The 62,396-nt window shown below is 46.1% G+C and overlaps 2 pseudogenes across 2 annotated transcripts in view; both read right to left on the bottom strand.

The window, feature by feature from the left end:
• Positions 1–2,204: 2,204 nt before the first annotated feature.
• Positions 2,205–49,207, bottom strand: LOC308512505 (histone-lysine N-methyltransferase PRDM7-like; annotated as a pseudogene). The gene is made up of 12 exons: positions 49,147–49,207; positions 14,151–14,219; positions 13,935–14,041; positions 13,697–13,820; positions 13,441–13,548; positions 12,738–12,763; positions 7,924–8,080; positions 7,234–7,334; positions 6,764–7,035; positions 6,267–6,334; positions 4,985–5,178; positions 2,205–2,282 (listed from the first exon to the last, which is right to left on the bottom strand). The product of its transcript is annotated as a histone-lysine N-methyltransferase PRDM7-like (transcript).
• Positions 49,208–51,502: 2,295 nt separating this feature from the next.
• The window catches only part of LOC308512504 (histone-lysine N-methyltransferase PRDM7-like), an 11,521-nt pseudogene continuing 627 nt past the window's right edge, over positions 51,503–62,396 (bottom strand). Inside the window, exons 4-10 of the transcript in view lie at positions 61,755–61,780; positions 56,997–57,153; positions 56,306–56,407; positions 55,838–56,107; positions 55,332–55,399; positions 54,050–54,243; positions 51,503–51,580 (exon numbers count right to left, since the gene is read on the bottom strand). The product of the transcript in view is annotated as a histone-lysine N-methyltransferase PRDM7-like (transcript). The remainder of the gene's footprint in view (positions 51,581–54,049; positions 54,244–55,331; positions 55,400–55,837; positions 56,108–56,305; positions 56,408–56,996; positions 57,154–61,754; positions 61,781–62,396) is intronic.

Below are 62,396 nucleotides of genomic sequence, written 5' to 3'. Positions count from 1 at the left end.
ACCAGGAGCTGCTGCGAGGTGGGCTTCGCACACACTGTGAGGTGAGGTGCACCTAGCAGCTCTCAGCAGGGTGGCGAGGGCCTGTGTCCTGGTAACTCGCAGTGCCGCAAGCCCAGGCTCAGTGGGAGGGGGTGGCCACGGGAGGAGCATGCCTGACCCCACGCCTCCTGCTCAGGCAGCCGAGTCCACGCAGAACAGTGGGGCTGCGTGAGCTCTAAACTGGCTCCCGGGCCCCACGCCCTCTGCCTCCCTTGTCCACCTCAAGGCCAGGCAGATGCTGTTCACCGAGAGACGCACGTTTTAGCCACATGAGCCAGAGGCGCCGGTGCTGACCCCACTCTGAATGACACTCCAAAGCCTGGGTCACCCTCCCGCTTTATAGCTTGGAAAGGGGCACAGAGACTTTGGGGGTCTTGCCTTAGGACACACAGTTGTGAGGGCAGAGCTGAGACTCAAACCCTTGTGGGCAGACCTGGCGGCCACATGCTATGCCCCAGGTGAGATGCCGATGCTACTGAGGCAGCAAGAAGGGTGAGGGCGACCAGTGCCCAGACTGAGGCAGCACAGGTGTGTGCACAGGCACACGGGAACTCACACACACACATGCACACACACACACACACACCTGTACACACCCTCTCTGGCTTTCACCTCTGAGGCTACAGAGGTCTGAGGAATCAGGGGCGGAGCCAGGAGAAGCCAAGGGGTTGTTGGGGTCCTATTCATGTTCCTGGTGAGTCTGTCTTAATCCCTCTCCCTGGCAGGAACCTCACTGGACTGATGCCAGATTCCTACCTTCCCGGGTTCAGGTCTGTGGCTGAGCATTCTTTGAGGCCCTCCTGGAACTCTGCTTTCAGTGATGAGTGGAATGAGGCATGTCGGCTTCAGGTTTGTCTGGACACAAAATTTATTGAAACGAGGCCAAAAACACCATGAGGGACATTGGTGTTGACATCCCCATAGCACTTAAGGAACTGTTTGTCTATTGCCTCTCCTCTTGAAAGTGGAGGATGTTTGACCAGTTTCTTCTGTACTAAGTACACTCTTGGGGAAGCAAAGGAGCCAGCAGGCTTCCTCTGAAGCCCCGTCAGAGCTGGGATATGAGGCATGTGGTGCCTACACTTGCCCTGTGGCTGCTGAGGTGCAATTTAAGGCTCATGATGCATCCTCCATGCAAACACCGGGCTTCTTCCCTGAGTGTGTCCTCTGGTGTCGGATGAGATTGTACTGAAGTGTAAAGCCTCGCCCACACTCCCTGCAAACATATGGCTTTTCCCCAGAGTGTGTCCTCTGGTGTTTGATGAGATTGGACTTAAGTGTAAAGCCTCGCCCACACTCCCTGCACACATATGGCTTCTCCCCTGAGTGTGTCCTCTGGTGATTGATGAGATCAGACTTCTGTGTAAAGCCTCGCCCACACTCCCTGCACACATATGGCTTCTCCCCTGAGTGTGTCCTCTGGTGTCTGATGAGATGTGACTTCTGTGTAAAGCCTTGCCCACACTCCCTGCAAACATAGGGCTTGTCCCCTGAGTGTGTCCTCTGGTGTCTGATGAGAGGTGACTTATCTGTAAAGCCTCGCCCACACTCACTACACACATAGGGCTTCTCTCCTGAGTGTGTCCTCTTGTGTATGATTAGAGTTGACTTATCTCTAAAGCCTCCCCCACACTCCCTGCAAACATGGGGCTTCTCCCCTGAGTGTGCCCTCTGGTGTCTGATGAGATGTGACTTCTTTGTAAAGCCTCGCCCACACTCCCTGCACACATATGGCTTCTCCCCTGAGTGTGTCCTCTGGTGTGTGTCGATATGTGACTTATCACTGAAGCCTTGCCCACACCCTCCATGCTTGATTGTTACAATTTTTGACATTCTTACTTCCACAAATAATTTGCCTGTGTTCTTTGCGTTAACATTCTGGCCTGTGCTGGGCTCTTCCTCCATTATTCTCTCAGGTTCACTGGAGCTCCCTGTTTGTCCGTTGGGAGGCTTGAAAGAGGCCCTTGAAGTTCCCCTGTGCCTGATCCTTTTAAGCAAAGGTTTGGACCTCCATTTGACCTCTTGACCTTCAACTTTGTCATTCCAGCCATGTGGACCAGTCTGTTGCTGCTGCTGTTGATTCTGATGCTCTGGGCCAGCTTCCTCCGCCTGGATGTGCTTTACTGCAGATGCTCCTGACAGAATCTCAGAGGGGTGATTGCGTTTCACATGTTGGCTGAGGAATGTCCGACTGGAGAAGGCCACAGAGCAGGAGGGACATGGGTGGACCTCTGGCTTTGGTTCTGCTGGAGAAGAAAGTTTTGGTCAGGGCAGGTGTGGGCAAGCCTGCCTGTGCCGTACGCTCTGTCTCCTGGTAAGACCCGTCCCCGGAATCATTCTAGCTGTGTTGACAGTGCAAGCTCTGCCTCCCACAAAGTGTTCCTTCACTGTCTACTTTTCTTTTTCTTTGTCTGCACTACTCTTCTTCAGAAATCCAGAGACCCCATATCAAAAGTCTTTTCTACAGCCCTGGCCAGTGTGGATCAGTGGATAGAGCCTCAGCCTGTGGACGGAAAGGTCCTGGGTTTGATTCCCATCAAGAGCATGTTGCCGAAACCGGTTTGGCTCAGTGGATAGAGCGTCGGCCTGCGGACTGAGAGGTCCCAGGTTCGATTCCGGTCAAGGGCATGTACCTGGGTTGCGGGTATATCCCCAGTGGGAGATGTGCAGGAGGCAGCTGATCGATGATTCTCTCTCATCGATGTTTCTAACTCTCTATCTCTCTCCCTTCCTCTCTGTAAAAAATCAATAAAATATATTAAAAAAAAAAGAGCATGTGCCTTGGTTGCAGGCTTCTCCCCAGCCTGGGCCCTGGTCTGGGCGTGTGCAGGAGGCAGCCAGTCAATGTGTTTCTCTCACATCGACATTTCTCTTTGTCTTTCCTCCCTCTTCCATTCTCTCTGAATATCAATGGAAAAATATCCTCGGATGAGGATTGAAAAAAAAAAAAGGTCTTACAGCTCAAGGACCATCAGAAGGCATTTCACTCCTTATATGGGTTGGACTATTGTGACCTTTCCATATACATGTATCTTCTAAGTCATGTTAAAGAGAAAAACCACAGGCCTGGCCAGGTATCTCAGTGGTTGAGCATCAACCCATGAACCAGGACGTCACCAGTTTGATTCCTGGTCAGGGCACATGCCCAGGTTCTGTGCTCGATCCCAGCAGAAGGCAGCTGATCCATGTTGATATTTCTATCTCTCTCTTCATTTCCCTTCCTCTCTCTCTCAAATCACTAAAAATATTTAAAAATAGAGAAACCATAGACCCCAACTAGCAATTGCTTCTCTCTCAGTTTTCCACAAATCACAAAATGGAAATATGTCCTTCCTAACACAGTATTCCTACTTGGTTTCTTTCAGTGTTAGCCTACTTCAAATACACTACAAAGTCCTGTTTCAGAATATCTTTCCAACCATCCCCTAGCTAGTTTGGATCAGTAGATAGAGTTTCGCCTTGGGGACTCCAGGGTCCTGGATTTGATTCTAGTCAAGGGCACATACCTTGGTTGCTAGCTCAATCCCCAGCCCTGGTTGGGGTGTCTGTGGGAGACAAGCTATTGATGTTTCTCCCTCTGTCTCTCCCCCTTCTACTCTCTCTTAAAAAATAATCAGTGGAAAAATATCCTTGGGTGAGGATTAACAACCACAACAAAAATATTTCCTCAACCTGCTTCTTAAACTCCTGACTCCCATCTCTCTCCAGCCAGTCCGCCTTCCTCTCTCACTTGGAGTTGAAATAATCTCGGAGGGGATTCCCCACTGAAGTTTATTTCCCCAAAAAATTAACAAAGCATAGTTTTAGAACATGCCACTCTGCAGCTGAAAACTGCTCAGTTGTCCCGTCTCACTCAAGAAAGTCCCCAGTATCTCAGCTTGGATCATAGGCACTGTATTTCCCGGCTGCTAGGCATCTGTCCAACCTCTGTTCTTGCCCTCTGTACTGAGACTGAGACGGGAGTAGCCCTCAGCCAGCTCAACACCCCACCTCTTTCCTTCCCTGCACCAGCCACTCCCTCTGCCTGGGACCTTGTGACACAATTGTTGTAAATGTTGTCTCCTGAGAAAGCCTTCCCTTGACCTTTGCAATCCGACACACCCACCTTCCCCTCACACTGATCCCTAGGCACTTGTCCTGGGCCCGTTTTCTCCAAAGCGCTAACCACTGTGTGATATTAAGCACATGCACATATGTCTGCCGGGGCTTCCCTCCTTCACCAACCAGCTGCTCAGGAGCAGTGATTCTGATCATCGTGTTAATCTGTATTTTCAGCTCCCAGAACCCTGTGTGGCACCGAGTAGGAATTCACATGACAAGTCACAAAATAATGAATGAATGCATGTTAACACACACATTTCATTTAGAAATATGCAGTAAATGAAGAAGAAACAGCTAAAGTGTTAAAAAAAACAACAACCCCAAAACAACCACCTTGACGAGAGAGCTGGTTAAGTGCCTGAAACCTTTTTTTTTTTTTTTTGCCTCTAATCCTTTCAGCACTATATGATGCCATGCATTTTGTGCATGAAGTATTTTTAAAAATGTAACACAAATTGGCCCTGGCCATTGTGGCTCAGTTGGTTGAGCATTGTCCCATTCACCCAGAGGGAGCCAGTTTGATTCCTGGTCAGGGCACATGTCAGGGTGGTGGACTTGATCCCCAGTAAGGAGAATGCAGGAGGCAGCAGATTGATATTTCTCTCCCTCTCCCTTCATCTCTGTCTCTAAAACCAATAAAAGCATATTTTTAAGAATTAGAACAAAAATAAAAATATTAAAATTATTCTTAAGAATCAAAGACCTATGTGATGAGCCATCAATTTCTGAAGCATCTGATTTGAAGCTTTGCTGACTCTAGAGTGGATTTTACTGTACTTGAGAGTTGGAGCATGAAAACTTCTAAGAATTCTTTCTTTCCATGTTGAAGAAGAGTGGTGCCCACCTCTCCCGGCCACAAGCTCTGTCTTCCACTTGCTGCCCCACTTGATGCCCAGCTTTTGGCCATACTCTTCTCCATACCAGACCAGCAGCTCACAGCCCGTCCTCACGACCCGGCAGGTTCGGTAGAAAATCTGCCTGTGATATTGAAAGGCCACCAGGTTCTGTTCTTCCTCATCCCGGGCGCAGTTCACGTACCTGGCGTTGAGGCAGATGAAAGGAAAGAAAACCACAGGCGATGAGCTTCCACTACCTGTCATATCGTGTCCAGATCCTCACTGACGCGTAAGGCCCTCAGCACTGATGGCACCCACCCCCATGCTCCTGGGGAAACTTCTGTTCAATGTCCAAGCCTCTGTCACAAGGTCATGTGAATTCCTGTCTCTATGTCCTGCTCACAGTGCTCATCCTGCCTAATGCCATTTCCAAAGCCTCATTCCAGACTTCCCCATCAAACCCGGTGGCCTCTAGCTTCTCTAAGCTGTAAGTCAGGTTCTGTGTTACACCCCAGGACTCGGGGCTTGCTCTAGGACTCACATCATTCAACACTCAGTCCAAGTCTACCTTCTCTTCAGAGGCCTTTGTCGAGTCTCCCCACACTTTATTGAAGGCATCATTCAGTTGCCTCCCCCAGGTTTCCACAGTAATGTGGAGGTCTCTCTTTCTTAGAAAAATAACACAGAACAATAGTAGTTTATTCATAATCTGTCTCCCCTGACACAAGAGAGCCCCTCAGGAAAGGGCCATGAGCACTATGACTCTGCAGGCTCCAACATCCAGTTCTAGTTAGAGCTGAGTCTGGGATGATGTGCTGCCCTCACAGTTTTAGACTATCCTTGATTCAAGGCTATGTGGGCACTAGGCACTTGTTGAAAAATAGGAAAATTAGAGTTAAATGTTTATGAAATAAAATGTTTCATGTCCGTCTGCAGTAAGTCCTCCCTAGGGACATGGATTGTGTGATCTGTGTAAGTAATGAATTCCTTCCTCTAAACTGGAATATAGTAAGTGTTTAACTAATGTCAGTTAGATAAATCACAGAGTAATCCAGGGTCCTCAAGGTTTTTCCCGGTGCCCAAACTAGAGGCTTCTATTTTGAGGACATATGCTATACTTTTACCTCCTTTTTTTCCTAAATGTCTCTAGATGTTAAAGATCACTGTATGGAGAAAAAGGGGGAACAGAGTACTGAGGGAGACCATTAGGTAGGCATGATGGGAAGGACAGACATGTGGTTTGTGAGGCATGAGTGTCCTCTCCGGCACCCAGAAGCCTAGTGACCTTACCTCATCCAGTTGGCCTGAGATGTATCCTTTCCATCCACATACTCATAGCAGTTTCTCCCTTTGGTGATCTGCATTTCAGGAAAAGAAGTTAAAGGCTGTGTGTGTGTGTGTGTGTGTGTGTGTGTGTGTGTGTGTGTGTGTGTGTTTGTATATAATAGATTAATTACTTTATTCTAGTGTCATCAAATCTCTTTCAGCCTGCATGGTGATTCAACTGCCAATGGTGATCACAGGATATTTTTCTTACTCATCATCTACACTTCTGAGTCAATTTGTCCACTAAGCAGGAGCCCCACAAGGGAGGAGTCTGTACCACTTTGCTCCCATTTACCCTCTGATCCTTAGAGAGGAGCTCCATGTTCATGCAAAGTCCGCCCAGTACACAGAGCTAACTAACCATATGGTCCCCATCCATGTCCTAGCATGTAGAAGGTGGGGCCAACCAAGCCACAGGAGGGCCGGGAAGCCAGAGGACAGGGAAGAGGTAAAGTTCTCACCAGCCAGGAGTAGCCGCTGTTGGCTGTGGCTTCATCTTCTGTGATCTGACCCTCATAAGGGCCAAAGTGCAGGCCCACCGGCAGATCACATTCCTCATTCCACACTCCAAGCCCAGCCTCAGGGATGCCTGATGGTCCGATTCTCAACCCAGGGGGCAGAGTGAGGGCTGAGCGGTTGGCATGCCCCTTGTCCACGGCACTGTCTTTTACAAACGTAGGAGGCCCGTGCACAGCACAGCTGTCAATGAAGAAGTTCTGACACTTCTCACAATCTGGAGGCAAGGGCAACAGGGATTAGTCAGGGTGCAGTGCATGTTCCTGCACACGAAGAGTTTCAGAAAGAGCTCCCATCAGTGAGCCTCAATCCTATATTCCCGGTCACGAGAGGAAGGGAATGATTTGGGCACCCAAAGACCAGTGAAATTATTGCATAAAGGACATAACATGCTCCTTTGTGAGGGTGAGCTTACAGAGGTAGTCATCGTCCTGGGGCTCGCTGATCTCTTGGTAGACATGCCCTTTCTCTCTCGTAGGCTATACATCTTCACTTCGATCTCCTTTCTCCTGAGGTCTACATGAGAGAAGAGCTGGTGAACGAAGGGGGTCTGGAACATGAGTCCCTCTCTTGTCAGAAAACACACAATGTCTTCCCATCAAATGATCACCTGTTCTTTATAGTATCTGGTATTTTCCTCCATTAACTAAAAGACTAGTACGCAACACTGACTACCGATGGCTGATTCAATTTTAGTTTCTAGATGATCCCATTATCAGGTTCAACCTTCCAAGCTTTGGTCATTCATAAAGTATGTATTGAGGGCACGTTATGTGTTAGGCACTGAGTAAAGATCTGGGCACACAACACCAAGAGAATATGGGTGCTATTATCACAGATGGATTTATTGGACAACTTGCATGTGTCAATTGTTTGAGATTTAATTTAATGCTTTCAAACTATATGTGTCCCATGTTTCCTTATGTTCACTGTATACATTAGCATTCAGGAGCTCAGAGAGTTTGGAAGATTAGCTCAAAGCTTCAGTGCTAACTCCAGTTTCAAATCCAGGCGTGTTGAATGTCCACCCCACATACCTAGGCTATACTGACCAGCCTTTCTAGAGGAATTAGTGGAACTGAAATCTCCAAATTATTGAACTTACCCAATTTTGATCTAGGGTGCTGTCCGGAGGTACTTGCTTCTCCAGGAGGGGGCACTGGTTTCTGGGTCTGCTCTGAGCCACTTGTGGTCAACAAATTTGCTGTTCCTGACAATTCCTTCAAACTGGACTCATTACTTAATGGCGCCCTGGACTTTGCCTTCAGTGTGAAAGGCAAAGGGAAATAAATGTAACGTACATTTATTTAATTATGTAGGGTTTATGATATACATGACTTTAATGAACACTTCAACAACTCTTGGAAATACCTGGGAAGTATGAAAATTAGAGGAAAAAGAAATGGCCAATGTGGGTTTTGAATCGAAGACTAGAACCCATGCCTTAAGGCTCTTTCTTTTATAGCACATTGAGAATGAAGGATACTGGGAAGAGAATAAGACATAGTTGGGCCCTAACCAGTGTAGTTCAGTTGATAGAGTGTCGGCCTGCAGACTGAAGGGTCCTGAGTTCAATTCTCGTCAAGCGCGAGTTCCTTGGTTGCAGGACCCTCCTCCCTGGCCTGGACCTTGGTCTGGGCTTATGCAGGAGGCCACCAGTCATTATGTGTGTCTCTCACATTGATATTTCTCTCTTTCTCTCCCTCTTTTTTCTATTCCCCGTAAAAATCAATGAGAAAATATCCTTGGGTGAGGATTAAGAAAAAAAGAAAGAAAGAAATAGTTGGCAGAGCCCTGGCTGGTGTAGCTCAGTTGGTTGAACTGAAGGGTTGCCGGTTCCATTCCTGGTCAGGGCACATGCCCCAGTTACGGGTTATTGATCCATGTTTTTCTCTCTCACTGATGCTTCTCTCCCTTCCTCTCTCTCTCAAATCAGTAAAAACATATTTTTTAAAAAGAAATGGCTGGCAGAAACCTACCATGACAATAAAGGAAATTATGCTAAAATGTGCAATTTACTATATCATGGAAAGAACAGTTGTAATTAGATTAGTTGGTTCCCACCAATTCTGTTTGAATAAGGTTGTGCTACCAGCCTGTTCTCTTCATTTTCCTGACCTATAACATGCTAATTCTTAATGTTATAATGAACATGAAATATAATGATGTTCACCAAAGTGTTCTGTGAGCACTTTGATACAGTATGAATGTGAAATTACAGTCCTGCTATCAATGTCCCTCTCAGTCATCTCTATATTTGAAATCACATGTAATTTATCTTCATTATTCTTTGACCCTACTCTAGTTTAATTTGTAAATTTGAAAGCACTCTTTCAGCAAACATTCAGGGGGCCCTCAGGGACCCTGAGTTGGGCCTGGGACTTCTGAGAAGAATCTGGTGTGAACCAAAGAGCTCACAATGCAGAGGTAGGCAGGCGGAGCCAATGATTCAAACAAGATGACACTGGCCTAATTAGAGCTCAGAGAAAGAAGCCATACTTCTTCTGACTGGAATGAGCATTCAAAACCAGTTCCAGATGAGCTTCTATTGAATAGTGTGTCATCTCTATGAAGTTCTTAAGTCACTTTATTTATTGTTTATTGTTTCTGAATCGTCAAACCTGAAGCTCCCCAGAGTTGAGAGGCTTTCTTTTATTTGACTGGGAGGCTCTGATGCTGGGGTTGCTATATCCATCTTCATCTTGGACCATACACCGTGCAAACTGCCTATATATCAGTGAGCTTCTGCAAGTCGGAAGTCTTAGTGCATTTCTCACTGAAGCATAGCAGAGCAGAACTGCGTTTGGAATCATCAGTCAGTGAAAGATGTAATCATGTATGGATGAGACAGTGGAAAGTGCATAAAACTATGGAAATTTTAATGAGCTTGTAAGTGGTTTAGAGAAGAAGCTATGGATTAGATTGCACGACCACCGATACTGTGATTTCAGACATACAATCAAACACTTGTATATGTCTGAAACCTCAGTTTCCTCATCAGAAATGGTGATACTTATAGTATCTACCTCATAGGGTTGTGGTAAGGTTTAAGTGAGTTTATGCACGTAGAATTCTTAGAGTCTGAAGCATTGTGAAGATAAGACCCGTGGTAGCTACTATTGTTGCTGATGTTATTAACGACTAAGATGATATTGGGCATTTTGTTGAAGAGGTCAGGAAAGGAAGGTGGCAGTTCCTAGGGAGCACTCTGATTTTTCCTCCTCTTCCCTGCATTTGCATCCAGGAGGAAGATTTTCTTTTCCACAGGATTTGGGAAATACTCACCTTCTGATGTTTATTCTGTTCCACTCTGAGGGCCACCCAAGAAGGTTTAGCTAAAAGATGGTGAGAAATCAATAATATATATAATTTCAGAGAGGAAGGGAGAGGGCGAGGGAGAGAGAGAGAGAGACATCAATGATGATAGAGAATCATGGATTAGCTGCCTCCTGAATACCCCACACCAGGGATCAAACTGGCCGTGTGCCCTGACCGGGAATTGAACTGTGACCTCCTGGTTCATAGGTCGACACTTAATCTCTGAGCCACGCCTGCCGTGTGAGAAATCAGTTTTGGTTGGTAATTGTTTCAAAATCTGGAGATTTTTATCTTTCAGAATTCTGAATTATAGAGTAATCCCAGGACAGACCAAGGATGATTGGAAAATGTTTCCTGAGGTTTCATTAGGCTTATGCTTTTATTGGGAGCATCAGCTAATTTTCTTAAAATGTTAAAAAATAGCCCTAGCCAGCTTGGCTCAGTGGATAGAGCGTCAACCTGCGGATGGAATGGTCCTGGGTTCTATTCCAGCCAAGGGTGCATGCCTGGGTTGCGGGCTCATCACAGGTGTGCAGGAGGAAGCCAATCGATGGCTCTCTCTCATCATTGATGTTTTGATCTCTCTGAATTCCTCTCTGAAATCAATAAATATATTTTAAAAAAATAGACAAAACCCCATCTGTACTTCATCCTCTGTTCAATATATATATTTAAAGTAGAAGCCCGTTGCACAAAGATTCACGCAATAGGCCTTCCTTCCCCTGGCTGCCTGCACTAGATTTCCTCTGGCACCGGGGTCCCAGGCCTTTGCTCCAGCCACTGAGGAGAAGCCAAGCCTCTTCCGTCTTCAGTCTTCACTCCAGCCAGAGCCTTCAGTCTTCTCTCAGCCGCTGCCCTGGTTAGGCAAATTAACTGCCATCTTTGTTGGGTTTATTTGCATGTGTATCCTGATTGGCTGGCGGGCCTGGCAGAGTGACACCAATTTGCATGTTTCTCTTTTATTTGTGTAGAGTGGCCTATCCCTGGCTGGGCATCTCAGTTGGTTGGAGTACCATGTTTTACACCAAAAGTTTCCGGTTTGATCCATATTGGGGCCTACACAGGAGGCAACTGATGGATGTTCCTCTCTCACATTGATGTTTCTGTCTCCCTTTCTGTCTCCCTCCCTTCCTCTCTCTAAATTCAATGAATATCCTTGGGTGAGGATTTAAAAAATAAAATTGCCCTAAAAAGCAAAAATAAAAAATTGGCTTTTCATGACACAAGTATAATAAAGGTCATGTAACTGCAAAGAATCTCTACTCTGTAACCCAGCGCTTTCTCCTCTCTGTCTTCTGTCTTCACACTGGCCTTGTCCAGTCCACCTTGGACAAGGCACCAGGACCACCTTGGCTCCTTTCTTTCTTATCCTTCCTCCTTTGCACATTTGGATTGTGACCACCTTCTCTAATCACTAGATTCTGATCAGCATCACACAGTCTTAGGGACAAAGACTCAGGTCTAGTCACCACATAAACAGAGTTTCGGGCAAGCTGGACATAACGTCGTGACTTCAGCTATGTTTCAACCTCAGACCCATGGAACTACAGACCCTACCAATCAGACTTTCATGAAACCTGGCAGATGATGCCATGGCTGCCATAGAACCTGGTACAATGATGAACTACTTCCTACCCTGGCGCACAACCCAACCCCCTAACTACCATGAGTAATAATTTTCGCATATGTCCCCATGCAGGTCTTAGAGCACTGCTCACCTGTCAAAACTTCCTCCTTCTATGTGATCACAACTCTTCTGAATTAGTTATTTTTTACTCACTGTTATATTTTTGTATACTTACTTGTTAATGTTCTATAACTATACAATTATATTATTATTCTATTTTATTTTTTCCACCACCATTTATACTCCTGTATTATTATTTTTTCATCCTCACCTGAGAATATATGCTTATTGATTTTAGAGAGAGAAGAAGAGGAAGAAAGAGAGGGAAACATGGATGTGAGAGAGAAACATCGATGAGTTGTATCCCATACACACCCCGACTGGGGATGGATCACGAAACCTTTTTGGTGTATGGGAGGATGCTCCAACCAACGGAGCCACCGAGACATGGCTATTCAATTATTTTTATTTTGAGAGAATGTTTATTAAAACTAGGGACAGTGAAACAAGGATAGAAGCAGCAGCAGGAGAGAGCTTAGGCTGGGCTGCTGTGTTGCTCTAGAAAGGTTAAAGGAAAGAGTTCAGCCTAGGCGGGCGGCTTTGGCTCATTGGAAAGTCATAGAAAAGGGGCCTTGGAGCCAGGTTCAGGGGGTTAGCCTGAATGAGCTGCCCCTGCCCGTACTCCCTGGTGCAAGTCTCCTGGGTCCCTTAGTTTAGGAGATGCACACCGAGTGGGGGTTGGGGGGAGGAGAGGGGAAAGGGTGAGGGGTGTGTGTGCTCCCGGAGAGAGAACAGCTTAATAATATATATATATATATATATATATATATATATATATATATATATATATATATATATATATATTAGAGCACCATTGCACGAAATTTATAAATTTCTGCACCGTGGGAATGGCGGTGGTTGTGGGGGGGGGGTGGGAATTCCTGAGCCCGGCCTGTGCCCTCTGTGGCTCTGACAGTCTGGAAGTCCTGCGATCCATCGCCTGCAGAGGGAGGTCCCGTTCAGTAGCCCCAGCTCTGCATTGGTGGCCTGGGCCTCCCTCTTTGGGGTGACGGGGAGCCCCCATTGATGACCCAGTGGCTAGTGGCCTGGGCCTCTCTCTGCAGGGCATCATGGGGGATTGGGGGGCCGGACCAATTGCGTTTCACAGGCCTTGGCTGGCCTGGCGCCAGTGGGTGTCATAGCCTGGTCATCTGGTGGGTCCTTCAGCTGGTCCGCCCTGGATTTGCATATTATGGTTTCATTATTGTAGATTTGGGGGGTGGGTCTGGGTGAAGGTGAGAAAAGGGGGAGAAATGGGGGACCTCTGTGATAGTGTCAACACTAAATCTGTATATAATTATTGTTACACATTGAAAGAGGTTTTATGACCCTGGCCAGTGTGGCCCAGTGGTTGAGCCACGACCGATGAACCGTGAGGTGGGGGGCCGGCAGGAGGCAGCCATGGAGGTTTCTCTCTCACCTGTTTCTCTCTCTCTCTCTCTGTCTCTCTCTGTCTCTCTCTCTCTCTGTAAAATAAATTATTCATAGAAAGGGGTTTATGTGAACAGCCCCTGGCTGTGTAACTGCTCTGCCTCTTGCTCCTCCCCGGTAACTCCCGAGAGGCCGCCCGACCTACACCAGGTCAGGGTCAGGCAGCTGCGCGCCCTCCGCCCGCACCTCGTGGCCTCGGGGTCCACTCGTCATCCGAGTCCTCGGAGTCCTCCACCCGGGGCCTGGCCGTCCTCCCGCGGCGACACATGAACGCGGGTCGAGGGGCCCTGAGACCTGGAAGGAGAGAAAGAAAGAGTCTGTCCTGCAGGCGAAGAGCTGAGGGACAAACAGCAGAGCCAGCGCTTGGCGGGGGCAGAGCCCGGGGCCCTGGATGTAGCACCCCCGCCCCGCCCACCCCGAGGCCCCGTCCCCCCTCGCTCACCCATGCTGAGCAGCGCCTCGTAGTTGCTCTTCACGTTGCGGTGCCGCGCTCGCTCCCAGGCGCCCATCTGCGCCCACTCCTCCCGGGAGAAGTAGATGGACACGTCCCTGCAGGCGGCCCTGGACTGGGGGAGAGACCGTCCGTCCGTCCATCCGTCCTCCCCGGCCCGAGGGGCGGCGCCCCGCATCCACCCCATCCCCACCCCCGTCCCCACCTCCACCCCCTCGGACCCCCTTACCTTAGGCCTATGCCCCGCTCTCCCCGCCTCCTCCACGGGGCGCTCCTGCAGGTCCCTGTCCGGGTCCATGGTGCCGCCAGTGGAGTCCCCTCCCGAGGACGCGGTGCCTGTGGGAGGAGGAGGCGCTGAGGGGACCCGCTCCCACCTTGCAGGGCGAACCCCCCCCCCACCTCCCCAACCCCCAGACAGACCTGGGCCGCGGCCATTATGACCCACTAGGGGGCGCCTCCTTCCCGCCGCGGTTGGGGGGTCCCAGGGGGTACTGAGGGGCCCGGTCAGGGGGGTCTGAGGGGCGCGTTCCAGGGACTGAGAGGCGCAGTCAGGGGGAACTGAGGGGCGCGTTCTGGGGGGTCTGAGGGGCACGGTGGGGGGTCTGAGGGGAGCGGTCTGGGAGGTCTGAGGGGCGCGGTCAGGTGGGACTGAGGGGAGGGGTCTGGAGGGTCTGAGGGGAGCGGTCAGGGGGGTCTGATTGGCGTGCTCAGAGGGATCTGAGGGGCGCGGTCAGAGGGGTCTGAGGGGCGCGGTGGGGGCGTTGAGGGCCCTTGGGGGTGGAGGTGGTTCGCCTTTACAATGGGGGGGGGGGCTGTGCCGAGAGGAACCGGGTTCGGGAATGGCACCCACGATTCAGGAGCAATGCACGCGGGAGGAGGCGCCTCAAGGGGCAGAGACGTCTCCGGCTTAGGAGATGGGCCCGCTGGACAGAATCCAGGTCTTTCTGGCCAGGAAAGTTGGGTGCTCGGGTCAGAGGATTTGGGACTCCTGTGAAGAGATTTGGGGTCTCAGGGACAGCCTCCAGGGTTTCTGTCTCGGAGTTGGGGATTTGGTCTTCCTGGGTGCCTTGGGTAGGGAGCCCAGGCTCGGGGTGTGCTGGGTCTGACCTTTGGGGGATTGAGCGTTCCTCTGGGCGCTGAGACCGGGGGTCCTCCGGGTTAGCGCACTTGGGGTCCCTGGAGGCTGACAGAGTGGGAGCCTCTCGGGAGGACACCCCGGGTCTTCGGCTGGGAGTTTGAAGGCCAGCGGCAAAGGGGTTCCCACGCAAGGCTCCCATTTTCCTGTCTGTCTCCAGGCCGCACTGCGAACCTGGCCGAGGTCCCCTCAAACCCGCGCTCCTGGCCCCGTGCTCCCGCCCTCAGGCGGTGTGCGGCCGGCTGAGGGGGAGCTTCCTGCCTCCAGAGCGTCAGCGCCAGCCGCCAATGAGTGCTGTGGTCACGGGGCCCGGCCTGCCAATGGGCGGTCAGAAACGCGAAAAGGGCGGGCCATGGAGGTGGAGCCTTCCTGCCAGTCAAGGAGAGAATCCTGTGGAAAGAGCCCGCCCTGCGCTCCCAACCCCCCATGGTGATTGGCTGCCCTGGGTCCTTCGAGTGTCCGTCAAGAAGCCTTCAGCCACTGGGAGGTGTCCAGGGCTTGGATTCCCGCTGCGTATGGGCGGGACCCCGGGAGCCGGGAGCCCCCAGCCAGGGCAGGTGTTGGGCTGAGGCGGCCTTCCTGCCGCCTGACCGAGTCTCTCTTCCACCCGACGGTATTTAGGTCCCGGACTGTCTTCCAGGCGCATTTGTTCGCTTCCTTAGCGAGAGGACCAGATGGTAGGTGGGGAGTTGAGTTCTGGGAAACAGGGATTCCCACTAGACCAGCGGTTCTGAACCTGTGGGTCGCGACCCCTTTGGGGGTCAAACGACCCTCTCACAGGGGTCGCTTAAGACCATTGGAAAACACAATATAATTATATATTGTTTTTGTGATGAATCACTAAGCTTTAATTATGTTCAGTGTGTAACAATGAAAATACATCCTGCATATCTGATATTTACATGACGATTCATAACAGTGGTAACATTACAGTGATGAAGTAGCAACGAAAAAATTTCATGGTTGGGGGTCAGCACATCATGAAGAACTGTATTCAAGGGTGGCGGCATTAGGAAGGTTGAGAACCACTGCCTTAAAGGAGGCTGTCGAGTGGAAGAGCAAGATGGTGGCGGTATAGGCAGACGTGTCCCAGGTCGTGTCCTGGAGCAAATGAAGTGAGCAGCTGAAACTAGTAACATCCACCCCAAATTGGCAAAATCGCTCAGCTGGTGAGACGGTTTGCAGCCGGGAAGACCAGAACTCCCCTGGAAAGGTAAAAGCCCAGGGATTTGGGCAGGAAAGTTTGCCAGACCTCTGAACCCAGAGAGTCGGAGGGAGACCGCGTGGCAGACAGCCGCGTCCCTTGGGACAGGCACAGCCCCTGACAGGGGAAAGGAGAACCGCCAGGGGAACTGAGAGCTGGGTTCTGTGATCACAGAGGACTGAGCCTAAAGGGGGCAGCCTGAAGAGCTGACCAGACCATGCAGTCCCGGTAAGAGAAGAAGCCTACAGAAACCAAGCCTTTCCCGTTTCCGCGGCCAGCGTTTGTTTGTTTGGTTTTACTGAATCCTGTTCATGGGACATTTCGGATACAGACACTCACCTGTGCTGAAGAGAGGGAGAGTGTGCGGAGGAGTGGAATCTGGGGAGAGACTGAGGAGAGAAGGGGGGCCGGGAGAGGTGGCAGCGAATTGAGTTCTGAGACACCCCCGAGCCCAGGTCTGGGGCAGACATTCTCTCTTTAGAGTGAGACTCCTCCCCCTAGCCCCCAGGCAAGGAGCACAGCCACACCCAGATTCCACCCTGTAGGAGATCAAGGATTAAAATAACCTGATCAGTACCTGGGAGTTAACAGGGTCTGGCCTATAGAGGGATTTTCAATCCCAGCAACAACACAGCCCAGGTAACTAACTATTACGCAGCCAGCTCTGGGCAGTGAACCTCCACTGGACAGAGAGGCCCTATAGCCTCAGAGGCCAACCCCAGAACACTCCGACCCAGAGGCTGACCCACAAACTGACTCTTTGCTAAACACAAAATAAGGCAGTCTGGGAAACAAATGCGGCTTGCTTTAAAATAAGGACTGTGGTTGACAACACAGAGGAACAGTTTATCGCAGGGAAACTCAACACTCTCCTGAATACCTGGCAGGTCTAAGGCGAGCCACACTGAAGAATAGAAGAACCGAAGGACTTTCACTACTGCAATTTTTTTTTCTTTTTTCACCTTTTAACTACGGAACCAAATTTTTTTCTTTGTTTTTTTTTCTCCTTTTTTTCCTTTTTTTTTTCTTTCTTCTTTTTTCCATCACCTGATTTTACCCTTTTATTTACTACCTTCTTACTTTTAACCAGTATTATTACTGCTACCATTTTACCATTTTTTTTTAAGTGCCATTTTATTTTCTCTTTATTTTATTTTGGGATTAGTGTTCTCCATTCTATTTTCATCGTTATATTATTGGTTGTTTCTAGTTTGCATTCATCTCCAGGGAGCTCTTGCTGGAATTTGTTGGGATTAATGGCTGTTCTGTAGGAGTATTCTCCTCGTATAAAATAAGTCTCCTCCCCTCTTCCACTTCATTCTCTCTTTTCGCTCTTTCTTTTTCTTTTCTTTTCTTTTCTCGCTTTTATTTTCCCCCCTCCTTTTTCCCAATTTCATTTTTGCACTCCTTTTTGTGGTCCCTACTTTTCTTTTTCCTCTTTTATCTTTTTCTCTTCCTTCTTCCTTATCCCCTAATTCTCTTAATTCAGGTGGTCACCTTTATTTGGGGTTATTAATATCGTGAATATATTTGTGTATAGTGCCTGGTACGTGGTGCCTTGTTGTGTTGTATTTTGTGCCTTTAAATCAACGCAGCAGATCCAAGCAACAGCAACCTCCTGAGCAACAACACCCTCTGCTGAGGAACAGCAGCTGTACGTGAAACCTCGCCCCACCAGCCCGAAGAGCCACCACAGCTGTGAACAGCACCCACCAGAGGAGCTGCTGCCAACTGAAGAGCAGCTGCTACCGCAACTGCCCGAAGAGCAACCACAGACCAAGGAGTCACTGCCACCAAGGGAGCAACCACTGAACGACTCAATGTCTAGATATGTCAGTGAGATCAAACATGCGTAGACAAAGAAACCCCCAAAGGAAAGAGTAGGAGGACTCTCCAGAAAAGCAGCTAAGTAATACAGAGGCAGGCAACATGACAGAAAAAGAATTCAGAATAAGGGTCCTAGAGTGCACAAACCGGATGGAGGAAAAAATCGACAACCTCTGCAAGAAGCTAGAAGTAACAGATGAAAAAATCAACAACTTAAGTAAGACCCAAGAAGAAATGAAGAGTGATATAGCTGAAATGAAAAACTCCATTGAAAGTATCAACAGTAGACTAGGAGAAGCGGAGGACCGAATTAGTGAATTAGAAGAAAAGGAAGCAAAACACACCCAAACTGAACTGCAATTGGAGAAAAAAAATGAAAAGTCAGGAGGAGAGCCTAAGGGTGCTTTGGGACAACATGAAACGAAACAACATACGAATAATAGGGGTACCAGAACAACAGAAGGATGAACAAGGATTAGAAAACCTATTGGAAGAAATAATATCAGAAAACTTCCCTGAGGTGGGGAAGAAAAAAGTCACACAAGCCCAGAGAGTCCCAAGCAAGGTGAACCCGAAAAGACCCACACCAAGACACATCATAATTACCATGGCAAATGTTCAGGACAAAGAGAGAATCTTACAGGCTGCAAGAGAGAGACGGAAAGTTACATACAAGGGATCTCCCATTAGATTATCAAATGATTTCTCAACAGAAACACATCAGGCCAGAAAAGAATGGACGGAAATTTACAAAGTGATGCAAAGCAAAGGACTGAATCCAAGAATACTCTATCCAGCAAGGCTATCATTCAAAATTGAAGGGGAAATAAGAAGCTTCACAGACAAAAAAAGGCTAAGGGAGTTTATCACCACCAAGCCAGCAATGCAAGAAATGCTAAAGGGACTGGTGTAAAAAAAAGAAATAAAAATCCCAGAAAGAAAACAGCCACACACACAAAAAAAGAAATGGCTACAAACAAATACCTTTCAATAATAACTTTAAATGTAAACGGGCTAAATGCTCCAACCAAAAGATATCGAGTGGCTGAATGGATAAAAAATCATGACCCATACATTTGCTGTCTACAAGAGACCCACCTCATTAGAAAGGACTCACACAGACTGAAAGTGAAGGGATGGAAAAATATCTTTCAGGCAAATGGAAAGGAAAAGAAAGCTGGGGTAGCAATACTTATATCGGACAAAATAGACCTCAAAGTGAAGGCCATAACAAGAGATACGGAAGGCCACTTCATAATACTAAAAGGATCAATACAACAAGAAGATATAACCCTGATAAACATATATGCACCCAATGCAGGAGCACCCAAATACATAAAAAATCTTCTGGAAGATATCAAAGGAGAGATCGACAACAATACAATCATAGTAGGGGACTTTAATACACCACTGTCATCACTGGATAAGTCCTCTAGACAAACAATCAGCAAAGATACAGCAATACTAAATGACTCACTAGATCAGATGGACTTAATAGACATCTTCAGAACACTTCACCCCAGTGCCACGGAATATACATTCTACTCAAGTGCTCATGACACATATTCAAAAATAGACCATATATTGGGTCACAAGCAAAGTATCCCCAAATTCAAGAAGATTGAAATCATAAAAAGCGTCTTCGCAGACCACGATGGCATAATATTAGAAATAAACTGCAATAAAAACAACCCAAAATACTCAAACACCTGGAAGCTGAATAGCATGCTATTAAATATTGATTGGGTTACCAATGAAATCAAAGAAGAAATTCAAAACATCCTGGAAACTAATGACAATGAAAACACAACAATCCAAAACCTATGGGACACAATGAAAGCAGTCCTGAGAGGGAAGTTTATAGCTCTACAGGCCTATCTCAAAAAACAAGAAAAAATGGTAGTAAATCAGCTAACTCTACAACTCAAAGAATTAGAAAGAGAGCAACAAGAAAACCCCAGAGTGAGCAGGAGGAAGGAGATAATAAAGATTAGAGCAGAAATAAATAACATAGAGACCAAAAAAATAATACAGAAAATCAATGAAACCAAGAGCTGGTTCTTCGAAAGGATAAACAAGATTGACAAACCTCTAGCCAGACTCACCAAGAAGCAAAGAGAGAGGACCCAAATAAACAAAATCAGAAATGAAAGAGGTGAAATAACAACAGACCCCACAGAAATACAAATGATTGTTAAAAAATACTATGGACAGCTCTACTCCAGCAAACTAGACAACCTGGAGGAAATGGACAAATTCCTAGAAAAATACAACATTCCAAAACTCAATCAGGAAGAATCTAAAAATCTCAACAGGCCAATAACTATGGAAGAAATTGAAGCAGTCATCAAAAAGCTTCCAGCAAACAAAAGCCCAGGACCAGACGGCTTCACAGGGGAGTTCTACCAAACATTCAAGGAAGAACTAAAACCTATCCTCCTCAGACTACTACAAAAAATTCAAGAGGAAGGAACACTTCCAAGCTCATTCTATGAAGCCAGCATCACCCTAATACCAAAACCAGGTAAAGACAACACAATGAAAGAGAATTACAGGCCAATATCCCTCATGAACATAGATGCCAAAATCCTCAACAAAATCTTAGCAAATCGGATCCAGCAGTACATCAGAAAGATCATACACCATGACCAAGTAGGATTTATCCCAGGGATGCAAGGATGGTACAATATCCGCAAATCAATAAACGTGATACATCACATAAACAAATTGAAAGAAAAAAACCACATGGTCATATCAATTGATGCAGAAAAAGCATTTGACAAAATTCAACACCCATTTTTGATAAAAACTCTCAGCAAGGTGGGAGTAGGAGGATCATACCTCAACATAATAAAAGCCATATATGACAGGCCCACAGCCAACATCATTCTCAATGGACAAAAACTTACACCATTTCCCCTAAGAACAGGAACAAGACAGGGATGCCCCCTCTCACCACTCCTGTTCAACATAGTACTGGAAGTGTTAGCCATTGCAATTCGGCATGAAGAAGAAATAAAAGGCATCCAAATTGGAAAAGAGGAAGTAAAACTGTCCTTATTTGCAGATGACATGATATTATACATACAAAACCCTAGAGACTCCATCAAAAAGCTACTAGACTTAATACATGAATTTGGCAATGTAGCAGGATACAAAATTAACCCCAAGAAATCTGAGGCATTTCTATACACCAATAGTGAACTTTCAGAAAGAGAGATTATAAAAACAATCCCGTTTACCATCGCACCAAAAAAACTAAGCTACCTAGGAATAATCTTAACTAAAGAGGTAAAAGACCTCTACTCAGAAAACTACAGGACGTTGAAAAAAGATATAGAGGAAGACATAAACAGATGGAAGAACATACCGTGTTCATGGATTGGTAGAATCAACATCATTAAAATGTCCATACTACCCAAAGCAATCTATAAATTCAATGCACTTCCCATTAAAATACCAACGGCATACTTCAGAGATCTAGAACGAACTCTCCAAAAATTCATCTGGAATAAAAAAAGACCCCGAATAGCTGCAGCAATCCTGAAAAAGAACAAAGTAGGTGGGATGTCAATACCAGATATCAAGTTGTATTACAAAGCCACTGTTCTCAAAACTGCCTGGTACTGGCACAAGAATAGGGATATAGATCAATGGAATAGAATAGAGAACCCAGAAATCGGCCCGAACCAATATGCTCAATTAATATTTGACAAAGGAGGCAAGAACATACAATGGAGCCAAGATAGTCTCTTCAATAAATGGTGTTGGGAAAATTGGACAGATATATGCAAGAAAATGAAACTAGACCACCAACTTACACCATACACAAAAATAAACTCAAAATGGATAAAGGACTTAAATGTACGACAGGAAACCATAAAAATTCTAGAAGAATCCAAAGGCAACAAAATCTCAGACATATGCCGAAGCAATTTCTTCACTGATACAGCTCCTAGGGCACTTGAAACTAAAGAGAAAATGAACAAATGGGACTACATCAAAATAAAAAGCTTCTGCACAGCAAAAGAAACCATCAACAAAACAACGAGAAAACCCACTGTGTGGGAAAACATATTTGCCAATGTCATATCTGATAAGGGCCTAATCTCCAAAATCTATAGGGAACTCATACAACTTAACAAAAGGAAGATAAACAATCCAATCAAAAAATGGGCAAAGGACCTAAATAGACACCTTTCAAAAGAGGACATTCAGAAAGCCAAGAGACATATGAAAACATGCTCAAAGTCACTAATCATCCGAGAGATGCAAATCAAAACAACAATGAGGTACCATCTCACACCTGTCAGACTGGCTATCATCAACAAATCAGCAAACGACAAGTGCTGGAGAGGATGTGGAGAAAAAGGAACACTTGTGCACTGCTGGTGGGAATGCAGACTGGTGCAGCCACTATGGAAGACAGTATGGAGTTTCCTTAAAAAACTGAAAATGGAACTCCCATTTGACCCTGTGATCCCACTTCTAGGAATATATCCCAAGAAACCAGAAACACCAATCAGAAAAGATATATGCACCCCTATGTTCATAGCAGCACAATTCACCATAGCTAAGATCTGGAAACAGCCTAAGTGCCCATCAGTAGATGAATGGATTAGAAAACTGTGGTACATCTACACGATGGAATACTATGCTGCTCTAAAAAGGAAGGAACTCTTACCATTTGCAACGTCATGGATGGAACTGGAGAGCATTATGCTAAGTGAAATAAGCCAGTCAATGAAGGAAAAATACCACATGATCTCACTCATTCATGGATAATAGAGACCATTATAAAATTTTGAACAATAATAGATTCAGAGGCAGAGCTGCCTCAAACAGATTGTCAAACTGCAGTGGGAAGGCCGGGGAGGGTTGGGGGGCAGGAGGTAGGGGGGTAAGAGATCAACTAAAGGACTTGTATGCATGCATATAAGCATAACCAATGGACATAAGACACTGGGGGATAGGGGAGGCTGGGGGACTGTCTAGGGCGGGGGGATAAAATGGACACATATGTAATACCCTTTGTAATACTTTAAGCAATAAAAAAATTAAAAAAAAACAAAAAAAAAAAAAAAAAAAGAATTCAGAATAAGGGTCCTAGAGTGCACAAACCGGATGGAGGAAAAAATCGACAACCTCTGCAAGAAGCTAGAAGAAACAGGTGAAAAAATCAACAACTTAAGTAAGACCCAAGAAGAAATGAAGAGTGATATAGCTGAAATGAAAAACTCCATTGAAAGTATCAACAGTAGACTAGGAGAAGCGGAGGACCGAATTAGTGAATTAGAAGAAAAGGAAGCAAAACACACCCAAACTGAACTGCAATTGGAGAAAAAAATGAAAAGTCAGGAGGAGAGCCTAAGGGTGCTTTGGGACAACATGAAACGAAACAACATACGAATAATAGGGGTACCAGAACATCAGAAGGATGAACAAGGATTAGAAAACCTATTAGAAGAAATAATATCAGAAAACTTCCCTGAGGTGGGGAAGAAAAAAGTCACGCAAGCCCAGAGAGTCCCAAACAAGGTGAACCAAAAAAAAAACCCACACCAAGACACATCATAATTACCATGGCAAATGTTCAGGACAAAGAGAGAATCCTACAGGCTGCAAAAGAGAGACGGAAAGTTACATACAAGGGATCTCCCATTAGATTGTCAAATGATTTCTCAACAGAAACACATCAGGCCAGAAAAGAATGGACAGAAATTTACAAAGTGATGCAAAGCAAAGGACTGAATCCAAGAATACTCTATCCAGCAAGGCTATCATTCAAACTTGAAGGGGAAATAAGAAGCTTCACAGACAAAAAAAGGCTAAGGGAGTTTATTACCACCCAGCCAGCAAAGCAAGGAATGCTAAAGGGACTGGTATAAAAATAAGAAATAAAAAGCTCAGAAAGAAAACAGCCACACAAAAACAGAAATGGCTACAAACAAGTACCTTTCAATAATAACTTTAAACGTAAACGGACTAAATGCTCCAAACAAAAGATATCAAGTGGCTGAATGGATAAAAAAAACATGACCCATACATCTGCTGTCTACAAGAAACCCACCTCCTTAGAAGGGACTCACACAGCCTGAAAGTGAAAGGATGGAAAAATATCTTTCAGGCAAATGGAAAGGAAAAGAAAGCTGGGGTAGCAATACTTATATCGGACAAAATAGACCTCAAAGTGAAGGCCATAACAAGAGATAAGGAAGGCCACTTCCTAATACTAAAGGGATCAATACAACAAGAAGATATAACTCTGGTAAACATATATGCACCCAATGCAGGAGCACCCAAATTCATAAAAAAAAAACTCCTGGAAGATATCAAAGGAGAGATCCACAACAATACAATCATAGTAGGGGACTTTAATACACCACTGACAACACTGGATAAGCCCTCTAGACAAACAATCAGCAAAGATACAGCAATCCTAAATGACTCACTAGATCCGATGGACTTAATAGACATCTTCAGAACACTTCACCCCAAAGCCAGGGAATATACATTCTACTCAAATGCTCATAAGACATATTCAAAAATAGACCATATATTGGGTCACAAGCAAAGTATCCCCAAATTCAAGAAGATTGAAATCATAAAAAGCGTCTTCGCAGACCACGATGGCATAATATTAGAAATAAACTACAATAAAAACAACCCAAAGTACTCAAACACCTGGAAGCTGAATAGCATGCTATTACATATTGATTGGGTTACCAATGAAATCAAAGAAGAAATTCGAAACATCCTGGAAACTAATGATAATGAAAACACAACAATCCAAAACCTATGGGACACAATGAAAGCAGTCCTGAGAGGGAAGTTTATAGCTCTACAGGCCTATCACAAAAAACAAGAAAAAATGGTAGTAAATCAGCTAACTCTACAACTCAAAGAATTAGAAAGAGAGCAACAAGAAAACCCCAGAGTGAGCAGAAGGAAGGAGATAATAAAGATTAGAGCAGAAATAAATGACATAGAGACCAAAAAAACAATACAGAAAATCAATGAAAACAAGAGCTGGTTCTTTGAAAGGATAAACAAGATTGACAAACCTCTAGCCAGACTCACCAAGAAGCAAAGAGAGAGGACCCAAATAAACAAAACCAGAAACGATAGAGGCGAAATAACAACAGACCCCACAGAAATACTAATGATTGTTAAAAAATACTATGGACAGCTCTACTGCAACAAACTAGACAGCCTGGAGGAAATGGACAAATTCCTAGAAAAATACAACATTCCAAAACTCAATCAGGAAGAATCTAAAAATCTCAACAGGCCAATAACTATGGAAGAAATTGAAGCAGTCATCAAAAGGCTTCCAGCAAACAAAAGCCCAGCACCAGACGGCTTCACAGGGGAGTTTTACCAAACATTCAAGGAAGAACTAAAACCTATCCTCCTCAGACTACTACAAAAAATTCAAGAGGAAGGAACACTTCCAAGCTCATTCTATGAAGCCAGCATCACCCTAACACCAAAACCAGGTAAAGACAACACAATGAAAGAGAATTACAGGCCAATATCCCTCATGAACCTTGATGCCAAAATCCTCAACAAAATCTTAGCAAATCGGATCCAGCAGTACATCAGAAAGATCATACACCATGACCAAGTAGGATTTATCCCAGGGATGCAAGGATGGTACAATATCCGCAAATCAATAAACGTGATACATCACATAAACAAATTGAAAGAAAAAAAACACATGGTCATATCAATTGATGCAGAAAAAGCATTTGACAAAATTCAACACCCATTTTTGATAAAAGCTCTCAGCAAGGTGGGAGTAGTAGTATCATACCTCAACATAATAAAAGCCATATATGACAGGCCCACAGCCAACATCATACTCAATGGACAAAAACTAACACCATTTCCCCTAAGAACAGGAACAAGGCAGGGATGTCCCCTCTCACCACTCCTGTTCAACATAGTACTGGAAGTGTTAGCCATTGCAATTCGGCAAGAAGAAGAAATAAAAGGCATCCAAATTGGAAAAGAGGAAGTAAAACTGTCCTTATTTGCAGACGACATGATATTATACATACAAAACCCTAGAGACTCCATCAAAAAGCTACTAGACTTAATACATGAATTTGGCAATGTAGCAGGATACAAAATTAACCCCAAGAAATCTGAGGCATTTCTATACACCAATAGTGAACTTTCAGAAAGAGAGATTATAAAAACAATCCCGTTTACCATCGCACCAAAAAAATTAAGCTACCTAGGAATAAACTTAACTAAAGTGGTAAAAGACCTCTACTCAGAAAACTACAGGACGTTGAAAAAAGATATAGAGGAAGACATTAACAGATGGAAGAACATACCGTGTTCATGGATTGGTAGAATCAACATCGTTAAAATGTCCATACTACCCAAAGCAATCTATAAATTCAACGCACTTCCCATTAAAATACCAACGGCATACTTCAGAGATCTAGAACGAACTCTCCAAAAATTCATCTGGAATAAAAAAAGAACCCGAATAGCTACAGCAATCCTGAAAAAGACCAAAGTAGGTGGGATCCCAATACCAGATATCAAGTTGTATTACAAAGCCACTGTTCTCACAACTGTGTGGTACTGGCACAAGAATAGGCATATAGATCAATGGAATAGAATAGAGAGCCCAGAAATCGGCCCGAAACAATATGCTCAATTAATATTTGACAAAGGAGGCAAGAACATACAATGGAGCCAAGATAGTCTCTTCAATAAATGGTGTTGGGAAAATTGGACAGATATATGCAAGAAAATGAAACTAGACCACCAACTTACACCATTCACAAAAAATAAACTCAAAATGGATAAAGGACTTGAATGTACGACAGGAAACCATAAAAATTCTAGAAGAATCCAAAGGCAACAAAATCTCAGACATATGCCGAAGCAATTTCGTCACTGATACTGCTCCTAGGGCACTTGAAACTAAAGAGAAAATGAACAAATGGGACTACATCAAAATAAAAAGCTTCTGCACAGCAAAAGAAACCATCAACAAAACAACGAGAAAACCCACTGTGTGGGAAAACATATTTGCCAATGTCATATCTGATAAGGGCCTAATCTCCAAAATCTATAGGGAACTCATACAACTTAACAAAAGGAAGATAAACAATCCAATCAAAAAATGGGCAAAGGACCTAAATAGACACCTTTCAAAAGAGGACATTCAGAAAGCCAAGAGACATATGAAAACATGCTCAAAGTCACTAATCATCCGAGAGATGCAAATCAAAACAGCAATGAGGTACCACCTCACACCTGTCAGATTGGCTATGATCAACAAATTAACAAACGACAAGTGCTGGAGAGGATGTGGAGAAAAAGGAACACTTGTGCACTGCTGGTGGGAATGCAGACTGGTGCAGCCACTATGGAAGACAGTATGGAGTTTCCTCAAAAAACTGAAAATGGAACTCCCATTTGACCCTGTGATCCCACTTCTAGGAATATATCCCAAGAAACCAGAAACACGAATCAGAAAGGATATATGCACCCCTATGTTCATAGCAGCACAATTCACCATAGCTAAGATCTGGAAACAGCCTAGGTGTCCATCAGTAGATGAATGGATTAGAAAACTGTGGTACATCTACACCAAGGAATACTATGCTGCTCTAAAAAGGAAGGAACTCTTACCATTTGCAACGTCATGGATGGAACTGGAGAGCATTATGCTAAGTGAAATAAGCCAGTCGATGAAGGAAAAATACCACATGATCTCACTCATTCATGGATAATAGAGACCATTATAAAATTTTGAACAATAATAGATACAGAGGCAGAGCTGCCTCAAACAGATTGTCAAACTGCAGTGGGAAGGCCGGGGAAGGTTGGGGGGCAGGAGGTAGGGGGGTAAGAGATCAACCAAAGGACTTGTATGCATGCATATAAGCATAACCAGTGGACATAAGACATTGGGGGATAGGGGAGGCTAGGGGACTGTCTAGGGCGGGGGGATAAAATGGACACATATGTAATATCCTTTGTAATACTTTAAGCAATAAATTAAAAAATAAATAAATAAATAAATAAAATAAATAAAGGAAGCTGTCAGCCAATTCCTTTGCAAAAACGAACCTCTGCTCCCCTCATGTGGCCTTTTAAAGAATAACACCTTGTGCTTCTGTCCGTGGTCCTGAAATGTTAGCTAATGTCCTGTGAATTGGATGAAAAATTCTACCCAAAAAACCACAAACAAACAAACAAAAAACAAAACCTACAGAAAACCCTACAAAATCACCGAGGCTTTCCAGGGTGCAATTATTCCTTCCCTGGATGGACTGAGGTCACGGGTCTGGCTTTTGCACCCCTTCCTGTCCCAGCCCTGCCAAGGGAGGCCTTGGCTGCTTCACTGACATGGGGAAGCTGTGCGTTCACTAATTCAGTCCGTAACCTAGAGGCTGCCATGATTGGAGCAGTCAGTCCTGGGGAGGCCGCCGTTAACAAGGCAGCCAGTACCGCACCGGTCTCCTTTCCTGAGGCAGCCAGTCAGCCGCGGCCATTGTGATTGCGTAAGCCAGTGCCTTGGATGACACCATTATGGAGGCAGCCAGTCTGTGCAGTGAGGTGCAGGGGTATCCGGAGAAGGTGTTATTCCCACTAGACTCAGCGGCCTCTGTAGGGCATTCCTGAGGCAGTCCTTTCCCTGTAGGCGGCCATTATTGATGCTGTCAGTACCAGGGAGGCTGTTGTTGATGGCACCTACAGATGCAGGTTATCATGGGAACATGGTAGAACCACGAGAAAAAAATTCAACTTAAACATTTGTGTTGAAACCCAGTGTGTTTTTAAAAAATATATTTTTATTGATTTCAGAGATGAAGGGAGAGGGAGAGAGATGGAAACATCAATGATGGGAGAGAATCATGGATCCGCTACCTCCTGTATCCCCCCCATCCCCACTGGGTATTGAGACCACAACCCCGGCATGTGCCCTGCCCTGGATCCGAACCAGGGACCCTTCAATTTGCAGGCTGACATTCTCCCCACTGAGGCACACTGGCCAGGGCCACAGATGGTTTTTTAGAAAGATACATTTCTACTATTTCAGAGAGAAAGATCAGTGATCAGTGATCATCCTAGATTGGCTGCCTTCTGCCAGAAGAAAGAGTGACATGTGTTCTCTCAGCTAAGTGTAAGGAATATCCCTGGCCAGTGTTGTTCGCTGGTTAGAACTTCGGATGCCCAGGGAAGGGTCTCTGGTGGGATTCCTGGTCTAGAGCACATACCTGGGACGCAGGTTTTATGGCCAGCCCCGGTCTGGGCTCCAGTGGCAGCCAAAGATCTATGTGTCTCTTGCATATACATGTTTGCTTTTTGTTTCTTCTCTTTCCCCTCCTTCCATTCCTCCCTCCCTCCCTCCCTCTCTCCCTCCCTCCCTCCCTCCCTCCCTCCCTCCCTCCCTAACCCCATCCTTCTCTCTGTGTAAAAAGCATATCCTTTGGTAAGAATTAACAAAAACGTACACAAGAAAAAAGTACAAAATGGAAAAGATTTGGAGGCTGTGAAAAAGCAGCATACCCCTAAAGTGCCCTAAAGCATACCCCTAAAGCAGCATACCCCTAAAGCATACCCATAGTGCCCTAAAGAAAGGCACTATGATGAGCAGAGCATTCAGCTATGCTGATGTTTTTCCTTGCGATGTGTCTATAAGATGAAAATTAACTATCCGAGTGTCCCTCAGCTGGCACGGTCATGACAGAACACGAGGAGGCCACTCTAGCGCGGTCCTTGCAGGGTCTCCCAAGCCACCACCTTAGGGGCGAGGATCTCGGTGGGTGAGGCGGGGAGGAGCAGGGGAAAGCGAGGCGTGAAGGAGGTGGGGAATGGACAGAGGAGGGTCTTGCACGTGCTCCCCTCTCCTGCCTTGTGTCGCTTCTGCGAGAGACACCCACAATGGGAAGATGCGAGCAGACTCAGCTGGTGTCGGTGACCAAGGGACACACAGACCAAGGGACAGACAGATAATCGAGGCCGCAGTGGCCTGTAGAGGTTGACATCCGGGAAGGGAGATTACCTCCACAGGAAGAATAGCTCCCTCAGAGGAAGTATCGTTTTCCCCAATGAAGGAGCAATTCATTCACAACATAAGTGGTCCACATACAGGAAAGTGCAGTTCCCCTACAGGAAGAACGTTTCCTCACAGGAAGTTTGTTTCCCCCACAGGAAGAGGCGTTCTCCCACAGGAAGTTTCCATTCCCTCAGAGGTAGTTGTGATTCCCTCACAGGAATATAGGTCAATAAACAGGAAAGTGCATTTCCCCCACAGGAATCTGAGACACCCTCACAGGAAGAGTCATCCACACACAGGAAAGTGCATTTCCACAAAAGGAAGAAGGGATCCTAAAACAAAAGAGACACTACCCCACAGGAAAATGTGTTCCTACACGGGAAGTGACAATTCCCCTACAGGAAGGAGTGTTTGCGTCTGGTAGTTTTATTTCCAAAAGGAAGTTGATTTTTCATATATGTAAGATAGGTCAGCACACAGGAACGAGTACGTCCCACAAAGAATGACCTGTCTACACATGGAGGTACATTTCCTAGAGAGGAAGAATGGTTTCCCAGAGGAAGTTTGTATCCCCACATGAATGTGTGATTCATTCGCAGCATAATAGGTCCGCATACAGGAGAGTGCATTTCCCCCAAAAGAATAAGGTTTCTTCAAAGGAAAATAGTTTGCCCTATAGGTATAGGCGTTCTCCAACAGGAAGTTTTGATTCCCGCACAGGAAGTTGCATTTCCCCCACAGAAAGAGAGATCGACAACAGGAAAGTTCATTTCCCCCACAGAAAAATGGGACGCTATCACAGGAAAAGAGATCCGCTCAAGGATAAGTGCATTTCCCCCACAGGAAGCAGGGTCCCTAAAACAAAAGGGACACTCCCCCACAAGAATATGGGTTCCTACATTACAAGGGTCATTTCCACCACAGGAAGGAGGGTTCACAGTCGGAAAATTTTGTTTCTACAAGAAGATGGCTTTCCATCAGTGGAAATAGTTCTGCACTCAGGATCCTGCATGTCCTGTAAAGGATGAAGTGTGTACACACCAAAAGTGATATTACCTCCAGAGGAAGAATAGTTCCCCCAGTGGAAGTATTTTTCCCCCACATGAGGAAATATTCTTCACAGCATAATAAGTCCGCATTTTTGGAAAGTGCATTTCCTACATAGCAGGAAGCATGTCTCAAAGGAAGGTAGTTTCCCCGCAGGAAGAGGTGCTCTCAAAACGGAAAGGATTCTCGCACAAAAAGGGGCCATTTCTTCACAGGAAGAGAGATCTGCACAAAGGAAATTGCATTTCCCCTTAAGGAGGAAGGTTTCCTACAATGGAAGGATAACTCCCCAGTAGGAAAATCGGTTCCCATTTCGGATGGGACATTTCCCAACAGGAAGGAGGGTTCAAAATTCAGAAGTTTGGTTTCCACACGGGATGTTGCGTTTCCATTACAGGTCGAAAGCTCTGCACACAGGAAAGTGCATTTCCCCCACAGTACGTTGGCTTCCCAAAGCAGAAGGAAAATTTCAACCAAAGGACAAAAGCTTCCCGACCGTAAGTTTGGTATCCCCACAGGAAGATGGATTCCAACACAGGAAGATCGGTTTGGATAATGAAAAGTGCATTTCACACACGGGAAAAAGGGATTCCTTCCAACAAGTGAATTTCACCCACAGGAATAGTTCTTCTCCCACAGGAAGTTTCATTCCCACCACACCAATATGCACCTCCCTCACATGAAAATAGTTTCACACAAAAGATAATGCAGTTCCCACACTAGAAATAGGATTCTCACAAAGAAGTTGCAATACCCTCAAAGGAAGGTGGGATTCGCTCAAAGGAAGATACATATGAACACAGGAAAGTGCATGACCCACAAAGGGTGAAGTGTTCACACAGAGAAAGGGACATTTCCTCGAGAGGAAGAATTGTTCCCCCAGAGTAAGTATTGTTTCCCCACGTGAATGTGCGGTTCATTCTCAGAATATTAGGTCCGCATACAGAAAAGTGCATTTCCCCACAAGATGAAGGTTTCCTCAAAGGAAGTTTGTTTCCACTATAGGTAGAGATGTTCTCTAAAAGGAAGTTATGATCCCCCCACAGCAAGGTGTGATTCCCTCACAGGAAGATAGGTCCACAAACAGGAAAGTGCATTTCTGTCATAGGAAAATGCGATGACTTCACAGGAAAAGAGGTCCGCACACAGGAACATGCATTTCACCAGCAGAAAGTAGGGTTCCTAAAACAAAAGGGAAACTCTCTCATATAGTATGTGTTCCTACAACAAAGGGATCATTTCCCCCACAGAAAAAAAGGATTTACTCCGGGAAGTTTTGTTTCCAAAAAGGAAGTTGCCTTTCCATCCGTGGAAATAGTTCTGCACACAAAAACGTGCATTTCTCACAATGAAGGAGGTGTCCACACAGGAAGGGGCATTACCTCCAAAGGAAGAATAGCTCCCTCAGACGAAGTATTGTTTTCCCAAATGAAGGAGCAATTCATTCACCGCATAAGTGGTCCGCATACAGGAAAGTGCAGTTCCCCTACAGGAAGAAGGTTTCCTCACAGGAAGCTTGTTTACCCCACAGGAAGAGGCGTTCTCCCACCAAAGTTTTGATTCCCTCACAGGAAGTTGTGATTCCCTCACAGGAAGATAGGTCAAGAAACACGAAAGTGCATTTCCCCCACAGGAAGCTGAGACGCCCTCACAGGAAGGGTCATCCACACTCAGGAAAGTGCATTTCCACAAAAGGAAGAAGGGATTCTAAAACAAAGAGACACTCCCCTATAGGAAAATGTATTCCTACACGGGAAGGGACACTTCCCCCACAGGAAGGAGTGTTTCCTTGTGGTAGTTTTATTTCCAAAAGGAAGTTGATTTTTCATAAATGCAAGATAGGTCTGCACACAGGAACGAGCACGTCCCATAAAGAATGACCTGTCTACACAGGGAGGGATATTTCCTAGAGAGGAATAATAGTTCCCTAGAGGAAGTTTGTTTCCCCACATGAATGTGTGATTCATTCGCAGTATAATAGGTCCGCATACAGGAGACCGCATTTGCCCCCAAAAAATAAGGTTTCTTCGAAGGATGATTGTTTGCCCTATAGGTATAGGCGTTCTCCAACAGGAAGTTTTGATTCCCCTACAGGAAGTTGCGTTTCCCCCACAGGAAGAGAGGTCCACATCAGGAAAATGCATTTCCCCCATAGAAAAAATTGAAGCTTTCACAGGAAATGAGATCCGCACAAAGTTCAGTGCAATTTCCCAACAGGAAGTAGGGTCCCAAAAACAAAAGGGACACTCCCCCATAAGAATATGGGTTCCTACATTACAAGGGACATTTCCACCACAGGAAGGAGGGTTCACCATGGCGAAGTTTTGTTTCCAAAGAAAGTTGGGTTTCGATCAGTGGAAATAGTTCTGCACAAAGGATCCTGCATGTCCCCCAAAGAATGAAGTGTGTACCTACCCGAAGTGATATTACCTCCAGAGGAAGAAGAGTTTCCCCAGTGGAAGTATTTTTTACCCACATAAAAGAACTATTCTTCACAGCATAATAAGTCCGCATTTTCGGAAAGTGCATTTCCTACATAGAAGAAAGCATGTCTCAAAGGAAGATAGTTTTCCCACAGGAAGAGGTGCTCTCCAAACGGTAGCTTTGATTCTCGCACAAATTGGTGCCATTTCTTCACAGAAAGAGATATCTGCACACAGAAAATTGCATTTCCCCTAAAGGAGGAAGGGTTCCTACAAGGGAAGGATAACTCCCCAGTAGGAAAATCAGTTCCCATGCCGGATGGGACATTTCCCAACAGGAAGGAGGGTTCACAATTCGTAAGTTTGGTTTCCACACGGGATGTTGTGTTTCCATTACAGGTCGAAAGCTCTGCACACAGGAATGTGCATTTCCCCCACAGTAAGTTGGCTTTGCAGAGCAGAAGGTAAATTCCACCGAAAGGACAAAAGCTTCCCCAACGTAAGTTTTGTATCCCCTCAGGAAGATGGATTCCGTCACAGGACGTTTGGTTTGGACAATGAAAAGTGCATTTCACACACGGGAAAAAGGGTTTCCTTGCAACAAGTGAATTTCCCCCACAGGAATAGTTCCTTTCCGACAAGTAGTATCATTTCCACCACAGCAATATGCACCTCCCTCACATGAAAATAGTTTCACACAAAAGATAATGCAGTTCCACACTAGAAATAGGATTCTCACAAAGAAGTTGCAATACCCCCAAAGGAAGGTGGGATTCGCTCAAAGGAACATAGATATGCAGATAGGAAAGTGCATGTCCCACAAAGGGTGAAGTGTTCACTCACAGAAAGGGACATTTCCTCCAGAGGAAGAATGGATTCCTCAGAGGAAGTATTGTTTCCCCAAGTGAAGGATCAATTCATTCAGAGCATAATCGGTACGCATACAGGAAATTGCAGTTCCCCTACAGAAAGAAGGTTTCCTCACAGGAAGTTCGTTTCCCCCACAGGAAGAGGCGTTCTCCCACAGGAAGTCTCCATTCCCCCACAGGAAGGTGCGAGTCCCTCACAGGAAGATAGGTCAAGAAACAGGAAAGTGCATTTCCCCCACAGGAAGCTGAAACGCCCTCACAGGAAGAGTCATCCACACATAGGAAAGTGAATTTCCACAAAAGGAAGAAGGGATTCTAAAACAAAGAGACACTCCCCGATAGGAAAATGGGTTCCTACACCGGAAGGGACATTTCCCCCACAGGAAGGAGTGTTCACCATCCTTTAGTTTTGTTTCCACCAGGAAGTTGTGTTTCCATCAATGGAAGAAAGTTCTGCACGCAGGAAAGTGCATGTACCACAAATAATGAAGTGTCCACACAGGAAGGAACATTTCCTCGAGAGGAAGTATTTTTCCCCTAGAGTAAGTATTGTTTCCCTACGTGAATGTGTGATTCGTTCTCAGAATATTAGGTCCACATACTGAAAAGTGCATTTCCCCCACAAGATGAAGGTTTCCTCAAAGGAAGTTTGTTTCCCCTATAGGTAGAGACGTTCTCCAACAGGAATTATGATCCCCACACAGCAAGGTGCGATTCCCTCACAGAAAGACTGGTCCACAAACAGGAATGTGCCCTTCCACCATAGCAAAATGCGATGACTTCATAGGAAATGAGATCCGCACACAGGACAATGCATATCAGCAACAGAATGTAGGGTTCTAAAAGAAAAGCGACACTCTATCATATAATATGTGTGCCTACACCAGAGGGGACATTTCCCCGACAGGAAGGAGGGGTCACCACGGGAAGTTTTGTTTCCACACAGGAAGTTGAGTTTCCATCAGTGGAAATAGTCCTGCACACAAAAACGTGCATGTCTCACAATGAATGAAGTGTCCACACAGGAAGGGCCATTACCTCCAGAGGAAGAATAGCTCCCTCTGAGGAAGTACTGTTTTCCGAAATGAAGGAGCAATTCATTCACAGCATATTTGGTCCGCATACAGGAAAGTGAGATTCCCCTACAAGGAGAAGGTTTCCTCACAGGAAGTTTGTTTCCCACACAGGAAGAGGCGTTCTCCCACAGGAAGTTTCCATTCCCTCACAGGAAGTTGCGATTCCCTCACAGGAAGATAGGTCAAGAAACAGGAAAGTGCATTTTACCCACAAGAACCTGAGACGCCCTCACAGGAAGAGTCATCCGCTCAGAGGAACGTGCATTTCCACAAAAGGAAGAAAGGGTTCTAAAAAAAAAAGGCACTCCCCCATAGAAAAATGTGTTCCTACACGGGAAGGGACACATCCCCCCAGGAAGGAGTGTTTCTGTGTGGTCGTTTTATTTCCAAAAGGAAGTTGATTTTTCATAAATGGAAGATAGGTCTGCACACAGAAACGAGCACGTCCCATGAAGAATGACCTGTCTACACACGAGGGACATTTCCTAGAGGTGAAGAATGTTTCCCTAGAGGAAGTTTGTTTCCCCACATGAATGTGTGATTCATTCGCAGCATAATAGGTCCGCATACAGGAGAGTGCATTTCGCCCAAAAGAATAAGGTTTCTTCAAAGGAAGATTGTTTCGCCTATAGGTATAAGCATTCTACAACAGGAAGTGTCGATTTGCCCACAGGAAGTTGGGTTTCAATCAGTTGAAATAGTTCTACACACAGGATCCTGCATGTCCCCCAAAGTATGAAGTGTGTACACACCGGAATTGATATTTACATCCAGAGGAAGAATAGTTCCCCCAGTGGAAGTATTTTTTCCCCACATGAAATAACTTTCTTCACAGTATAATAAGTCCGCATTTTCGGAAAGTGCATTTCCTACATAGCAGGAAGCATGTCTCAAAGGAAGGTATTTTCCCCGCAGGAAGAGGTGCTCTCCCAACGGAAGCTTTCATTCTCGCACAAAAAGATGCCATTTCTTCACAAGAAGAGAGATCTGCACACAGGAAATTGCATTTCCCATAAAGGAGGAAGGGTTCCTACAATGGAAGGATAACTCCCCAATAGGAAAATCGGTTCCCATTCCGATGGGACATTTCCCAACAGGAAGGAGGGTTCACAATTAGTATGTTTGGTTTCCACTCGGGATGTTGTGTTTCCATTACAGGTCGAAAGCTCTGCACACAGGAATGTGCATTTCCCCCACAGTAAGTTGGCTTCCAAAAGCAGAAGGAAAATTTCACCCAAAGGACAAAGGCTTTCCCACCGTAAGTTTAGTATCCCCACAGGAAGATGGATTCCAACACAGGAAGTTCAGTTTGGACAATGAAAAGTGCATTTCACACACGGGAAGAAGGGTTTCCTTGAAACAAGTGAATTTCCCCCTCAGGAATAGTTCTTCTCCCACAGGAAGTTTCATTTCCACCACAGCAATATGCACCTCCCTCACATGAAAATAGTTTCACACAAAAGATAATGCAGTTCCACACTAGAAATAGGATTCTCACAAAGAAGTTGCAATACCACCAAAGGAAGGTGGGATTCGCTCAAAGGAAGATAGATATGCACACAGGAAAGTGCATGTCCCACAAAGTGTGAAGTGTTCACACACAGAAAGGGACATTTCCTCCAGAGAAAGAATGGATTCCTCAGAGGAAGTATTGTTTCCCCAAGTGAAGGAGCAATTCATTCAGAGCACAATCGGTACGCATACAGGAAATTGCAGTTCCCCTACAGGAAGAAGGTTTCCTCACAGGAAGTTCGTTTCCCCCACAGGAAGAGGCGTTCTCCCACAGGAAGTTTCCATTCCCCCACAGGAAGGTGCGAGTCCCTCACAGGAAGATAGGTCAAGAAACAGGAAAGTTCATTTCCCCCACAGGAAGCTGAAATGCCCTCACAGGAAGAGTCATCCACACATAGGAAAATGCATTTCCACAAAAGGAAGAAGGTTTTCTAAAACAAAAGGCTGACTCCCCGATAGGAAAATGGGTTCCTACACCGGTAGGGACATTTCCCCCACAGGAAGGAGTGTTCACCATCCTTTAGTTTTGTTTCCACCAGGAAGTTGTGTTTCCATCAATGGAAGAAAGTTCTGCACGCAGGAAAGTGCATGTACCACAAATAATGAAGTGTCCACACAGGAAGGAACATTTCCTCGAGAGGAAGTATTTTTCCCCTAGAGTAAGTATTGTTTCCCTACGTGAATGTGCGATTCGTTCTCAGAATATTAGGTCCGCATACTGAAAAGTGCATTTCCCCCACAAGATGAAGGTTTCCTCAAAGGAAGTTTATTTCCCCTATAGGTAGAGCCGTTCCCCAAAAGGAAGTTATGATCCCCACACAGCAAGGTGCGATTCCCTCACAGGAAGACTGGTCCACAAACAGGAATGTGCCCTTCCACCATAGCAAAATGCGATGACTTCATAGGAAAAGAGATCCGCACACAGGACAATGCATTTCAGCAACAGAATGTAGGGTTCTAAAAGAAAAGCGACACTCTATCATATAATATGTATGCCTACACCAGAGGGGACATTTCCCCGACAGGAAGGAGGGGTCACCACGGGAAGTTTTGTTTCCACACAGGAAGTTGAGTTTCCATCAGTGGAAATAGTCCTGCACACAAATATGTGCATGTCTCACAATGAATGAAGTGTCCACAGAGGAAGGGCCATTACCACCAGAGGAAGAATAGTTCCCTCTGAGGAAGTACTGTTTTCCGAAATGAAGGAGCAATTCATTCACAGCATAATTGGTCCGCATACAGGAAAGTGCGATTCCCCTACATGGAGAAGGTTTCCTCACAGGAAGTTTGTTTCCCATACAGGAAGAGGCGTTCTCCCACAGGAAGTTTCCATTCCCTCACAGGAAGTTGCGATTCCCTCACAGGAAGATAGTTCAAGAAACAGGAAAGTGCATTTCCCCCACAGGAAGCTGAGACGCCCTAACAGGAAGAGTGATCCGCACATAGGAAAGTGCATTTCCACAAAAGGAAGAAGAGACTCTAAAACAAAAGGCAGACTCCCCCATAGGAAAAGGGGTTCCTACACCGGAAGGGACATTTTGCCCACAGGATGGAGTGTTCACTGTCCTTTTGTTTTGTTTCCACCAGGATTTTGCGTTTCCATCTATGGAAGATTGTTCTGCACACAGGAAAGTGCATGGACCACAAATTATGAAGTGTCCACACAGGAAGGAACATTTCCTGGAGAGGAAGTATTTTTCCCCTAGAGTAAGTATTGTTTCCCCACGTGAATGTGCGATTCCGTATCAGAATATTAGGTCCGCATACTGAAAAGTGCATTTCCCCCACAAGATGAAGCTTTCCTCAAAGGATGTTTGTTTCCCCTTTAGGTAGAGGCGTTCTCCAACAGGAAGTTATGATCCCCCCACAGCAAGGTGCGATTCCCTCACAGGAATACTGGTCCACAAACAGGAAAGTGCCTTTCCGCCACAGCAAAATTCGATGACTTCATAGGAAAAGAGATCCGCACACAGGACAATGCATTTCAGCAACAGAATGTAGGGTTCTAAAAGAAAAGCGACACTCTATCATATAATATGTGTTCCTACACGAGAGGGGACATTTCTTCCACAGGCAGGATCGTTCACCACGGGAAGTTTTGTTTCCACACAGGAAGTTGTTTCCAACAGAGGACATAGTCCTGCACACAAAAACGTGCATGTATCACAATGAATGAAGTGTCCACACAGGAGGGGACATTACCTCCATAGGAAGAATAGCTCCCTCAGAGGAAGTATTGTTCTCCAAAATGTAGGAGCAATTCATTCACAGCATAATTGGTCCCCATACAGGAAAGTGCGATTCCCCTACAAGAAGAAGGTTTCCTCACAGGAAGTTTTTTTCCCCCAAAGAAAGAGGCATTCTCCCACAGGGAGTTTCGACTACCTCACAGGAAGTTGCGATTCCCTCACAGAAAGATAGGTCAAGAAACCGGAAAGTGCATTTCCCCTCAGGAAGATGAGCCGCCCTGACAGGAAGAGTCTTCCGCACATAGGAAAGTGCATTTCCACAAAAGGAAGAAGGGATTCTAAAACGAAAAAGACACTCCCCCATAGGAACATGTGTTCCTACACCGGAATGGACACTTCCCCCACAGGAAGGAGAGTTTCTGTGTGGTAGTTTTATTTCCAAAAGGAAGTCGATTTTTCATAAAGGGAAGATAGGTCAGCACACAGGAACGAGCACGTCCCACAAAGAATAACCTGTCTACACACGGAGGGATATTTCCTAGAGGGGAAGAATAGTTCCCTAGAGGAAGTTTGTTTCCCCACATGAATGTCTGATACATTCGCAGCATAATAGGTCCGCATACAGGAGAGTGCATTTCCCCCCAAAAAATAAGGTTTCTTCAAAGGATCATTGTTTGCCCTATAGGTATAGGCGTTCTCCAACAGGAAATTTTGATTCCCCTACAGGAAGTTGCGTTTCCCCCACAGGAAGAGAGGTCCACATCAGGATAATGCATTTCCCCCATAGAAAAACGGGAAGCTTTCACAGGAAATGAGATCCGCACAAAGTTCAGTGCAATTCCCCAACAGGAAGTAGGGTCCCAAAAACAAAAGGGACACTCCCCCATAAGAAATTGGGTTCCTACATTACAAGGGACTTTTCCACCACAGGAAGGAGGATTCAACATCGCGAAGTTTTCTTTCTAAAGGAAGTTGGCTTTCCATCAGTGGAAATAGTTCTGCACAAAGGATCCTGCATGTCCCCCAAAGAATGACGTGTGTACATACCCGAAGTGATATTACCTCCAGAGGAAGAAGAGTTTCCCCAGTGGAAGTATTTTTTACCCACATAAAGGAACTATTCTTCAGAGCATAATAAGTCCGCATTTTCGGAAAGTGCATTTCCTACATAGCAGGAAGCATGTCTCAAAGGAAGGTAGTTTCCCCGCAGGAAGAGGTTCCTCCAAATAGAAGCTTCGATTCTTGCACAAAAAGCGGCCATTTCTTCACAGGAAGAGAGATCTGCACACAGGAAATTGCATATCCCCTAAAGGAGGAAGGTTTCCTACAATGGAAGGAAAACTCCCCAGTAGGAAAATCGGTTGCCATTCCGGATGGGACATTTCCGAACAGGAAGGAGGGTTCACAAAACGGGAGTATGTTTTCCACATGGAATGTTGCGTTTCCATTACAGGTCGAAAGCTCTGCACACAGGAATGTGCATTTCCCCCACAGTAAGTTGGCTGCGCAAAGTAGAAGGAAATTTCACCCAAAGGACAAAAGCTTCCACACCGTAAGTTTGGTATCCCCTCAGGAAGATGGATTCCATCACAGGAAGTTCGGTTTGGACAATGAAAAGTGCATTTCACACAGGGGAAGAAGGGTTTCCTTGGAACAAGTGAATTTCCCCCACAGGAATAGTTCTTCTCCCAACGGAAGTTGCATTTCCACCACACCAGTATGCACCTCCCTCACATGAAAATAGTTTCACACAAAAGATAATGCAGTTCCCACACTAGAAATAGGATTCTCACAAAGAATTTGCAATACCCCCAAAGGAAGTTGGGATTCGCTCAAAGGAAGATAGATATGCACACAGGAAAGTGCAGGTCCCACAAAGTGTGAAGTGTTCACACACAGAAAGGGACATTTCCCCCAGAGGAAGAATGGATCCCTCAGAGGAAGTATTGTTTCCCCAAGTGAAGGAGCCATTCATTCAGAACCTAATCGGTAAGCGTACTGGATATTGCAGTTCCCCAACAGGAAGAAGGTTTCCTCACAGGGTGTTCGTTTCCCCCACAGGAATAGGTGTTCTCTAACAGGAAGTTTCCATTCCCCCACAGGAAGGTGTGAGTCCCTCACTGCAAGATAGGTCCACAAACAGGAAAGTGCATTTCCCACACTGGAAGCTGAAAGGCCCTCACAGGAAGAGTCATCCACACACAGTAAAGTGCATTTCCCCCACATGAAGAAGGTTTCCTCAAAGGAAGTTTGTTTCCCCTATAGGTAGAGGCGTTCTCCAACAGGAAGTTATGATTCCCCCACAGCAAGGTGCGATTCCCTCACAGGAGGACAGGTCCACAACAGGTAAGTGCATTTCCCCCACAGAAAAATGGGACGCTTTCTCAGAAAAAGAGATCCGCACACAGGAACATGCATTTCAGCAACAGAATGTAGGGTTCCTAAAACAATAGGGACACTCTTTCATATAATATGTGTTCCTACACCCAGTGGACATTTCCCCCACAGGAAGGAGTGTTCACCATGGGAAACGGATAGAGATGGAAACATCAATATTTGCCGGGAGCCGGTCCATCCTGCTGTTTCAAGGGACCTGGCATATATGGCATACTGTTCTTAATATGTTTGCTCACCTTCTTGGCACTATGTGCTTTAACCAAGGTCACCTCTTTGAGAAAGGTTGTTTCCCCACGTAGGGATTTTCCCCTGAAGTTAGGGAGGGAATAAACCTCCTTAACTAAGTGCCAGGTGGGTAATTTGTCACTTTAACTACGAACAATCATGCTTAAGCTACATAATCTTTACTCCCTGGAATGGAGATAAGAAACGCCCTAACCTTTGGAATAGAGATTGATAGGATTGGAATCAACTGCTATAAATACAGATGTAACAAGACAACAAGAGACAGAACTTAGAAGACAGAACCAAAAGACACAGAACCTAGACACAGAACCTACACAGAACCTAGGGACAGAAGAACTTAGCTGGAGAGAACATGTCAAATGATCCTGGACAGAAACTGGCCAAAGAACCTAGAGACAGAACCTAGTGAGAGAACATGGCAAAAGATCCTGGAGACAAACTGGCCACAGAACCTAGATACAGAACCTACACAGAACCTAGACACAGAACCTACACAGAACCTAGAGACAGAAGAACTTCGCTGGAGAGAATATGGCAAAAGATCCTGGACTGAACCTGAGTACAGAAATTGGCAAGGAATACTCGCACCTTCCTATTTCTAGTCACCTGACTAGAACCTGGTGACTGAACCTGGCTGGAGATCCTAGCAAGAGAACATGAACACAGAACCTGGCTGGATATCCTAACCAAAACTTCGCTGGAGATCCTGAACAGAACTTGGCTGGAGATCCTGGCTAGAGATCCTGGCTAGGCTGCTGATCAACTGAACGCTGTCTCTGTGTCATTCCTTCTTCGCTGACTCCGTCCACAACTTTGGGGACCCCTGGACCTGCTGGGGTTGGACCCCAGCATCTGGCGCCAGAACAGGGACCCCTAGGTAAGCCCCACTCTTGGGATGGATAGGACTCTACCGTAGGAAGAGGGTGAATAGTCTTCGCCGACTCCATCACACCTTTGGGAAACCCTGGAACAGGATTCCCCTAGGTAAGACCCCACCCCCCATTGAGAACCCCCACATTCAGGACTGATAGGACTCCACCAGGGTACTGCAGACCCCCCCTATAGAGGTTAAGTAAGGTAAGAAGGTGGATAGTACAGAACTTAGATTGAGAAGTTGTGCCATACTGAGTCCAAAGAAAGAAGACTCTGTATTGATTCTTAGATTGAGAAGATGTGCCATACTGAGACCAAAGAAAGAAGACTCTGTATTGATTCTTAGATTGAGAAGATGTGCCATACTGAGTCCAAAGAAAGAAGACTCTGTATAGATCTTTAGATTAGGAAGATGTGCAATACTGAGTCTAAAGAAATAAGACTCTGTATTGATCTTTTAACACATATGCTTGCTAGCAGAGGAATTAAGGTTACTCCCAGTAAGACAGAACGTTTTATACAAGAAGTATGTCCATGCTTTTCTGAGGAAGGAAAGGTAAATGGAAAGGCATGGGAGGAGGTAGGCCCAAGGAGCCTTATCCTTAACCCCACTGCAGTCTTTCCACCGCAGGAAAGTGCAGGATTGGCAAGCTCTCCCTGGGGTGATAGATCAGGACTCAGGTAATAGCGGAAAGCGCCGATCCTACTCTTAAAATGGATACAAGAGAGCATTTGGGGTTTTTCTTTTTAATGCCTGCTTTTAAAAAATAAAAAGGGGGAATATGCCGGGAGCCGGTCCATCCTTGCTGTTTCAAGGGACCTGGCATATATGGCATATTGTTCTTAATATGTTTGCTCACCTTTTTGGCACTATGTGCTTTAACCAAGGTCACCTCTTTGAGAAAGGTTGTTTCCCCAGGTAGGGATTTTCCCCTGAAGTTAGGGAGGGAATAAACCCCCTTAACTAAGTGCCAGGTGGGTAATTAGTCACTTTAACTACGAACAATCATGCTTAAGCTACATAATCTTTACTCCCTGGAAAGGAGATAAGAAACACCCTAACCTTTGGAATAGAGATTGATAGGATTGGAATCAACTGCTATAAATACAGATGTAACAAGACAACAAGAGACAGAACTTAGAAGACAGAACCAAAAGACACAGAACCTAGACACAGAACCTACACAGAACCTAGGGACAGAAGAACTTAGCTGGAGAGAACATGTCAAATGATCCTGGACAGAAACTGGCCAAAGAACCTAGAGACAAAACCTAGTGAGAGAACATGGCAAAAGATCCTGGAGACAAACTGGCCACAGAACCTAGATACAGAACCTACACAGAACCTAGACACAGAACCTACACAGAACCTAGAGACAGAAGAACTTCGCTGGAGAGAATATGGCAAAAGATCCTGGACTGAACCTGAGTACAGAAATTGGCAAGGAATACTCGCACCTTCCTATTTCTAGTCACCTGACTAGAACCTGGTGACTGAACCTGGCTGGAGATCCTAGCAAGAGAACATGAACACAGAACCTGGCTGGATATCCTAACCAAAACTTCGCTGGAGATCCTGAACAGAACTTGGCTGGAGATCCTGGCTAGAGATCCTGGCTAGGCTGCTGATCAACTGAACGCTGTCTCTGTGTCATTCCTTCTTCGCTGACTCCGTCCACAACTTTGGGGACCCCTGGACCTGCTGGGGTTGGACCCCAGCATCTGGCGCCAGAACAGGGACCCCTAGGTAAGCCCCACTCTTGGGATGGATAGGACTCTACCGTAGGAAGAGGGTGAATAGTCTTCGCCGACTCCATCCACACCTTTGGGAAACCCTGGAACAGGATTCCCCTAGGTAAGACCCCACCCCCCATTGAGAACCCCCACATTCAGGACTGATAGGACTCCACCAGGGTACTGCAGACCCCCCTATAGAGGTTAAGTAGGGTAAGAAGGTGGATAGTACAGAACTTAGATTGAGAAGTTGTGCCATACTGAGTCCAAAGAAAGAAGACTCTGTATTGATTCTTAGATTGAGAAGATGTGCCATACTGAGACCAAAGAAAGAAGACTCTGTATTGATTCTTAGATTGAGAAGATGTGCCATACTGAGTCCAAAGAAAGAAGACTCTGTATAGATCTTTAGATTAGGAAGATGTGCAATACTGATTCTAAAGAAATAAAACTCTGTATTGATCTTTTAACACATATACTTGCTAGCAGAGGAATTAAGGTTACTCCCAGTAAGACAGAACGTTTTATACAAGAAGTATGTCCATGCTTTTCTGAGGAAGGAAAGGTAAATGGAAAGGCATGGGAGGAGGTAGGCCCAAGGAGCCTTATCCTTAACCCCACTGCAGTCTTTCCACCGCAGGAAAGTGCAGGATTGACAAGCTCTCCCTGGGGTGATAGATCAGGACTCAGGTAATAGCAGAAAGCGCCGATCCTACTCTTAAAATGGATACAAGAGAGCATTTGGGGTTTTTCTTTTTAATGCCTGCTTTTAAAAAATAAAAAGGGGGAATATGCCGGGAGCCGGTCCATCCTTGCTGTTTCAAGGGACCTGGCATATATGGCATATTGTTCTTAATATGTTTGCTCACCTTTTTGGCACTATGTGCTTTAACCAAGGTCACCTCTTTGAGAAAGGTTGTTTCCCCACGTAGGGATTTTCCCCTGAGGTTAGGGAGGGAATAAACCCCCTTAACTAAGTTCCAGGTGGGTAATTAGTCACTTTAACTACGAACAATCATGCTTAAGCTACATAATCTTTACTCCCTGGAATGGAGATAAGAAACGCCCTAACCTTTGGAATAGAGATTGATAGGATTGGAATCAACTGCTATAAATACAGATGTAACAAGACAACAAGAGACAGACCTTAGAAGACAGAACTAAGAGACACAGAACCTACACAGAACCTAGAGACAGAAGGACTTCGCTGGAGAGAACATGGCCACAGAACGTAGAGATAGAACCTAGTGAGAGAACCTGGCTGAAGAACCTCGAAACAGAACCTGGCAACAGAACCTTGATAGAACATGGCAAGAGAACCTGACTAGAACCTGGTGACTGAACCTGGCTGGAGAACCTGGACAGAACCTGGCTGGAGAATCTAGTGAGGTAACATGGCTACAGAACCTTGCTGGAGAACCCGGAGAACCTAGCAAGAGAACATGGACACAGAACCTGGCTGGAGATCCTAACCAGAACATCGCTGAAGATCCTGAGCAGAACCTCTCTGGAGATCCAGACCAGAACTTGGCTGGAGATCCTGGCTAGGCTGCTGATCAACTGAACACTGTCTCCATGTCCTTCCTTCTTCGCCGACTCTGTCGACGCTTTTGGGAACCCCTGGACCTGCTGGGGTTGGACCCCGGCAAATGATGAGAGAGAATCATGGATCAGCTGCCTCCTGTATCACCCCCTCCCCACTGGGGATCCAGCCCGCAACGAGGGCATGTGCCCTGACCGGGAATCAAACCAGGGACCCTTCAATACACAGGTTGACACTCTCCCCACTGAGGAACACTGGCCAGGGCCACAGTGGTTTTTTCTTAGAAATATGCATTTCTACTATTTCAGAAAAGAAGAAAGATCAATGATGAGTGATCATCCTAGATTGGCTGCCTTCTGCCAGAAGAAAGAGTGGCATGTGTTCTCATCTGCTCAGCAGAAGGAATAGGCCCTGGCCAGTGTTGTTCACTGGTTAGACCTTCGGATGCCCAGGGAAGGGTCGCTGGTGGGATTCCAGGTCCAGAGCACATACCTGGGATGCAGGCTTCATTGCCTGCCCCGGTCTGGGCTCCTGTGGGAGCCAAAGATCCATGTGTCTCTTGCATATTCATGTTTGCTTTTTTGTTTCTTCTCTATCCCCACCCTCCCTCCCTCCCTCTGTCTGTAAAAAACATATCCTCTGGTAAGAATTAACCAAAACATAAACAAGAAAAAAGTACAAAGAAGGAAAAGATTTCGAGGCTGTGAAATAGCAGCATACCCCTAATGAAAGGCACCATGATGAGCGGAGCATTCGGCTCCGCTGATGTTTTTCCACGGAATGTGTCTATAAGATAAAAATAAAATGTCTGAGTGTCTCTCAGCTGGCCAGATCCTGACACAGCAGGACGAGGCCATTCTAGCGTGGTCCTTGCAGGGTCTCCCAAGCCACCACGTTGGGGCGAGGCTCTGCGGCGGGGGGCGAGGCCAGGAGGAGCAGAGGAAAGCGAGGCGTGAAGGAGGCGGGGAATGGACAGAGGAGGGTCCTGCACGTGCTCCCCTCTACTGCGTTGTGTCGCTGCTCCCAGAGTCCCCCCCACTGAGAAGATGGGAGCAGACTCATCCGGTGTCAGTGACCGAGGGACATACAGGCTGAGGGACACACAGACTGAGGGACACATAGACCGAGGGACACAGAGACCGAGGGACACACAGATAATCGAGGCCGCAGTGGCCTGGAGAGGTGACATCCGGGAACCTGTGACCACTGTGTTGGTTCCTTTTATCGTCCCAGATGTACCTTCTCAGAGGTTTTTGACTCCAGAACCCTGGATTCCAGTTCCACAGACAGCACCTACTTCATGGTGACTCTGCCCAAGACCCAAGACCTCTCTGGACAACCATTCACACATCAGTTGTTTGGAAAGTGATCTCAAACTTATTCTATATAGTTATTGCATGTATGAAAAATAAATCAGAGCCAAGCAGTCATCTGTTTGATGTATTATACATTTGTATCATACATACATTTTAGTTTAGAAAATGAAATTTCTCATTCAAAGTTGCCTTCCTAAGTGTAATTAAGTGAGCATGTTAAAAACTTTGTAAGAGTGAATGTTTTACTCGGCAAATGTTTAGAAACTTGGTAAGTATTACTGTGTATCGCTGCCCAAGGAACTGTTGGGGGTCATGTGTTGTCACCAAAGCAGAATGTTTGCTCAATGACTGGTCCCCTTGTTGAGACAACCTTCATGGTTTTCCCTTCATTCTGTTATGAACCTATAGGCAGAAGGTAGAATTAGGCTTGTACTGATGCCACAGCTCCCACCTGCTGTGATGATGGAAACAGGCCTGATGCTCCAAGCATCATGAGAACACCAGCAAGCGAGGCTCAATGACTGAGCGTTGACCTATGAACCAAGAAGTCCCCTTGATTCCTGGTAAGGGCACCCCCATCACCTGATTGTTTCTCTTTGTCTCCCTGTCCCTCTGTGTCTCAGATCAAGAACAACAGATTTAAAATAAAACTGGAAACTGTCCAATCTGCTCCTATCCTCCTCCCAAAAAGGTATCAGATTTTACTGAAAACACCCACCACTTGTCTTCCTTAGTCATCGTGAGAATTCCAGTTCATGAATGTTCAGAGCATCTCAGTTTCAAACGTGCGTGCACATCTACACCCAAACAGCGGAGCTTCGCATCCTGGAGAATTTTCCATTTCCTTCCAAAGGAAGTGAGATGTCTCACACTGGAAATGGAAACAAATGGTAGGAAAAGCTGGGCATGGAGATCAAGGCTAATCATTGCAACCTGGGAATGATGTACTCAACAAATCACAGCATGAATAGTCAAACCAGAACCTTCCTGTACGTGGAGGTTTGGGCACGGGGACACCAACATTTTTAATGTGAATGAGCACTTGATTGTGCAAAGCTTTCCTTCACCCCCTGAGAGATACTCAGCAGAGGTGCTGAGCCACTTGGAAATGTGTGCTGTTTCAATGCGATGCTGGGGGTGGGGGTTTGCCCCTCCTGGCCTGAGCGAGAGAGCCCACCTTCCAATGTGCACAGGGCCCCTGCTTGGGTGTCAACAGCTCCATGACTGTGGGCTGGCTCCTCCCGAGTCCGCTGAGACCCACAGAAAACAATATCCCAACTGGCAGATTTCTCCTGGTCCTGAGGTGTTTCAGGATTGGGTTAATGAGGGAAAACACAAGTATGAAGGTGTGGCTCAAAGGTTGCTTCTGAGAGTTTCAGGTCACCCACCCAAGCCCTCAGTCATTGGAGGGAATGAGGTTTCAATTCTTCACATAGAAATGCCATCATTTTTTAAAATATATTTTTTATTGAGCTCAGATAGAAAGGGAGAGGAAGCGGGGGGAGACGAGAGAGAGAGAGAGAGAGAGAGAGAGAGAGAGAGAGAGAGAGAGAGAGAGTTGAGAAACATCCATGGTGACAGAGAATCATGGATCCGCTGCCTCTTGCAGGGCCCACACTGGGCATCAAGCCCACAACCCGAGCATGTGCCCTGACCAGGAATTGAACCCTGACCTCCTGGTTCATAGGTCGATGGTCAAGCACTGAGCCACACCAGCCGGGCAGGAGAGGGAAGGTCATGGTCCCAGTTCGCGGGTTTGGTGACCCCTTCAGGAGCTCTCCTCCAGGAACAGGTGAAGTCCTAGGTCCCTCAGGCTGAGGGGTGACGGGCCCTCACCGCGTGGGCCTGCTCCCTGCATTGATGTCCGTCTGCTCTGTTGTAAGAAAAGAGGGGCCTCTGGTTGCTGTGGCCCCGTCGCCTCCCCAAGCAGAGGCTACCTGTTCCCTGGAGCCTCGCTGGACTCCCACCCATGGGCCCATGAGCATCAGTGCCCCAGGCCTCGCTGGACATTACCTGTGAACCGGTGGCCAGGAATGACCGACACGGCCTGCCTGCTCTGCTCACGCGGGTCCATGGCCCATCAGACTCCCCATAAGATACGTGCAGTGAAGGATTTCAGACGGGTCAGGGGAGGGTTAGACACGCGGACCCAGGTACAAGGCCAGCACCAGGAGCTGCTGCGAGGTGGGCTTCGCACACACTGTGAGGTGAGGTGCACCTAGCCGCTCTCAGCAGGGTGGCGAGGGCCTGTGTCCTGGTAACTCGCAGTGCCGCCTGCCCAGGCTCAGTGGGAGGGGGTGGCCACGGGGAGGAGCATGCCTGACCCCACGCCTCCTGCTCAGGCAGCCGAGTCCACGCAGAACAGTGGGGCTGCGCGAGCTCTAAACTGGCTCCCGGGCCCCACGCCCTCTGCCTCCCTTGTCCACCTCAAGGCCTGGCAGATGCTGTTCACCGAGAGACACACGTTTTAGCCACCTGAGCCAGAGGCGCCGGTGCTGACCCCACTCTGAATGACACTCCAAAGCCTGGGTCACCCTCCCGCTTTATAGCTTGGAAAGGGGCACAGAGACTTTGGGGGTCTTGCCTTAGGACACACAGTTGTGAGGGCAGAGCTGAGACTCAAACCCTTGTGGGCAGACCTGGCGCCCTCATGCTGTGCCCCAGGTGAGATGCCGATGCTACTGAGGCAGCAAGAAGGGTGAGGGCGACCAGTGCCCAGACTGAGGCAGCACAGGTGTGTTCACAGGCACACGGGCACTCACACACACACATGCACACACACACACCCACCTGTACACACCCTCTCTGGCTTTCACCTCTGAGGCTACAGAGGTCTGAGGAATCAGGGGCAGAGCCAGGAGAAGCCAAGGAGTTGTTGGGGTCCTATTCATGTTCCTGGTGAGTCTGTCTCAATCCCTCTCCCTGGAAGGAACCTCACTGGACTGATGCCAGATTCCTACCTTCCCGGGTTCAGGTCTGTGGCTGAGCATTCTTTGAGGCCCTCCTGGAACTCTGCTTTCAGTGATGAGGGGAATGAGGCATGTCGGCTTCAGGTTTGTCTGGACACAAACTTTATTAAAACGAGGCCAAAAACACCATGAGGGACATTGGTGTTGACATCCCCATAGCACTTAAGGAACTGTTTGTCTATTGCCTCTCCTCTTGAAAATGGAGGATGTTTGACCAGTTTCTTCTGTACTAAGTACACTCTTGGAGAAGCAAAGGAGCCAGCAGGCTTCCTCTGAAGCCCCGTCAGAGCTGGGAAATGAGGTATGTGGTGCCTACACTTGCCCTGTGGCTGCTGAGGTGCAATTTAGGGCTCATGATGCATCCTCCATGCAAACACCGGGCTTCTTCCCTGAGTGTGTCCTCTGGTGTCGGATGAGATTGTACTGAAGTGTAAAGCCTCGCCCACACTCCCTGCAAACATATGGCTTTTCCCCAGAGTGTGTCCTCTGGTGTTTGATGAGATTGGACTTAAGTGTAAAGCCTCGCCCACACTCCCTGCACACATATGGCCTCTCCCCTGTGTGTGCCCTCTGGTGTCTAATGAGATTAGACTTCACTGTAAAGCCTCGCCCACACTCCCTGCACACATATGGCTTCTCCCCTGAGTGTGTCCTCTGGTGTCTGATGAGATGTGACTTCTGTGTAAAGCCTTGCCCACACTCCCTGCAAACATAGGGCTTCTCCCCTGAGTGTGTCCTCTGGTGTCTGATGAGAGGTGACTTATCTGTAAATCCTCGCAAACACTCACTACACACATAGGGCTTCTCTCCTGAGTGTGTCCTCTTGTGTATGATTAGAGTTGACTTATCTCTAAAGCCTCCCCCACACTCCCTGCAAACATGGGGCTTCTCCCCTGAGTGTGCCCTCTGGTGTCTGATGAGATGTGACTTCTTTGTAAAGCCTCGCCCACACTCCCTGCACACATATGGCTTCTCCCCTGAGTGTGTCCTCTGGTGTGTGTCGATATGTGACTTATCACTGAAGCCTTGCCCACACCCTCCATGCTTGATTGTTACAATTTTTGACATTCTTACTTCCACAAATAATTTGCCTGTGTTTTTTGCGTTAACATTCTGGCCTGTGCTGGGCTCTTCCTCCATTATTCTCTCAGGTTCACTGGAGCTCCCTGTTTGTCCGTTGGGAGGCTTGAAAGAGGCCCTTGAAGTTCCCCTGTGCCTGATCCTTTTAAGCAAAGGTTTGGACCTCCATTTGACCTCTTGACCTTCAACTTTGTCATTCAAGCCATGTGGACCAGTCTGTTGCTGCTGCTGTTGATTCTGACGCTCTGGGCCAGCTTCCTCCGCCTGGATGTGCTTTATTGCAGATGCTCCTGACAGAATCTCAGAGGGGTGATTGCGTTTCACATGTTGGCTGAGGAATGTCCGACTGGAGAAGGCCACAGAGCAGGACGGACATGGGTGGATCTCTGGCTTTGGTTCTGCTGGAGAAGAAAGTTTTGGTCAGGGCAGGTGTGGGCAAGCCTGCCTGTGCCGTACGCTCTGTCTCCTGGTAAGACCCGTCCCCGGAATCATTCTAGCTGTGTTGACAGTGCAAGCTCTGCCTCCCACAAAGTGTTCCTTCACTGTCTACTTTTCTTTTTCTTTGTCTGCACTACTCTTCTTCAGAAATCCAGAGACCCCATATCAAAAGTCTTTTCTACAGCCCTGGCCAGTGTGGATCAGTGGATAGAGCCTCAGCCTGTGGACAGAAAGGTCCTGGGTTTGATTCCCATCAAGAGCATGTGCCTTGGTTGCAGGCTTCTCCCCAGCCTGGGCCCTGGTCTGGGCGTGTGCAGGAGGCAGCCAGTCAATGTGTTTCTCTCACATCGACATTTCTCTTTGTCTTTCCCTCCCTCTTCCACTCTCTCTAAAAATCAATGGAAAAATATCCTGGGATGAGGATTGAAAAGAAAAAAGGTCTTACAGATCAAGGACCATCAGAAGGCATTTCACTCCTTATATGGGTTGGACTATTGTGACCTTTCCATATACATGTATCTTCTAAGTCATGTTAAAGAGAAAAACCACAGGCCTGGCCAGGTAGCTCAGTGGTTGAGCATCAACCCATGAACCAGGACGTCACCAGTTTGATTCCTGGTCAGGGCACATGCCCAGGTTCTGTGCTCGATCCCAGCAGGAGGCAGCTGATCCATGTTGATATTTCTATCCCTCTCTTCATTTCCCTTCCTCTCTCTCTCAAATCACTAAAAATATTTAAAAATAGAGAAACCATAGGCCCCAACTAGCAATTGCTTCTCTCTCAGTTTTCCACAAATCACAAAATGGAAATATGTCCTTCCTCACACAGTATTCCTACTTGATTTCTTTCAGTGTTAGCCTACTTCAAATACACTACAAAGTCCTGTTTCAGAATATCTTTCCAACCATCCCCTAGCCAGTTTGGATCAGTAGATAGAGCGTCGCCTTGGGGACTCCAGGGTCCTGGGTTTGATTCTAGTCAAGGGCACATACCTGGGTTGCAAGCTCAATCCCCAGCCCTGGTTGGGGTGTCTGTGGGAGACAAGCTATTGATGTTTCTCTCTCTGTCTCTCCCCCTTCTACTCTCTCTCAAAAAATAATCAGTGGAACAATATCCCTGGGTGAGGATTAACAACAACAACAAAAATATTTCCCCAACCTGCTTCTTAAACTCCTGACTCCCATCTCTCTCCAGCCAGTCCGCCTTCCTCTCTCACTGGGAGTTGAAATAATCTCAGAGGGGATTCCCCACTGAAGTTTATTTCCCCAAAAAATTAATAAAGCATAGTTTTAGAACATGCCACTCTGCAGCGGAAAACTGCTCAGTTGTCCCGTCTCACTCAAGAAAGTCCCCAGTATCTCAGCTTGGATCATAGGCACTGTATTTCCCGGCTGCTAGGCATCTGTCCAACCTCTGTTCTTGCCCTCTGTACTGAGACTGAGACGGGAGTAGCCCTCAGCCAGCTCAACACCCCACCTCTTTCCTTCCCTGCACCAGCCACTCCCTCTGCCTGGGACCTTGTGACACAACTGTTGTAAATGTTGTCTCCTGAGAAAGCCTTCCCTTGACCTTTGCAATCCGGCACACCCACCTTCCCCTCACACTGATCCCTAGGCACTTGTCCTGGGCCCGTTTTCTACAAAGCGCTAACCACTGTGTGATATTAAGCACATGCATATATGTCTGCCGGGGCTTCCATCCTTCACCAACCAGCTGCTCAGGAGCTGTGATTCTGATCATCGTGTTAATTGGTATTTCCAGCTCCCAGAACCCTGTGTGGCACCGAGTAGGAATTCACATGACAAGTCACAAAATAATGAATGAATGCATGTTAACACACACATTTCATTTAGAAATATGCAGTAAATGAAGAAGAAACAGCTAAAGTGTTAAAAAAAAACAACAACCCAAAAACAACCACCTTGATGAGAGAGCTGGTTAAGTACCTGAAACATTTTTTTTTTTTGGCTCTGATTTTTTCAGCACTATATGATGCCGTGCATTTTGTGCATGAAGTATTTTTAATAATGTAACACAAATTGGCCCAGGCCATTGTGGCTCAGTTGGTTGAGCATTGTCCCATTCACCCAGAGGTAGCCAGTTTGATTCCTGGTCAGGGCACATGTCAGGGTGGTGGACTTGATCCCCAGTAAGGAGAATGCAGGAGGCAGCAGATTGATATTTCTCTCCCTCTCCCTTCATCTCTGTCTCTAAAACCAATAAAAGCATATGTTTAAGAATTAGAACAAAAATAAAAATATTAAAATTATTCATAAGAATCAAAAACCTATGTGATGAGCCATCAATTTCTGAAGCATCTGATTTGAAGCTTTGCTGACTCTAGAGTGGATTTTACTCTACTTGAGAGTTGGAGCATGAAAACTTCTAAGAATTCTTTCTTTCCATGTTGAAGAAGAGTGGTGCCCACCTCTCCCGGCCACAAGCTCTGTCTTCCACTTGCTGCCCCACTTGATGCCCAGCTTTTGGCCATACTCTTCTCCATACCAGACCAGCAGCTCACAGCCCGTCCTCACGACCCGGCAGGTTCGGTAGAAAATCTGCCTGTGATATTGAAAGGCCACCAGGTTCTGTTCTTCCTCATCCCGGGCACAGTTCACGTACCTGGCGTTGAGGCAGATGAAAGGAAAAAAAACCACAGGCGATGAGCTTCCACTACCTGTCATATCGTGTCCAGATCCTCACTGACGCGTAAGGCCCTCAGCACTGATGGCACCCACCCACATGCTCCTGGGGAAACTTCTGTTCAATGTCCAAGCCTCTGTCACAAGGTCATGTGAATTCCTGTCTCTATGTCCTGCTCACAGTGCTCATCCTGCCTAATGCCATTTCCAAAGCCTCATTCCAGACTTCCCCATCAAACCCGGTGGCCTCTAGCTTCTCTAAGCTGTAAGTCAGGTTCTGTGTTACACCCCAGGACTCGGGGCTTGCTCTAGGACTCACACCATTCAACATTCAGTCCAAGTCTCCCTTCTCTTCAGAGGCCTTTGTCGAGTCTCCCCACACTTTATTGAAGGCATCATTCAGTTGCCTCCCCCAGGTTCCCACAGAAATGTCGAGGTCTCTCTTTCTTAGAAAAATAACACAGAACAATAGTAGTTTATTCATAATCTGTCTCCCCTGACACAAGAGAGCCCCTCAGGAAAGGGCCATGAGCACTATGACTCTGCAGGCTCCAACATCCAATTCTAGTTAGAACTGAGTCTGGGATGATGTGCTGCCCTCACAGGTTTAGATTATCCTTGGTTCAAGGCTATGTGGGCACTAGGCACTTGTTGAAAAATAGGAAAATTAGAGTTAAATGTTTATGAAATAAAATGTTTCATGTCCGTCTGCAGTAAGTCCTCCCTAGGGACATGGATTGTGTGATCTGTGTAAGTAATGAATTCCTTCCTCTAAACTGGAATATAGTAAGTGTTTAACTAATGTCAGTTAGATAAATCACAGAGTAATCCAGGGTCCTCAAGGTTTTTCCCAGTGCCCAAAGTAGAGACTTCTATTTTGAGGACATATGCTATACTTTTACCTCCTTTTTTTCCTAAATGTCACTAGATGTTAAAGATCACTGTATGGAGAAAAAGGGGGAACAGAGTACTGAGGGAGACCATTAAGGAGGCATGATGGGAAGGACAGACATGTGGTTTGTGAGGCATGAGTGTCCTCTCCGGCACCCAGAAGCCTAGTGACCTTACCTCATCCAGTTGGCCTGAGATGTATCCTTTCCATCCACATACTCATAGCAGTTTCTCCCTTTGGTGATCTGCATTTCAGGAAAAGAAGTTAAAGGCTGTGTGTGTGTGTGTGTGTGTGTGTGTGTGTTGTGTGTGTGTGTGTGTGTGAGTTTGTGTGTATATTATAGAATAATTACTTTATTCTAGTGTCATCAAATCTCTTTCAGCCTGCATGGTGATTCAACTGCCAATGGTGATCACAGGACATTTTTCTTACTAATCATCTACACGCCTGAGTCAATTTGTCCACTAAGCAGGAGCCCCACAAGGGAGGAGTCTGTACCACTTTGCTCCCATTTACCCTCTGATCCTTAGAGAGGAGCTCCATGTTCATGCAAAGTCCGCCCAGTACACAGAGCTAACTAACCATATGGTCCCCATCCATGTCCTAGCATGTAGAAGGTGGGGCAATCCAAGCCACAGGAGGGCCGGGAAGCCAGAGGACAGGGAAGAGGTAAAGTTCTCACCAGCCAGGAGTAGCCGCTGTTGGCTGTGGCTTCATCTTCTGTGATCTGACCCTCATAAGGGCCAAAGTGCAGGCCCACCGGCAGATCACATTCCTCATTCCACACTCCAAGCCCAGATAGGGATGCCTGATGGTCCGATTCTCAACCCAGGGGGCAGAGTGAGGGCTGAGCGGTTGGCATGCCCCTTGTCCACGGCACTGTCTTTTACAAACGTAGGAGGCCCGTGCACAGCACAGCTGTCAATGAAGAAGTTCTGACACTTCTCACAATCTGGAGGCAAGAGCAACAGGGATTAGTCAGGGTGCAGTGCATGTCCCTGCACTTGAAGAGTTTCAGAAAGAGCTCCCATCAGTGAGCCTCAATCCTATATTCCCGGTCACGAGAGGAAGGGAATGATTTGGGCACCCAAAGACCAGTGAAATTATTGCATCAAGGACATAACATGCTCCTTGGTTAGGGTGAGCTTACACAGGTAGTCATCGTCCTGGGGCTCGCTGATCTCTTGGTAGACATGGCCCTTTCTCTCTCGTAGGCTATACATCTTCACTTCGATCTCCTTTCTCCTGAGGTCTACATGAGAGAAGAGCTGGTGAACGAAGTGGGTCTGGAACATGAGTCCCTGACTTGTCAGAAAGCACACAATGTCTTCCCATCAAATGATCACCTGTTCTTTATAGTATCTGCTATTTTCCTCCATTAACTAAAAGACTAGTACGCAACACTGACTACCGATGGCTGATTCAATTTTAGTTTCTAGATGATCCCATTATCAGGTTCAACCTTCCAAGCTTTGGTCATTCATAAAGTATGTATTGAGGGCACGTTATGTGTTAGGCACTGAATAAAGATCTGGGCACACAACACCAAGAGAATATGGTTGCTATTATCACAGATGGATTTATTGGACAACTTGCATGTGCCAATTGTTTGAGATTTAATTTAATGCTTTCAAACTATATGTGTCCCATGTTTCCTTATGTTCACTGTATACATTAGCATTCAGGAGCTCAGAGAGTTTGGAAGATTAGCTCAAAGCTTCAGTGCTAACTCCAGTTTCAAATCCAGGCCTGTTGAAAGTCCACCCCACATACCTAGGCTATACTGACCAGCCTTTCTAGAGGAATTAGTGGAACTGAAATCTCCAAATTGTTGAACTTACCCAATTTTGATCTAGGGTGCTTTCCAGAGGTACTTGCTTCTCCAGGAGGGGGCACTGGTTTCTGGGTCTGCTCTGAGCCACTTGTGGTCAACAAATTTGCTGTTCCTGACAATTCCTTCAAACTGGACTCATTACTTAATGGCGCCCTGGACTTTGCCTTCAGTGTGAAAGGCAAAGGGAAATAAATGTAAGGTACATTTATTTAATTATGTAGGGTTTGTGATATACATGACTTTAATGAACACTTCAACAACTCTTGGAAATACCTGGGAAGTATGAAAATTAGAGGAAAAAGAAATGACCAATGTGGGTTTTGAATCGAAGACTAGAACCCATGCCTTAAGGCTCTTTCTTTTATAGCACATTGAGAATGAAGGATACTGGGAAGAGAATAAGACATAGTTGGGCCCTAACCAGTGTAGTTCAGTTGATAGAGTGTCGGCCTGCAGACTGAAGGGTCCTGAGTTCAATTCTCGTCAAGCGCGAGTTCCTTGGTAGCAGGACCCTCCTCCCTGGCCTGGACCTTGGTCTGGGCTTATGCAGGAGGCCACCAGTCATTATGTGTGTCTCTCACATTGATATTTCTCTCTTTCTCTCCCTCTTTTTTCTATTCCCCCTAAAAATCAATGAGAAAATATCCTTGGGTGAGGATTAAGAAAAAAAGAAAGAAAGAGATAGTTGGCAGAGCCCTGGCTGGTGTAGCTCAGTTGGTTGAACTGAAGGGTTGCCGGTTCCATTCCCGGTCAGGGCACATGCCCCAGTTACGGGTTATTGATCCATGTTTTTCTCTCTCACTGATGCTTCTCTCCCTTCCTCTCTCTCTCAAATCAGTAAAAACATATTTTTTAAAAAGAAATGGCTGGCAGAAACCTACCATGACAATAAAGGAAATTATGCTAAAATGTGCAATTTACTATATCATGGAAAGAACAGTTGTAATTAGATTAGTTGGTTCCCACCAATTCTGTTTGAATAAGGTTGTGCTACTAGCCTGTTCTCTTCATTTTCCTGACCTATAACATGCTAATTCTTAATGTTATAATGAACATGAAATATAATGATGTTCACCAAAGTGTTCTGTGAGCACTTTGATACAGTATGAATGTGAAATTACAGTCCTGCTATCAATGTCCCTCTCAGCCATCTCTATATTTGAAATCACGTGTAATTTATCTTCATTATTCTTTGACCCTACTCTAGTTTAATTTGTAAATTTGAAAGCACTCTTTCAGCAAACATTCAGGAGGCCCTCAGGGACCCTGAGCTGGGCCTGGGACTTCTGAGAAGAATCTGGTGTGAACCAAAGAGCTCACAATGCAGAGGTAGGCAGGCGGAGCCAATGATTCAAACAAGATGACACTGGCCTAATTAGAGCTCAGAGAAAGAAGCCATACTTCTTCTGACTGGAATGAGCATTCAAAACCAGTTCCAGATGAGCTTCTATTGAATAGTGTGTCATCTCTATGAAGTTCTTAAGTCACTTTATTTATTGTTTATTGTTTCTGAATAGTCAAACCTGAAGCACCCCAGAGTTGAGAGGCTTTCTTTTATTTGACTGGGAGGCTCTGATGCTGGGGTTGCTATATCCATCTTCATCTGGGACCATGCACCGTGAAAACTGCCTATATATCAGTGAGCTTCTGCAAGTCGGAAGTCTTAGTGCATTTCTCACTGGAGCATAGCAGAGCAGAACTGCGTTTGGAATCATCAGTCAGTGAAAGATGTAATCATGTATGGATGAGACAGTGGAAAGTGCATAAAACTATGGAAATTTTAATGAGCTTGTAAGTGGTTTAGAGATGAAGCTATGGATTAGATTGCACGACCACCGATACTGTGATTTCAGACATACAATCAAACACTTGTATATGTCTGAAACCTCAGTTTCCTCATCAGAAATGGTGATACTTATAGTACCTACCTCATAGGGTTGTGGTAAGGTTTAAGTGAGTTTATGCACGTAGAATTCTTAGAGTCTGAAGCATTGTGAAGATAAGACCCGTGGTAGCTACTATTGTTGCTGATGTTATTAACGACTAAGATGATATTGGGCATTTTGTTGAAGAGGTCAGGAAAGGAAGGTGGCACTCTGATTTTTCCTCCTCTTCCCTGCATTTGCATCCAGGAGGAAGATTTTCTTTTCCACAGGATTTGGGAAGTACTCACCTTCTGATGTTTATTCTGTTCCACTCTGAGGGCCACCCAAGAAGGTTTAGCTAAAAGATGGTGAGAAATCAATAATATATATAATTTCAGAGAGGAAGGGAGAGGGCGAGGGAGAGAGAGAGAGAAACATCAATGATGATAGAGAATCATGGATTAGCTGCCTCCTGAATACCCCACACCAGGGATCAAACTGGCCGTGTGCCCTGACCGGGAATTGAACTGTGACCTCCTGGTTCATAGGTCGACACTTAATCTCTGAGCCACGCCTGCCGTGTGAGAAATCAGTTTTGGTTGGTAATTGTTTCAAAATCTGGAGATTTTTATCTTTCAGAATTCTGAATTATAGAGTAATCCCAGGACAGACCAAGGATGATTGGAAAATGTTTCCTGAGGTTTCATTAGGCTTATGCTTTTATTGGGAGCATCAGCTAATTTTCTTAAAATGTTAAAAAATAGCCCTAGCCAGCTTGGCTCAGTGGATAGAGCGTCAACCTGCGGATGGAATGGTCCTGGGTTCTATTCCAGCCAAGGGTGCATGCCTGGGTTGCGGGCTCATCACAGGTGTGCAGGAGGAAACCAATCGATGGCTCTCTCTCATCATTGATGTTTTGATCTCTCTGAATTCCTCTCTGAAATCAATAAATATATTTTAAAAAAATAGACAAAACCCCATCTGTACTTCATCCTCTGTTCAATATATATATTTAAAGTAGAAGCCCGTTGCACAAAGATTCACGCAATAGGACTTCCTTCCCCTGGCTGCCTGCACTAGATTTCCTCTGGCACCGGGGTCCCAGGCCTTTGCTCCAGCCACTGAGGAGAAGCCAAGCCTCTTCCGTCTTCAGTCTTCACTCCAGCCAGAGCCTTCAGTCTTCTCTCAGCCGCTGCCCTGGTTAGGCAAATTAACTGCCATCTTTGTTGGGTTTATTTGCATGTGTATCCTGATTGGCTGGCGGGCCTGGCAGAGTGACACCAATTTGCATGTTTCTCTTTTATTTGTGTAGAGTGGCCTATCCCTGGCTGGCCATCTCAGTTGGTTGGAGTACCATTTTTTAAACCAAAAGTTTCCGGTTTGTTCCATATTGGGGCCTACACAGGAGGCAACTGATGGATGTTCCTCTCTCACATTGATGTTTCTGTCTCCCTTTCTGTCTCCCTCCCTTCCTCTCTCTAAATTCAATGAATATCCTTGGGTGAGGATTTAAAAAATAAAATTGCCCTAAAAAGCAAAAATAAAAAATTGGCTTTTCATGACACAAGTATAATAAAGGTCATGTAACTGCAAAGAATCTCTACTCTGTAACCCAGCGCTTTCTCCTCTCTGTCTTCTGTCTTCACACTGGCCTTGTCCAGTCCACCTTGGACAAGGCACCAGGACCACCTTGGCTCCTTTCTTTCTTATCCTTCCTCCTTTGCACATTTGGATTGTGACCACCTTCTCTAATCACTAGATTCTGATCAGCATCACACAGTCTTAGGGACAAAGACTCAGGTCTAGTCACCACATAAACAGAGATTCGGGCAAGCTGGACATAACGTCGTGACTTCAGCTATGTTTCAACCTCAGACCCATGGAACTACAGACCCTACCAATCAGACTTTCATGAAACCTGGCAGATGATGCCGTGGCTGCCATAGAACCTGGTACAATGATGAACTACTTCCTACCCTGGCCCACAACCCAACCCCCTAACTACCATGAGTAATAATTTTCCCATATGTCCCCATGCAGGTCTTAGAGCACTGCTCACCTGTCAAAACTTCCTCCTTCTATGTGATCACAACTCTTCTGAATTAGTTATTTTTTACTCACTGTTATATTTTTGTATACTTACTTGTTAATGTTCTATAAGTATACAATTATATTATTATTCTATTTTATTTTTTCCACCACCATTTATACTCCTGTATTATTATTTTTTCATCCTCACCTGAGAATATATGCTTATTGATTTTAGAGAGAGAAGAAGAGGAAGAAAGAGAGGGAAACATGGATGTGAGAGAGAAACATCGATGAGTTGTATCCCATACACACCCCGACTGGGGATGGATCACGAAACCTTTTTGGTGTATGGGAGGATGCTCCAACCAACGGAGCCACCGAGACATGGCTATTCAATTATTTTTATTTTGAGAGAATGTTTATTAAAACTAGGGACAGTGAAACAAGGATAGAAGCAGCAGCAGGAGAGAGCTTAGGCTGGGCTGCTGTGTTGCTCTAGAAAGGTTAAAAAAAAGAGTTCAGCCTTGGCGGGCGGCTTTGGCTCATTGGAAAGTCATAGAAAAGGGGCCTTGGAGCCAGGTTCAGGGGGTTAGCCTGAATGAGCTGCCCCTGCCCGTACTCCCTGGTGCAAGTCTCCTGGGTCCCTTAGTTTAGGAGATGCACACCGAGTGGGGGTTGGGGGGAGGAGATGGGAAAGGGTGAGGGGTGTGTGTGCTCCCGGAGAGAGAACAGCTTAAAATATATATATATATTAGAGCACCATTGCACGAAATTTATAAATTTCTGCACCGTGGGAATGGCGGTGGTGGTGGTGGTGGTGGTGGGGGGGGGAATTCCTGAGCCCGGCCTGTGCCCTCTGTGCCTCTGACAGTCTGGAAGTCCTGCGATCCATCGCCTGCAGAGGGAGGTCCCGTTCAGTAGCCCCAGCTCTGCATTGGTGGCCTGGGCCTCCCTCTTTGGGGTGACGGGGAGCCCCCATTGATGACCCAGTGGCTAGTGGCCTGGGCCTCTCTCTGCAGGGCATCATGGGGGATTGGGGGGCCGGACCAATTGCGTTTCACAGGCCTTGGCTGGCCTGGCGCCAGTGGGTGTCATAGCCTGGTCATCTGGTGGGTCCTTCAGCTGGTCCGCCCTGGATTTGCATATTATGGTTTCATTATTGTAGATTTGGGGGGTGGGTCTGGGTGAAGGTGAGAAAAGGGGGAGAAATGGGGGACCTCTGTGATAGTGTCAACACTAAATCTGTATATAATTATTGTTACACATTGAAAGAGGTTTTATGACCCTGGCCAGTGTGGCCCAGTGGTTGAGCCACGACCTATGAACCGTGAGGTGGGGGGCCGGCAGGAGGCAGCCATGGAGGTTTCTCTCTCACCTGTTTCTCTCTCTCTCTCTCTCTGTCTCTCTCTGTCTCTCTCTCTCTGTGTAAAATAAATTATTCATAGAAAGGGGTTTATGTGAACAGCCCCTGGCTGTGTAACTGCTCTGCCTCTTGCTCCTCCCCGGTAACT

The sequence above is a fragment of the Myotis nattereri genome, assembly GCF_964212035.1.
Source record: "Myotis nattereri genome assembly, chromosome: Y".
NCBI classification, from domain to species: Eukaryota; Metazoa; Chordata; class Mammalia; order Chiroptera; family Vespertilionidae; genus Myotis; species Myotis nattereri.
Note: the sequence above shows the minus strand (reverse complement) of the source record. Positions and strands in the feature narration are given on the sequence as shown.